General features: G+C 41.1%; 1 protein-coding gene and 1 long non-coding RNA gene across 3 annotated transcripts; one reads left to right on the top strand and one right to left on the bottom strand.

The window, feature by feature from the left end:
• Nucleotides 1-9928: 9928 nt before the first annotated feature.
• On the bottom strand, nucleotides 9929-49538 carry LOC125306022 (lysophosphatidylcholine acyltransferase 1). The gene is made up of 14 exons (XM_048261157.1): nucleotides 49245-49538; nucleotides 29657-29796; nucleotides 27278-27492; nucleotides 24456-24568; nucleotides 24078-24138; nucleotides 23333-23391; nucleotides 19950-19984; nucleotides 19715-19769; nucleotides 19415-19497; nucleotides 19161-19286; nucleotides 12055-12208; nucleotides 11526-11624; nucleotides 11167-11308; nucleotides 9929-10801 (listed from the first exon to the last, which is right to left on the bottom strand). Exons 1-14 carry the CDS (start codon nucleotides 49359-49361, stop codon nucleotides 10650-10652), a joined length of 1551 nt encoding a protein of 516 aa, XP_048117114.1. The 5' UTR covers nucleotides 49362-49538; the 3' UTR covers nucleotides 9929-10649.
• A 6535-nt stretch (nucleotides 49539-56073) lies between these two features.
• On the top strand, nucleotides 56074-59223 carry LOC125306148. 2 transcript variants are annotated; one of them, XR_007195504.1, is made up of 4 exons: nucleotides 56074-56386; nucleotides 56771-56855; nucleotides 57137-57297; nucleotides 57530-59223. It is a non-coding gene; the product is annotated as an uncharacterized LOC125306148 (long non-coding RNA). The 2 variants fall into 2 exon arrangements; XR_007195503.1 differs by having other exon boundaries at nucleotides 57137-59223.
• The last annotated feature ends 9847 nt before the right edge of the window (nucleotides 59224-69070 follow it).

Below are 69070 nucleotides of genomic sequence, written 5' to 3'. Positions count from 1 at the left end.
CACACACACACACACACACACACACACACACACACACACACACACACACTCAAACAAAAAACTCTGGTACTTGAATATGTTAATTCAGGGTAAACAACTTGGTCATTGATCCTGGACTGTTAGTTACTTGGTGATATCAGATTGTGCCCTTGAATACAGCCAAGAGAATGGCCAGTAGGCCTGCTGACGAAATTGATAAATGAAGCCTGTACAAATCTAGTAAATGATGGCCAGTGAAATACATTACATTACCAATGGCATCTCAAGCTAAATCACAGATGTGCCATCACATGTACACAATGAGTCATGACATGGCTTCTGAGCAAAGCATGCTTCATTGGTTGGTTACTTACTGGATGGATATATTAGAATTTAGAATATGGGAACCATAATGATACATTTACAATTTACAAAAATCTATTTCATTGATCTAGCTCAGCTCATAATCTACCTATAAACCTGCGTTCTCATTAACTCTTAAAACGGGTACACTTGTTCATTTCAAGAAATGGCCACAAGGGGGAGACGTCTGCTAGATAAAAAAAGACCTTCCACATGATAATGCAACTCTTAGTTTTGGTATTTTCTTGAAATTCATTTTGATAGTGTATAATGTCATGAGACGGACAGAAACACAAACCTGTCATTCCCAGTAAAGGATAAGGACTTCTACTGTATTATCCAAATTGGACCACCACTATAGAAATTGTATATGTTTTTTTTTTTCAGAGCTACATCGCCAAATGACCCTAACTGGTCAGCAAGCATTTTTTTGTGCCAAGCTCTTGTACTTTTTAAGTCTGCTTTTAAAGGAACCGTATGTAAGAAATGTATTTCAATTAATCATAAAATGGCCCTGATATGTCACTAGACATTAAGAAATCATGTTCATTAAAAATACTTATATCACTGACAACAGTAGTCCGGCCAGGATATTGTCATTTAAAAAGTGAAGTTGCAGCCCTCAACTGATGTTGATGTTGTCATGTTGTGTTTTGGCCTGATGCGCCACCCTCCACCTGTTTACTAATCACAAAGTCAGTAGTGTTTCGGCATCCAGGTTGCCAGCTCTGCTAGTCAGGGGGGAGGGGGAGGGGGAGGGGATACACCGCTCTACAGTAATTTGAAAGTGATTGCAGTACCAGTTTTGGCCACAATCTTACATACTGTTCCTTTAAGTATTTACAGTGCCTAATACCACCAGTAGGCTATTCACCCCTTTGGATATTTCCCCTTTTACTGCTTTTATAAATGGAATCTTGATCAATTTAATTTGGTCTTTTTTTGGCTTTGACTCGGCCACTCCAGAACATTCACCTTGTTGTCTTAAAACCATTTCCATGTAGTTTTTGCTGTATCGTCTTGCTGGAAAGTTAATCTTCTTCCATGCCATAGCTCTCTTGCAGACTGAACCAGGTCGTCCTGCAGGATTTCTATATATTTTCATTTGAACTTTACCTAAGCCTTCCAGGGCTTGCTGTCGAGAATCATCCCCACAGCCAGATGCTACCACCACCATGCTTCAAATTAGGGATGGTGCGTTTGTCGTCATGTGCAGTGTTTGCTGTCAAAACATAACATCATAGTCTGATAGCCAAAAATCTCAATTTTGGTCTCATCAGACCGAAGAACCTTCCATTTAGTCTCCCACATGTCTTTGGGCAGCTTTAGTCAAGATTTAATAAGAGCATTTAATAAGAATTTGACACTCGATCCCATAGATCTTTGACTGGTGAAGAACTCGGCCAATAGTTGTTGTATGCAGAGTTCCTCCCTCAGCTGCCGAAGCTTTGTCAACCTGGTGGCCCTCCACACCAGTATTCTTCTGGAACGTTCATGGCCTGCTCTAAGCAGATTTACACATTTGCCATATTCCTTACATTTCTTGATGGATTTCACTCCAGGGGATGTTCAGTGACCTTAAATTTGTTTTGTATCCATCCCCTCACTTATGCTTTTCAATAACATTTTGTCTGAGTTGTTTAGAGTGCTTGTCTTCATGGTGGAATTGTAGACAGGAAAACAGACTGACAAGTGACTGGGCCTTCCAGACACAGGTGTCTTTATTACTAGGCTACTTTAATAATCACTGCACTCAGACGATCTCCATTTCACTGCTTTCATCTGCTTTCACTTCATTTAAGAGGGGATTTTTTGCACATTATAGTGAAAGGCCAAATTAAACTGATCAAGATTCCATTTATAAAAGAAGTAAAATATTCAACGGGGGTGAATACTTTTTTATATACTGTAGCCCACATCATACCAAAACGCTGTGACGGAGTAGGCACGGTCATTGCAGTCGAATATTCACTGACTGTCATACCAATGAGCGTAGTTCGTATTGTAGCCTATGGGTCGGCTACTGGTTTGGTACCCTGTAGACCCAGATTCAAGGGCAGGTGGGGTGACTGAACCTCTATACTGCTAACAATTTTCTCTAAAGCAACTTGAACTTGGTGAACAATAACAATCAAGTTTCAGTAAATTAGAAGATCTCGAAGGAAGCACTAAACTCTAAATCTATTCAATATGACAAACTGCAAGGAGACCAGATTAAGAATGCACAGTAGGCTAAATGTGAGTTCGGCATGTTTGAGTGTTAGGATAGGAGGCACTCTCGGAATAGAACATTATCTCAGAGATTCTATAAAGTTAGCTTCGCCAAGAAACTGCTGCTTGAAATATCCTTCAAATAGCTGGATTTGGGCACATTTTGGAGCCTTCACTTGTTGTACTATACCCTACTTGAGATAAGTTGAATGAGTACTTTCACCAGTCTTATACCTGTACTTCCACTTGTGAAAATAATGTGTACATCACTGCCAATTCTATAGACCTCTAGTGAAGGAAATTAGTTTGGAGCAGAGACATTTGTTAGCATCGAGCTGACCAGAGTTTGGAAAACGCTGTAGGGCAATTCCATGCAAAGGTCATCCCGCATGGAAAAAAAAAGTTGTGCATACGCAAAAAGAACTGTTGTTAAAATCTTCATTTAGGTCTATATTTTATTGTTTGTAACTGATCTGATTGAATTTGATGGAGAATGACACTCTTTTCACATCATAAATATGGTGTGCAACCATACCAGAAACAACATTTTTCACATGGTAATATTATACATTTTTAAATTATATATATTTAAAAAGTGGATAAATGGACCCAAGGTTCAAACAAATTGTGTCATTTGACAAATTCCACATTGACAAGGGAATGGTAGAGCAATATCTATGCTGAGCTTGCCTTTAAGAGCACAACTCCTTACATTTGTAAGGCTTTTGTTTTTAAGTCCGCAAGTTCCATGGCCATGTCACATCCATAACGTTTTATAGGAAAAGTTTATGCAACACATACAGTGTTGATGCGACAATGTCCATAGTGTCTGTGCAAAGCTGATTTATATCAATGTAAAGTGTGATGACCAAATTGTGCCCCTTTCTTACTTTTAAAACCTTTAATGGTGCATTATGGATGTGACGTTATGGATGTTACATTATGTACATTTATAAGACTGGAGACTTTATTATAGGCTACCTCAAAGCTGACAAAACGTCTGTTCTGGTGGCATGTCAGTTTTAATGCATTTCACCTTAGTGTTTACAATTGACATTTCAAAGATTATTAGGTTGATCAAAACCACAAGGAGGCCTCGCCTAAGCATTAGCAAAACAAACATAATATTAAAATACCTCCAGTGATTAGCCTAGCCGTAGCCTATTTTCAAGTGGCCTAACAAAAATCTGAAAATCTGAGCGATTATCTTCCCGTAACTGTCATACTGTTGTTGTACAGTAACTGGATTATCGTGTTAGCTGGTGAAGATGGCTGACTTTGCAGCTGGAGTTAACATAGCAACCTCCTTCTGTTGCAGATCTGTTCAGCCTGCCGTTCACGTCTGCTTAACACAGTTTCATTTTAAATGACGCGATATGCCAGCATTTGAAGTGTCAGGCCCTCTGTAACTAATACCCACAGAGTAACATGAGTAACGGCAGCAATAAACTAGATGTACCGCATAGCGGTACAAAATATGACCGCCTCTCAGTCCTGCATATTCTCTTCGCAAAAATAAATCATGCTTGTCAATTTGTCTCCATCTCCTACTCCTGCAACTCATGTGCATGTTAATGAGTGTGTGTATGTGAGTTTGCTTTTGTTTATAAGAGTGTGTCTGTGTGTCTGCATGTGCGTATGCATGCCTGTGTTTGTGTGTTTATGTGTGTGTGTGTGTGCATGTGTTTGCATGTGCACATGCGTATGCGTGCATGTGTGTGTGTGTTTATGTGTCTGCATTCATGTGGGGGTGTGTGTGTGCTTGCCTGTCTGTATGTGTTTATGTGTGTGTGTGCTTGCCTGTCTGTATGTGTGCGACTGTGCGTGCGTGTGTGTGTGTGCATGTGTGCACGTGCGCGTGCATGTACTTTATGTGTGCAAATCACAAATGAGTGGGTATGGGTTAGGTTAATGCGGGCTCTTGAGACTAACATACCATAAATATTTTGTCATCTTGGGTGCAACGGTTCAGGTAGGGCTAGTTATTTAGGGGAGTGGCCACCAAGTATCATGTTCCCTGGTGTTTCGGTAACCCGGGAATCACTGACCACAATTGATGACGGTAAAAGAAAAAAATTAATTCCTTTTTTATATTTTAAATGACTTGTTTTAAAATTCATGATTTTTGTTGTCCTGATTCTTCCTGTGGATCTTAGTGGGCACTGAGGAAGCAATACTTTCATTGCTAGTTTTTCATGACTATTTCAATTGTTTCATATCAAAATTCACTACTTAATTATGTGTTTTATGTAGTTCGTCGAGGACTGGTTCAGACACGTCACATCCATAACGTGAAACCGTCACATCCATAACGCCAGTTTTTCCCCTACATAATGCATTATGAAAATGACGCATCGTTTCAAAAACACACTTTTTGTGTTCATTCAAGTCTCCTTCATGCTACATATATCATAGTTTCGGCAGTTTCCTTCAAAATTCACAGAGTTTGTAGAAAACCTGTAATCTCTCACAAAAGTGTGTCCATTTCATGTCACATCCATAACGCTGATAAAATGGCTTGTATTCTTAAGATGAAATTGATTATATGCAATTTGAGGATCTCAGTATTCAGAGGACAGAGGTTATATTAAAATGTATGCAAATTAATTCACTGATACTAATTTTGCCCCCACTTTAAGGCATTTTGTTTACCAATATGAGTCCATTTGTCACATCCATAACGCTGGAACTGCCCTGTAACACAAACCCAGAGGCACGCACGCACACACACAGGTGACAAGATATGATTCCCTTTTTTATTAAAGAGTCACAATGACAAGTCATATAGCGGTCAAAAATCAGACAGTTCAAATTCTCTTGTAAAAATGACTCTTTCAATACATTAGAAAATAAAACTCAAGATAAAAATATAAAACTAAAAAAAAAGAAAGCAAAAAAAATTAAATAAAAAAAACAAAGAAACATATAGTTTATCAGCGTAGCCAGGTGAGCCCTCAGAGAGACACAGCGCCCAACAGTGGCTGGAGGGGCCTCTCGTCTTCAGCTCCCCATCAGAGTCCAGGAGGACTGCAGAACAGAAAGTGTGTGTTGGACTCTTCGCACCCTCTCAGAGGCCGAATGCAACACTAATAATACTTTTGAGGTAAATAAGAGGGGATAGAGGAAAAAAAAAAAAAAAAAAAAAACTTCATCCACATGACCGGCCCTTCACATGTTTGCACTCTCAGGGCCAAAGGTCACATTCATTTCTTTACCGCAAAGTTCACCACCTCCAGTGAGTCCTGGACCCACAGGGTCATAAAAAGAAAAAACAAAAGAAATAAAGCAGATAATATAGCATTCATATTTAAAAAAAAAAAGAAGAAAAAAAAAAGAGGAGGAATGACAAATCACAGATTATAGAAACAGCTTGATGCATCGGTCACTCAGCAGCTGTGGACACAGAGCGAGCGAGCTGTTGATTTACAATAGAGTACCAATTCACGTAGTTGTGAGGGATAGCCAGGTCCAGTAGACGGTGTAGATTAACATGAAACTCTTGTATAAATCAGGTCTTCGACCCTGGATGGAAGCGGACTCTGTCAGACCAGATCTGGGTCGGTTCAGAATCCGGTTCTACCCAGGATAGGAGACTGACAGGAACCTGAGTAGAAACAAGAAATACTCTGCTCAGAGAGTGTGTGTGTGTGTATGTGTGTGTGTGTGTATGTTGTGGCCTCACTGACTCACACACACACACACACACCACAGTTGGTAGCATACTGGCTGCACGACTTCACATGCAAGAGGAGCATGCCCAATCACATTATTGAGGAATGAGATAGACGAGAAATGAGAGGAAAATGCTCACATTAAAAGTGCCAGCTTTGAGTGTGTGTGTGTGTGTGTGTAGGAGACCTGCTCACTCAAGAGGGGATTTCAGCCTGTCCCATTAGCCCCACTTGTAGGGTGTGTGTGTGTGTGTGTGTGTGTGTGTGTGTGTGTGTGTGTGTGTGTGTGTGTGTGTGTGTGTGTGTTTAACCGGTCCCGTCATACGCATAAGGAGTGGTTTCTGCATGTCAAGGACCAGTTGAATCCCCCCAGACAGCCCTCTATGTGTGCCAACAGACCCACAGATGAAGAACTGTTCCACTGCTCCACTGATAATTAGAACATTAGAACGTCAGCGCTAGGATTCGTGTAGAGGGTGACAGATTGTCTTTACATTCTTTTCTTTGTGAAAATTACAAGAAAATTCAAGGCAAAAATCTTCATATCAAATCAGCATTTTGTAGTTTGCTAAACAAATTTGATATGAAATCAATAAAAGTAATAATAATCATGGTAATAGTAATAATACAGCATACAGCAATATAGAATTTTGTACAAACAGAGAACGCAGTGGGCCTAAAGCTGTGGAGGAGAGATGCGTTCCCATCTCAGATGGGCATGGCAGTGGAGGTGAGGAGGAGAAGAAATCCCTTGTTCATGAAATACCCACATGCACAACACATCAGTGGCTCAGGCCATGAGTATAAGATCGGGCTCAGGACAGAGGGAGAGAGAAGGAGAGAGAGAAACAAGAAAAAAAAAAAAAAAAAAAAAAAAAATATATAATATATATATATATATATATATATATATATATATATATATATATATATATATATATATATATATATATATATATATAAAAGAAGAGATAGAGAAGGAGCCATCAGGCCCAGATATCAGTCCTTTCTGGAATATTCTGGTGCAGCTCCAGACCAGGGACGGTCAAGACCGTTGTTCCGGATCGGTGCCAGCGGTCCATGTCAGGATGGGACACACTGCCTCAGGAGGAGTGAGTGTGTGTGTGTGTGTGGTGCATTTGGAGAGATGAAGCTGGTGATGCGGGAGATAATGTCCACTTTGAGAACCATTTGGTCGTTTTCAATAGATCAGCATAGGTTAAAGACGTAAACTTTGACTTTAGAGTTTCTCTAAACACACACAAAAAAAAAGATGGAAACACGAATTCCCTTGAATGAAATGCATGACTGCCTTAAGTCCTGCCTCACCTACTGAAGCTTTTTACATGAACTAAGTGCCGTTTAATCCAGGTCCCCACCACCAGAAATACGCCATTATCTGTTGAGCTACGGTGTACGGAAACCAGAGACGGGTGACGTGATTGTGATTGTAGAAAGGATTGGTCTGACTAATATCTTCAAGTGCAAAACAACAACACTATACTGTATCACTTTACTGAAAAAAATAATATTGAAAACAAAAAAGATAAAATAACAATAAAACAAAGTATCCTCTTCATAGTCTAAGGCATTCCAGAGAGACACACAGACAGAGGGACTGAAGGCATGCACGCACACACACACACACACGCGCACGCGCACACACACACACGCACACACGCAGCATGTAGAGATGGGCATTAAGATAAAGAGATGAGCATGAGCTGAGCTGCGGTGCAAGGGTTGGAATGGGGTTAAGAGGTCGTGCAACAGGACCGGAGCTGCGAAACTGTGAAACGCGGGTCTACGGAATGGATCTGCATGCTCTGGAATCATAACACAGGGCTCTGGAATGGGTCTGTGAGCTGTGGAATGATGATAGAGAGATTCTATATGGCTCTGGGTCTGGAATGGGTCCGTGAGCTGTTGAATTGTTTCACGGGTCTATGGAATGGGTCTGAGAGCTCATAGGGTTGTTTTCTTAGGAACTGGTTGTTTTCTTAGGAATGCTAATCCACCATGACGGTGGAGATTTCCACAAGGTATATAAAGGGAATGCTGAAGGTAAGCCAATATGCCATGCAGTCCTGCCTGGTCACCAGTCATGCTTTACAGACCACTGACTGCAACGTGTGTATCAGTGTGTAGAAGTGAGTGTTAAATTAACTACTTTTTAAAGGAACTTTAAAATATCCATTCAGAACTGCAGAATCCCAATCCATAAGCAGTGTGATCTATCTAATGATATGAAAGTCACACACAAGTAGGGTTGGGTATCGTTTGGGTTTTATCTGATACCGGTGCTAAATCGATACTTTAAAAACGGTGCCGGTGCCAAAACGGTGCCTGAACCGGTACTTTGTTTTTAAAATGTTTTAAATTCTAAAGCATGAATTGCTTTTTTTTTTTATTGATAAGACTAATTTGAACATGAAATTGAACTGTTATATTCAATTTACTATCAATATCTCATTGCTCCTACGAATAATACATTTAAATGTTAAAACAGCTTGCCATGCATGCACACACAATGGTAAGCTCTGCTTTCAAGTTTACCCAGTGTAGGCGGTTTGCCATAAGGTATGTTAAAATCGCTTGCCATAAAACTGCCAGGTCATGGACAATGGGAAGCAAGCTAATCTAACAGGGACTCTACTTTCTAGTAAATTCAGTGTGTTCCCAAATGCTTCAAGAAATTTCACGTCTTAACCCATAACACGCAGTAGTTTTGAACATGATGGGCTACATGTTGGTGTTGAAGTGTTTAGATTCCCAGCGCTAGCCTAGTAGGCATTTTAACAGCAACTATGACTATGCGCTAACACCAGTCAGCTGAGTTTAATTATCGATAACGTACGGAGATGGTTTCGTAGCCTCTTTGACAGCTCAGTGACGACAGGTATGTAACCTACATATTTATGTTTTTGCCAGCTAACTTTTAACATGATCTTCATGTTCATTGTGATGCTATATGGGCTTCATGCACATGAAAGATTAATATCATGCCATTTATGTTGTTTAACACCGTGAAAAAGTTTTCACCTTACAACTTTGCTGATAACATTTCAAATAAATGGCAGTTAGCGCATTAGCAAGGATATTGTGTAACGTATAGGCTAGCCTACTGTTGATGTTGTTTCATAGCCTTTTGATTGTGTGTAGTTAGGCCCACTGCTAGATTTTGACAGGAGCTCGCGATATCGCTTTAAAGTAAACTACTTGGACTCACGCAAGCTGTTAAACACTGTCCACTCGCCTATGTGGTTGTGTTAGCTAACTGTATCTGGATGTGTTGCTACCAGAGCAAGACGTTAGAGATGGCGCATGACATGCAGTGATGCCTCATAAAAAAATAAATAAAAAAAAACGCTATTTAAGCACCAAAATGAGGCACCGAAATCCACGTTGTTATTCGATGCAGTTACTACCATTTGCGCCGGCACCGGTGCCTTATTAGAACCGTGTTTCGGTGTCCAACCCTACACACAAGCACGCACATGCACACTGCCTGCGGGTCCTCCGTGTGCCTTAAAGAAATGCTCTTCAACTTAGGAAGGGGTGAATGCTGGGAGGACATCAACCGTTTACGTGTGTTTGAGCTCTGATCTTCCTCATCACACTTGCATTAACGTATTGTGTGTGTGTATTTAAAGGGAACTAAACTAAAATACAAAAAAAAAAAAAAAAAAAAAAGAAAACCTGAAAAACTGGCAACCTCAACATATCTGCACCTCAGATCTGTCTAAAGGAAACCAGACGGCAGCTAGCTAGCCCTGATCCAGCCCAGGTCTGCGTCTGCTAGAACTGTGCCCAATCAGATCCAGATATGCTCCACGTCCAGCTGGTATCTACTGTAAGCAGCAGACAGATTGGTCATAGGCACACACACACACACCTGTGTTTATCGGGATCACCGTTGTCAGCATCTAGATGAAGAGGAGGAAAAAGCCCTAACTACGCTCACCTGTGTGTTCACCTGTCTCATTTGGGGAAAGCGGTGGAGGTGGGGGGCACAAGGATGTAATCTACCCTTATACCCACTTGTTTGTCAGTCACTGAATCAGTGAATCACCTGATGAATCATGCAGTCCAATTCACAGCTAGAGGAAATGAACACAACTGTTTGGCCTTCAAGTATTAAGTACCTCGCTGAAGTATGAAGACAGATGCCAGAGAGGAAAGAGGAAAGAAGAGCAGAACGGCTTGGCTTTCTACTCTCAGCTTAAAGTCTTTTGCTATTAGAAAACTCCACACCATCAACCCGCCATAGACGGCCATGGAGGTCTGCGGGGTGGAAAGGGGGGGGGTTGGGACAGGGGTGCGTAAACTCGGCTTCTGGTTCGGTGGGTGCTGCTGCTCTCGCCAGGAGAACAGCTGAAGGGGATCAAGATTGGCATGGGGTAGAGGAGGGTTGGGGGGAGGGGCTCAGTCCAGCTTCTTGTGGTCGGGTGGGGTGAAGTCCGTGCAGAAGCCGTTGGTGGCGGCGGGCTGGCTGGGGTGGCGGATGACCCGTTTCTCGCCGAACAGGAACTCCTCGGCAAAGTCTGGGTGCAACTCCGCAAAGCTCTGGAATAATTCTGTCACAAGGAGGCACCAGAGAGAAGCCAAACAGAGTGTCACTGAGGAGAATGGGAGGAGATCTATAGATGGTTTAAACGTCAGAGTAAAAAACTACTGTTCCTGACCAGAAATTATTACGCATCCTATGTACATAATTTTACTAAGGAGATACTTTTCATCCACATTTAAAATGTACAACTGAGGTAACCAATGCTTTTTTTTTAATGGTTTCAACATTTCTCAGCAGATCAATCCCTCAACCTTGATCTTGGCATCAATCAACATCTTAATAAATGCATCCTTAATAGCAAAGCATCACATAAACAACACTGCCTTTTTTTCAGGTGGCTGCTGGCCGTCAGCACAGAGCAGTGTTCCTCACCAAATGTGATTTTTCCTTTGCCGTGTGCATCCACAGCTTGGAACAGTGAGGTCACTGTAAGGTCAGCCACGCCCAGGGCCGTCTGCAGGATGCATGCCAACTCCTGCTCAGTGATGGAGCTGTCCACTTCATCAACATACATCTAACACACAGACAGACACACACACACACACACACACACATGCACACAGACACATTAAACTTAAAACAAACATAAACAATAATCCTCAATAAAATAGTTTGTTGTGTTAGGCATGAATGAATGGATTTAACATATTAGATATGCTGTAAAATTTTAGCCTTTAAATTGCACCTAGCGATCCTGGAGGGTCACAACTGTGTGTGGTGCGTTTACTTACCTTAAAGGCCAACTTCATTGTTTCCAGAGTTTTAGCTGGCCGACATACCACTGACAAGGCAATGACAAACTCTCTGATGTCTATCGTGCGGTCTTCATGCTACACACACACACACACATACAGAGAGAGAGAGAGAGAGAGAGAGAAGACATACATCAACATCAAGGCATTGCTTAGGCCTTCTAACTTACTCAACTATTGCTCCTGTAATTAATGAGAAAATAGAATAAAGTGAAAAATCTTGCAATGATGCAATTACAGAATATCAAATAATTCATACTGTGGCATACGCATCTCCAAATGTTCCACAAAGAAACTTGATGGCTGTGTGTGTGTGTGTGTGAGTGAGTGACTGAGTGAGCGAGTGTGTGTGTGTGTGTGTGTGTGAGTGACTGAGTGAGCGAGTGTGTGTGTGTGAGTGTGAGTGAGTGAGAGTGAGAGTGAGAGTGAGAGTGAGAGTGAGAGTGAGAGTGAGAGAGAGAGAGAGAGAGAGAGAGAGAGAGAGAGCATTCGGAAGCTCTTTCCTCACCTCATCAAAGAGAGCGAACATGTCCCTGATCAGGTCGGACTCGGGCACGTCCAGGAAGCGGGGAAATTCTCCCAGTGGCACACGGTTTCCATGGAGCTTGCGGGCACGCATCCCGTAATCCTCCAGGATGTGGCCAGTCTTATCCAGCTGCAGGCTGTGACCATAAAAAAAATATACAGTACATGCATTATAATGCTGGTCAATACCAGTGTCTCAGAAGTGTGTGTGTGTGTGTACAGTGCATACGAAAAGTATTCACAGCGCTTCACTTTTTCCACATTTTGTTATGTTTCAGACTCATCTTAAAGCAACACCAAAGCACTTTTCCTCTGTTGCACACACGCTATTTGTTTATCCAGCACTGGCTTTTGCAAATAACAAAGTCCACAGACAAGCTAGAGTATGTTGCATGATTTTATGAAAGTATGATGTATTGTGACATCAGAAGCAAGTCAAATTTGTAGTTTCTTATGTCTCATTCCATCGAACTACAGATCCGCTACCCGATCTGGCAAACTTACATAGTGCGGTTATAGCCGATAGAGGGCTCTTGGTTTAATGCAGAAGTGCCGTTCACCCTGTTACGAGTTGATGAACCACTGAAACAATTTTGGAAAGATTATTTTAAGGTACAAACAACTCTTTGGTGTTGCTTTAAAATGGTTTCAATTATTTATTTACACACAACACTCCAACACCCCATAAAAAAAGCAAGGGTTTTGAGTGTTTTGTAAATGTATAAAAAAAATAAAGTAACGAAAATAAATAACCAAAATAAATAAAGAGAAATGTGTTTGTGTGATCTGTCACTGTCTCAGCAAAGCTCTTGTGCACAGCCACTTGTTCTCAAAGACCCAGAGACAGTTGATAAACTATCCTACGATAGTTTTGCTAGAACTAGTAGACTACCACAAAGTTGCTGTACATGTTATTTCAGGTTAGTTTGCCACAATATACAAGTTTAGCAAAAGTCCTTAGCTGCTACCTAGAAAGCGAACATAACCAGCGAACATAACCAGCCATTCCCATATATAAGAGGTTTAAGAGGTTGGCTGCAATATAAAAAAAAATGTGAAAAGTTCCTTATTTTCACTTTCATTTAATTTAACTCAAAGATAATGAATATACAGTGGGCAGTGCTTCGACTTGGCCAGCTTCACTCGCGGTCCGCGCGTGGGATCACGCGGTATCACGCGACTTTAATTTGTATTTTTCCAGTGAGACGCTGCAACAACCCAAACAACCGGTAGATGGCTCAAGTGAGCAGGGTGTGTCTCGTAAAAGAAATGGAGCCTGGAAAACCCTACACAGACTTCACTACAGACTTTAGCAGACTGGTTTAGAAATAATGTAATAGCCAGAAATATGCCTGCCCTGCCCTAATAAAGAAATATTTGGTTAACTGCGAGTGAATCCCGTTTGCAGCCGTAGAGGCATGGGACAAATTAAACATTCTGGTTTTCTCCGAAAGTGCAACGATGATAGAGACATCATTTGGACAAAATATAGAGTATTAACCTCCGTTGCTCAGCCAAATGCCTTCCTGTTACGTCCTGTTATCACGGAGTTACAGGCGATAAACGATTTTTGATGGTCACAAGTTTACTTCATTAGGGACTGTTCGTTATTTATTTAAGGGGCTACTGGAGGAGTTTTGGGAGCATTAGTCCAAAAAGACGTGACCCTCCCTCGCCAGCAATACATTTTTCTATGACCCTCCAAAGTGATTATGAAAAAATCACTGTCAACTTTTTCCGGGTTTATCGCCTACTGTATTTTAACGTTTTCACATATTTGGCCATAAGCCGTTTATCATAGGCTATCACGAAACCAAACTACAAAGGCAAACACTTTAACAGGGGGAATTAATTGGGCATGAATCATGCTGAGCGCTATTTCGCTACCTTAGAATAATAAGGTTCTATCTGCGTTTTGAGTAGGTACAACGGGACGATTGAAAGCGAGGGGCGAATGAAACATTCGGTTTTCTCGAGTGTGCGATGATAGACAGTCATCATTTGGACAAAACATGGAGCATATTAACCTCCGTTGCTCAGCCAAATGCCTTCCTGTTACGTCCTGGTATCACAGAGTTACAAGCGATAAGCGATTTTTTGATGGTCACAAGTTTACTTCATTAGCGGTTTATTTTTTGGATTATTAAAGAGTGTTTTTCATTTAAAGGTTTGACTTCGTGCTTATTCAGTAGAGCATTTAGTGCTCTCCCCAATCCCAGGCGTTCACATTGCATGTTTGTTTGTAATGGATGCAACCTTGAGATAGGCTATCGTTTGACAATGAGTTGTTAACAGAACCAAGACATATAGCCCAGCAGCAATCTAGGGACTGATCGTTATTTATTGAAGGGGCCACGGAGGAATTTTGAGTGCTTCAGTTGGAAGTTGCATGACCCTCTCTTGCCTGCTAGAAATTGTTCAATGACCCTCCGACAGAATTGTTAAAAAAGACATGACCCTCCTGCCAATTGTCTTCCGCCCAGCGCCACAGCCACACACTTTGTGATAACGTTCTTAAATCAATCTTTCCGTGAGCTTGCATGCTACCAGTCCTTCCTTTTCAAATGTGTTGCGCCTGTTTGCACAATTTCACAAATAATCATATGTGATTAATAGTATGACAAATAATCCCTGTGCACGGGGACCGAAACAATGCATGCCAACTTTTTCCGTGTTTATCACGTATTTTAACTTTCCCCGCTGTCTTGCCGTTTTAATGTTTTCCCGTAGAATATCCCATATTTTAATACTCTCATAACAGCCCTGCCATCGGGCCTGTCTCTGTGTTGCCCTGTTGCTACCCTTGCCCTTCCAACGAAACAGATGTCTTCAAATCATCGTTTTCCTTGCTTGAAGGCGAACTTAGAGTGATGTTAACCTATTTAAGTTTAACGGTAGCGATTGTCGTGAAACCACGATTCATTGGGCTTGCATGTTAGGACCTTATGTCTCGCGCACCTGAGGCTACTCAGCTGCAAGAGAAATAATTTCCCCTGTTTGTATGTTCACTGCAGGTTGGCCTACCATAACTTACCAACTCTGCACTGTAGACTGGCTATTTATATTTTTCTGTGAAATAAGCAAATGTATTTGTTCAACTTTATGAAGCAGAATTACGCATAGGGTACTTGGAACATAATACATTTGACAAAGGACAGATGAATGTTGCTAGTGACAAAATATTAACTTTCAGTGTTTTCACGATGTCTTTGTCATGGGAAGTGTTTTTCCCCATGCATTTATTCTAGGTTACTGTCAGTGACTGCCGTGAGAGAAGCGGGTTCTGTGTTTTCGTTCATGTCAGTGACTGGCCTTGAGAGGGGTCTGTGTTGTGTTGTGTTGCGTTGCGTTAATTTATTTTCATTGGGCATCCCGTGCCGTGCCGTCCCACAGCTCTTCAGTTCTGACAAAGCCAAAATTACTCCTTTTGAAACAATGAGTGCAGGAAGCGGCGTTTGTATGGTTATATTGCTTGGGGGGTCCCAAGCAGCTTTCAGCCATAAGGCTACTTTGAGAACATTTCAATTCACCCGACACTAATATTCAAAATGTTGAAAACTATTTCGGCATAGCCTATAAAGCAGTTTAATTAAATGGAATGTTAGTTGTAAACAAGCGAGCTACTTGGTGAGGCTTGGCCTCAGAATCTTCGTGCCTTAGATGGCAGGAAAAATCTTCACGATAGGCCTATTAACTAACCACCCGATTCCGTTGGCTGGGGAAGGGGCCATCAGACAATTGTGCCCAGTTAATCCGGCCCTTCCCCAAAAAATCACACCTTCCCACCTCTGACAGCTTAAAAGAAGTCAAGAGGACTCCTTACTCACAGACCTATTCACAAACCTGCGGTTTTGAAATCCTATGCAGCTACAGGAGCTTCCAATGTGAGGAAGCAATTTTGCATTGTAGGCATAACTAACATGCAATAACGCCGCCAACAACAACCAAAACTAGGCTAATCATTGTCAACATGTAAATTAAATGTAACATTATTGTGAATCAAATTAAAATGTTCTCTTTTGCAAGCGTAGGCATAGTAACAGAATAATTTAATAATGTTACAAAGATACTAAATCAATCCATTATGTTTCATTGGGCTACTAGGCTATTTGTTTTGCCTTGATTCATTTAGGCTAGGCCTTTTTATTCAGGGCCGTATTCACAAAAGAATTTTAAGGCTAAAAGTAGCTCCTAACTGGCGAATTTAGGAGCAACTCCTAAAAAATAATGGTGTCACTCCTAACTTTAGGACTCTAATTTTTTTCACAAAAAGTAATTCCACGAAGCATTTTAGACCTAAAAGTAGCACCTAAGTCTGGGACAGCTTAAGTCGAGAGGACTCCTAACTCACTAAGACCTATTCATAAACAGCTTTTTTTTGTGGCATTTTACATTGCGATGTTTTGAAATAGCCTATGCGCAACAGGAGCTTCAATGTGAGGGAACAATTTTGCATTCATAAAAAGGGATGCAATAAGCCAACAACAACCAAAACTACTCATTGTTAACATGTAAATGAAATGTAGCGTTTCATTGTGAATCAAATTAAAATGTTCTCCTCTTTGCAAGCGTAGCCTAGGGATATGGTGACAGATTAATTTAATAATGTTGCAAAGGTAGGCTACTGCATCAATCCATAGGCCTATGTTTCATTAGGCTACTAAGCTATTTGTTTTGCCTTACTCTTTATTCATTTAGGCTAGGCCTTTTTATTCAGTTATTAAATCATCTTCCGTCCTTTGCACTACTTGTGTAGAGCAGGCATTCTCCGACCTGTCACCTGTCAGTCATCATCGGAAGAGAGGTGTTTGGAATTCAGCGTTACAATCGTCAGCCAATCAAGGTGGTCACTTCAGTCAAGCTCGTGCATGAGTAATGGCGTCATCCATAGCCCGAAGACTCACTCCTAGTTTAGGAGTTGTCTGAAAGGCTTTGTGAATAACTTTTAAGAGAAAACTCTTTAACTCTTTCTAAAATCTTTAAGTGCGATTTAGGAGTAGCCTACTCCTAGTAGTAAGATAAAAGCCTTTGTGAATAGCCTAAGGCCCCAGTTATTCATCATCTTCCGTCCTTGTGTAGCGCATTCGCATTCTGAGACCTGTCACTCATCATCGTAAAGGGAGGTGTTTGGAATCATGCCCGCAGCGTTACAATCATCAGCCAATCAGCCAATCAAGGTGGTCACGCTTGCCCATTTACCCAAATTAATGGTCGAATATTACTGATGATCATTGTTATTTAAGAACATGCAGTGTGTCGTAGGGTACCAAAAACATCTTGCTCGTAAAAAAAGCATCATAGCACATTCTGGCGGGTCTGTTATTTACTGTAGGCTCGCCAAACCACATGCCTTTATTTTGGGCAAGCCTGCATTCATTCATTCATTCAACCTTTATTTATTCTCGGAGGGTCATTGAGGGAAGCCCTCATTTTCAATGAAGCCGAAATTACAGAAGCCGAAAGCAAAGCGCTCCACAAACAAGACAACATTGAGGCCTTCTGTTGAAGAATTTTTATATAAAGCCTGCGCTGACAGTAATCCTCCTGCCCCTGATAGGCCTACCACAGCTGTGGATAGTGTGGAATGTTCAAGTAATAACACAATCCAATGTGTGTCTCAATTGTCCCCGCTGACCACCTCACACATTTCTCTAGATTTTGCAACGAACTTACATGACACAATGCCATAAAATATGCCAGTTTTAGGACACAGAATAATGTTTGTAATGATACCAGGTAGGCCAGGTATTGTCGAAGGTGCATGGTGAAGTGAAATTCTTACTTTGGAAAACAAACATTTGCCGATATCATCGCCCGATCATCAGAATATTGCAACAGATTCTGTGTTCTGGACTATAGGTAACTTGTTAAGCCAGTGGTTCTCAAACTTTTATTTCATTCCCCACTTTGATCAAGGGGCATGACTGATGATAGTGGAGATAGCGTGTTATCGAGGCTTTTTGCAAGTCAGCATCTTCGACGGTAGTCTATTAAAAATATAAGTTTTCGATGTCCCAAGCGGAGAGCCATACTTTATTGTTTTTAACGATCTCTATGCTACTCACAAAAAATGTAGGCATGGGGACATGATGAAGTAGGTTATCCAACTGTCGTGTGTTAAATTATTGTGATTACGAGCCAGTGGTTTTCAAACATTATCATTGACTTCGGACATCTAACTAAATGCAACAGGCTCATATCGTCCTCGCATTAGCAAAATGAGGACCAGTGTTTTGTCAAATTGCAAATAGCTATTTGTTTTAACTATTTTTTTTATGATAGTAGCCTATACAAAAAGCACTTCATACTATCTTAATCTTGGAATATGGGGGGAGGGAAGTGGCGTCTGCAGTCAGCCAAATATGAATGTAATTCTGCGGCATAAAGCAGATGTAATTGTTTATTTTACAGAAAAATAAAAATGACATGTCAAGCAGTCAATTGACTACATTGCAGTCAAGAAGTAGGGCAAATTAATTTCTGAAACCAAAGCGTGGGTCATAGTTGTCTAAGCCTCTATTAAGTAGCCTGTTAAAAGCATTCGCCAGATAGTATTAAATCGGCAACAACATTGTTTTCTGCAGAAGCCTACCCAAGGCTACAGATTAATTCTGAACAGTTATTTCTCTACTGGCTCAATTATCACACCACTGTTTTGATTTGCGTAGTTTCGTTAACCCCAACACTGACAATAATGTAGACAGCAAATTTCGATTTCGATTTTTTCGTGTAGTCAAGCCTTAAGCCATACCCAAGTAGCCTAAATCGAGGTAATGTTTAATTATGCATGATTTATTTTGTTATTGAATTCGTAGGCTGGGATTACTCGGCAACAATTATGTAAGGGGACTGACAGGCAGAGCGATGTACAGTGGCTTGGAAGCGGCCACAGTGGCTGAAAGTGGTACTAAAGCTTCCGCGCTTCAGCTTCCGCCCGAATGAAGTGGTCGTAATCGATGCCCACTGAATGAAGTTTTGGTCATTTAGCATTTATTTCAGTTTATTCGCTATATTTCTACATTGTGTTGCCCACTGTGAAATTGTGTGTGTGTGTGTGTGTGTGTGTGTGTGCGTGCGCGTGTGTCGTACCCCAGTTTTCTGACGAGGCGGGCGAACTCCAGCAGGCAGGTGTCGGAGGGGAGTCGGAGCTGCCCTTCAGCCATGGCCAGCTGGCAGTCTTCAAATGAGTAGTCTGTGATCGGCACATCCAAAGCTCTGCCAAACACACACACACACACACACACAAAAGTTATATAAATGCCATAAATATGCGGTGGAAAGTAATGGGATTGCTGCACGGTCATGTGTGTTGAGGAGATAGAGGAGTAGGGCATGGTGCTTACTTGGCCATGATCCGCCGCACGTTCTGAGCAAACAGCGCCGGGTTCCTCTTCTCCTCCTCTGATGGGGTATATGTAGGGAGGTACTGTACACACACACACACACACACACACACTGCTTATGACGTTTCAGGTTTTGATGACGGGTAGTGGCACACGCACACAAGCACACAGAGCACATGCGCGCACACACACACACACACACACACACACACACACAAGCGCACACACACACACACACAAGCACACACAGCACACCCACACAGCACAGACAGGTCAAACTCAATTTGAGGAGTAACTAACCTCAATTTCAAATTTGTTGTGTAGCTGGCAGAGTGTGAGCCATAGGATCTTAAACCTACAGAGAGGAGAAGTGTGTAATCAGCCACATTACACCATGACATCAGTTACACTCACACGGACACAGAAGTCGTTCCATTAATTTAATACTTCTATGGCCTAACTTAAGAGAAGAGAGAGGGGAGGTTACTAGAGGAGAGACAACGACAGAAAAAGAAGGAAAGAAAAGAGAACTTACGCTCCTGGTCCCTGCCATGTCCAAGTTATGGAGTCCTGTGAAAAACACATACTTTTAAACACAAAGATGGGCCTATTGAAACACAAACATATTTCAACAGGCCTGAGTGTGCGTCTGTGTGTGTTTGTAGGTTACTTGTCCTCACTATGTCCATTTCTGCTTTCTGCTACTAACCTGATTCTGGTGAAATTTAAAATGTCATGATTCCGTTGCCCAAGCTGTTCTAGAATACTCTCTGGCGTTACATCATTCTACTGACAACCACAGACACTGGTTCAGCCCTCCAGACTACTGATGTAAGACACTGACACACAACTTAACCCTTAGGTAGGTTTTTGAACGTTCTAAGTTCCGCAACAATTGAAGGTTCTAAAATTCTATGTTGAATTCAATGAACCCAGATATTCTTTAGAACGTTCATTTCTCAACATTCCCGTCACACCAGTGTGACGTACTCCTTTAAGGGTTAAGATACCTATGCTTCACTGGGCTTAGCATGACTCAGGAGAAAGACTGTGTAGAGTGTAATTACTGTTAAGATGACTAATAGGGCTTTCAGATATAACCTCCGGAGTATATGCGGAGGTTTGTCAAACGGAGGTCCTACCCTTCGGATGATTCAGATATGATGCTAACCTGCGGACCTTATACTGACCTTATACGACCTATGTGTGAACGACATACACGCACATTACAGAATCTCTGTGTGGTTGTCGAGTGAGGGGTGGGGGCTTGTAGAGTTCACAAGAGGCGAGATATGACGCAGAATATATGCGGCTGTTGTCACAGCTGCTGTTTTTGTGTACAAAGTGTATGCATTATGTAGGCTAAAGAAGAAAAATCTATTGTGCGTAGGAGTAGTCACGTAAGTGTGCATACATGTAACTGACCTACAGTATTTGTATATGTGCTTCAAATAAACACATTTATCTGTTTTCAATGTTATGTAGCAGAATTATTTGGCTATGGAACCCCAAATCTGGTGCGTAAGGAGCTTGGAACAAAGTTGGGTTTTCTTCGTTTTCATTTTCTTTAGGCATATTTATGCTCAACAAATATCGGGCTCAGCAGTGAGGTCATGAGAAGGCCATCAATGAACAGAAAACCGACCGTATTGGCTAACAATTTATGAAATACTCCTGTTATTGTCGTCAACGACGTCGCTGTAGGCTACTGCCTTTTCAGCGCCTTCTGCTTATGATGATTTGGTCTTTTGAATTTAAATGCCTTGCGATGCGGTTGTAGGCTACATCAACATGTCTCTTGCCATTCCCTTTATGTGTTCTATCACAATGCTGTCTGCCCTGATGGACAGTAGCTCCGTGATGTCTGCATCTTTCCAGGTCAGAGATTTTCTGGACAGCACTATGCCACTCCATCATGACACTAGCATTTAAGTCAGATTTAGGTGTCCCCACCACACAGACGCACAAAAGAAACGTCACCGACACGCCCTCTCAGTAGGTGTGATTTTTAACTGCAGGTTCTACACTTCATTTAGACACAGCACATTTACATAATGTCCGGAAGAAAACACTAGGGAGTATGTCTGAAAGGGCTTTAAGTTTCAATGGACTTTTCATGACTCAGGAGAAACAGTGTGCAGAGTGTAGTACTATTGTAAGATGCCTATGCCCTATTCCAATGGATAGACTGTCATTTTTAAAAAGTGGGTCCCCAGAAAAAAAGTTTGGGAAACACTGCCCTATTCAATGGGCTCAGACGACATACTCTGTGTAGTGTAGCTTTTGAGAAGAAGGAAATAGTGCATGGGAAAGTGGGCTGTTTATTTTGTGTTGTACGAGGAGTATTACAGGGCCCACCAAGTGACCAACTGTTTTCATATTTTGTACATTGTTTCGGTCACAAACTGAGCTGTGACCCGTGCGCAGTGCATAGCGGGCAGGTAGCCATCTACCGGCATATCGCGAGGGCAATTGTGGGTACGTGGCATTTCATTGAAAGGTTCGTTCACAACTCATTGTCATTTCCACATCTCATCTGTATTAACTCCATCTACATTTGACAAACGCAACTGTACACACTGGCCGTTAAAACACTCATTTATTTGTTAAAACTAACTACATCACCGTATTCAGTTTACTCACCACCATACCGCATCGTACATTACTTCCTGCTTGGAAACCCGAGGGACACTACAACTAGGGGTACAAGTAGAGGGGTTTCCTGGGTTGATGTTGGCCTGACCATTTTGACAGGGGTGTTTTGATGTTCTGTGGTTTAAGGTGAATTGTATTGGTTTATGAGTTATTTTGGGGAAAGGAAATTATTCTGTATTTTTGTTTATTTTGTATTTGTTTCTTTGAATTATTATTTTGTAGTGATAAAATGTTTGGGGGGATAATTGATTTATGTTAGACAGTGGATGTGTAGGTGGGGCTACAGCTAGTTCTGGTCTGTATTAGGCCCCATGGGCTCAGTCTTGGGGAGAGAAGCCTGAGAGTAATATGTCTTTTCGAATTGCTCAGGGTCTAGTGAGATATAGCCTGGTGAGTTTCTGTGCCTATTTATTTTGGATTTTGATCAGTTTTTGTTTTTGAGTGTTATGACATGGTAATGATTTGCACATAATTTTAGAAAAGAAAAAAAAAAAGAGAAAAATAAAAAAAATACTTTTTGAAATCACTTGGCCTTCTCTGTCTACGCCGCCGCCGTCCACCCTGTTACAGTTTCTATGTTGAATGATGAATGAGCCCAACAAGATTCAGGAAGATCGGTCCTTCAAACGGGCAAACATTGACTACTGGATTCTGATTGGCTGTCTGGCAGCCATTTTGGCAAGCCAGCCAATCAGCACTTGAGGCAATGAAAGCAAATGGGAGCATGTACAATGAATGTTGTAAAGCTTGTGTGTACTAAAATCCACCTACTAAATTTTGTGAGGCTTGGTTTTAAGATCATCTGTCATCATTTCTGAAGAACGAACAACATTTGTGACCTGTGAAAATGTTTTTTATTGTTTTCAATAAAATCTGTATGCCGGAAATTGACATGAAGGGATGCTTTAGATTCAGGAGCTCTCAAAGAATCAAAGAAAAAAATGCATACAGTTCCCAAAGTATGAGCTAAAATGCAAATGTGCTTATCATAGTGTCCCTTAGAGTCCTGTGGGGGTAATTCAAATTGAGAGATCTCTCTTTTTTCTACCCAACCACTTTTACAAAAAGGAAATCACAGAAGAATCTGTACAACAAACAATAGGGTTCCAGCAGCTTTGTTACATGGACCCCTAATGACACAGAGTCTTAATGATGCATTAATATCATTCTCCGGGATATCACATCAAGCCTCTTTAATGTGCTCGTCATGTAGATCAAGTTTTTACTAACCTACATGTGACGTGGAGATCCCTTAACTCTTACCAGTTTGTTGGGGTAGCGGATCACCACTGGCTGGACAGGCACTGCTGGGATGAACGCTCCTGATGGGCAGAAACACACATCCTTAAGATCACCATGGCTATCAGTGCCATTAAAATAGAGCACTATACCAATACATTACATTAACAAGTACAACTGCTATACATTTGTGGTGTGTGTTTTGGTAATATATGATGAGGTACAATTCCTTGAGCAAGTGGTAGTGTCGCCAAAGCTGTTCACTGCCCAAGAAATGGTCAGGCCAAACCATGCGTTGCAAGTCCCCATCACTTGAGACAGAGGCTGAATCTCATTGACCCAGTCACAAACTCACAGACGTTAATGTGCGGTGAAATTGTGAAGTTGTGAAGTGCATGAGGGCTCGCTCGCACCCTTTCTATGCCCTTCCTGTAAGGCTCCATATATGCAGATTTTACCCAAGGGAATTACCAGACAGTTCATAGTGTTGTGACATAAAACACAGGGTTACCCACCATGAAAATAGAAGCTTGAAAAAACAGGAACAGAAACAGGAACATGTTTGCTGCACGTTTTTGGTTGTGTCAATTTAACGATACGTCACAGGGGCTGTCCCGTTCCTGTTTTTAGCATTTTAACCCTTACAGCCTCTCAAACTCAATCACTTATCAACAGTTGTCAGTTAAGTCTGTGAGGGTTCAGGGCTTAGACCTTGGGGGGGGACATTGAGTTTCAGCCAGAGAAGCTAAATCCCACTCACTTAACTCACCTGGCTTAAAAGTGATCAAACAGGACCTGTTGGTACACGTTCCCTCAGGGAAGATCATGATCTAAGTGGCACAAACACACACACACACACGTCAGATATGAGTTAACTTCACAATGTCTATGGCCATCTATGGACACATTTGCCACACATTTAAAAGGCCTGAAAAGTGAAGATGCTCAAATTTGACATTAAATGCAAAGCATTTGAATCTGTAAAGTTAAATTTGAAAATTTGAATTTCTAAAGTGATATAACATAGTATAAAACATGAATATCTAAAGTGATATAATATCAGTTTGTTTCCGAGTAGCTCTAAAGTTGAACTTTAAAAAGGTGGTGAGGCTAAGGCTAATGAAATATGCTGATTGGCTGTCTGTACCCGAGGCCACTCCCCTTCAGACTTGGCCCGTCTTTTGATCTCCTCCACAGTCTTCCTGCGAGAGTCCTGATCTGAGCGCGACACAAACACTGGCCGAATGTACTTTATCAACGCTGAAAAGACACACACACACACACACACACACACACAGTTAATTCTACTCTTATATTTGGTTAAGAATAAACCTGGTATAAAACAATCAAATATTGAAAATGTAAGTTCTGAACTGTCATTCCATACATTTTACACAGGGCTCGTAGTTCGCAAAACTGAAAACAAAACAGCCAGTGCAGTCAATTCAAGGCAAGTCATAGGTTAAGGAAAAAAAAAAAAACATTTCATATGTATTAACTGAATCATAGAAGTCCCAGTTGAGGTCTGTGTGTGTGCTCGCGAGAAGGGAGAGGGAGAGAATAGGACTCAAGAGGTGTAGCAAAAAGTAGGTGTAGAAGACGTACTTGAGTAGCAGTGTGTGTGTGTGTGTGTGTGTGTGTGTGTGTGTCTACTCTTGAGTGACAGGGATTATCGTTCAGAAGGATGTTCAGCTCCTCCCTGACTGATCAAAGACTTAGCACCTTCCTGAGGGATCATACAACACCAGTTTAAAATAGACACTGGCTGTGTCTCAAACCGCATACTTCCGTCAGTACACTGCGTCAGTGTGCACTGAGCACTTATTTCTGTAGTGCCTAGTTTTCGATGGTTAGTACTGTCCCAAAAGGAACACTTTGGTACTTTTTTGTGCTTGCGTTATCTGCACTTTATACTTAAACTAAGTACTTGAAGTGTGCAAGTAGGCGGTTTGAGACGCAGCCACTATTTACTTACTCACCTTTCTCAGTCTTCCTCCATTCTCTCTGTTACTGTAGTATTCAACATTTTCAAGTTGTGGAAAAGTTCTACTCTCAAGCTACAAGAAAAAGTTCAAGTTCTCATTGCTTTTCAAACACTGGATATTCCCTTTTCTTTCGCTCTTTGTCTGACACCGAGTTCTTTTGTCATGGTCTTGCTCTCCCTCCATCTTCCTCTCTTTCCCAAAAACACAGACGGACACACATACACACACATCTCTAAGCAATTAACCTGTAACCTGTGTTCTGGATTTTTAATAGAGTGCTTCAGAGAACACACTCACTTGACTGTTACAGCCTGAGCTGGCTGTCTCATGGCTAACTCATCTTGGCCTAGTACACTGCATGTGTGTGTGTGTGTGTGTGTGTGTATATTCGCAGTGCATATATATGTATGTATGTATGCATGGTGTGTGTGTGTGTGTACGCACGCACGCATTTTGCTAGAGTTGTTCATGTGTTCACCCAGTAAGCATTCACATTTCATTACATTTTAAAGAAGCAACTTGTAGGATTGTTACATCAAAATCAAAACACTGGTGAACGTTCTCAAGACTACCTAGACGCGAACCTGTTCTGGGTCGTCAGATGTAATTAAGACTTAGCTAACGTTAGTTGACCTGCAGCTGCTTTAACGTTTCTCCAACCATGACCCAGCTACACATTACGGAAACAGTGAAAACAAAAAATACCTCTCTAACCAACATAATATATTTAGCTGAAGTTAGCGATGCAGTTAAAGTTTAGCTTAGGCTACCTGTCGTGGAAAAATATGGCCAGCTCTGCGTCAGACTTGATGGTCTTCGTTTGACAAAGACGTCGCCATCTCAGGAAGGCTCCTTCAATGTCCACTTAATTGGTTTCTTGTTTTAATTTTGGAAATTTGCCTGCCTCTCGTAGGCTACTCGTTCATGACTACAACTGACAACTGTTGACAGTTGGCCTTTGCTAATCTGGCAACCCAAATAGGAGAACGTGCCAGCTTATTATTAATACGCTATTGTAGAATTAAATCATTCAAAACATAAACGAAAATTCCCAGAGATTCCGCCCCGTAACTCATTTTTTTTTACGGGTTTTCCGGGTTATAGTAATGTTGTCAAATAAGTCATTACTTCAATTCATCGTGTTTCCTTACTCTCTGATAACATATGGTGATACTTTTTGGAATGGTTACAATTTATTTTCCATTATTTCCTACATACTGGTCCTTTAAGTTATTCTGTTTGTCATCTGCAACAAGAATAAAGGGCAATGTAATGCAAATGTATGCATTCTCTATGCATGCTTAACTTCTCTATGTCTCTATACTAGAGAATGAAGAGTGGGAATGTGTAAGCATAAGTGTGTGTGTGTGTGTGTGTGTGTGTGTGTGTGTGTGTGTGTGTGTGTGTGTCAATTTTCAATTTCAATTTAATTGTGCTTATAGAGCACCAAAACATTACACCTGTATCATGGCACTTTACAGAGTGTAGACAATCAGAGAAAGAAAATAAAATAAAAGAGAAGAAAAGATGATGTGTGTGTGTGTGCATGTGACTGTATAAATAATATAAATGGACAAACCCTCTGTGGCGTCATTCATAGCTTTTCTGAAAAGCAGGCATGAAGCTCGAAGTTCGAAGGCTATGGGCCCTGCCATGTTTGTTATGCTACCTGACATAAGCTAACAGGCTAACGGGTTGACAGACAATTGAAAATTCACAACAAACATTATTGCTTGTTACACTAATTGTGTTATTGGATAGTACAGTATCTATTTCTCACTAACTTCCAAAAAATCTAAGCAATATGAAGTGTAACATTATATTTGCACACCAAACAGAGCCATAAGTGATGCAATTGCTCATGTTTCTCTCGTTTCAAACTTTCAGCCCATTCATACTTCCATTTCAAACTTTTCTGCTGTAAAGTTAGACATTTGACTCACGCTTGGGACTAGTTAGCGCTTTGTGCGTCCAGTATACTCACTTCCCCAAAGTGGGATGTCCTTGCTCTCAGCCTTCATGACGATGGAGGCCATCGTCATTGTAACAGGAATGGCATCAAAGTAGGAGGAGTGTGGTGCCAGTGTGAGGATAGGCGCTTCGCTGGGTGGAGCCAGGCGCCCCTTCACCGTTATCCAATGGAAGCCTCCAGAAAACCACATGGCCCGCATGAGGGTTTTCAGCATCACGTCCACGAACCTGCACATACACACAGTGAGTGACAGAGTTTGTGTGTGTGTGTGTGTGTGTGTGTGTGTGTGTGTGTGTGTGTGTGTGTGTGTGTGTGTGTGTGTGTGTCTCAGGCAGAATGAAACTGACAGAACGTATATGGTGTAAATAGGAGGACAGACAATTCATCTTACCAAATAACAAATATGTCAAATATGCCAGTTATAACCTACATTACTTTCTGCAATCTACATTATCATAATCAACATTAGTTTCTTTTCCTAACCTACATTACTTTCTGCAACTATATTTTTTATAGTTCAATATTTTATGCCTAATTTACTTTATGTTTAAACGGTTTTGAACCGATTTAAACATAAAACTGATATGAATAGCATGTGTCTGGATTGACGTCACGGAAATGGCCACGACATTGTGGATGGACACATACTTGCGAGAAGACACTTAAAACAGTTTAGAGATCTGGAGCAGAGTCTAGTGTTAATTTTGTCACCTATTTTTAATTTAGTCTTAGTCTTGTGACGAAATGTCCTTTTTAGTCTTTGTCATAATTAGTCATTCAAATATCATTTTTTTGTTAGTCAAGTTTTAGTCGACTAAAAGTCTCATCATTTTAGTCTAGTTTTATTCAAAAGAAAACTAAAGGTATCTTAGTCTTAGTCAGTTTTAGTCAAAACATTTTAGTCTTTTTTTTAATAACAAATTATTTCTGATTACCATTTGAGTCAAATAGTGTTTCACACATCTCAATTTTCCAACAATATTGTCTGTCCACAGGGCTACTCGTCTGGTATAATTATTCATTCTGATTTTTTGTCAGTCAGTATGTTTACATGCACAGGTAAGTCGAGCTACAGTTATAGCTCGGCTGGGATTTGACCATAGACTGTAAAAGATTTGACTGGACCACTGTCATGATCTTCGTAGACCAGTGTTTTCTCAAAGTGTGGTATTATTATATTGGTATGTGGTATTATTATAATATAGATGAGTTGTTTGCAATATTGAATGTAAATCCAAACAGTTCTGCAACACTGTAAGATATACCAGTTTAAATCATACAGTATGAATCCTCGGACACAATAAGCAAAGTGCAAAGACAATAAGCAAGGTGGTTCAGTGAGTAGGCCAATTGTGTAGACTAATATACTGTTGAAGTAGGTCTAATCTTTTTTTTTTTAGCTAGGGTTAGTTAAGTGGTCCTTCGTCTGAAAAAGTTTGAGAAACACTGTCATAGACCCAAGTATTAATGTTTTACTCCGCCATGCTAGATGGCGATATGCGCCCAAACGCAACACATTCCCCAAACAAACTCTCCATCTTATCCATAGCTAACTTGCTAGCGAACTTTCCATATTAGCTTAGGCTACTTTCTAGCAAACTTTGCCTCATCAGTCTAACTAGTTAAATAGTTGACATTACATGATGAACATTTTCGTATGGACATTCTGGGGATGTTATTTTGTATGAGAGAAGCTTCAACTTCTGGGTATGTATTGTGGCATAAAGCTTTCTTGTTCCGTGTAGTTTCGTGTTGCAGCCACAGGGTTGCAGCAACAGCACGTAGACTAGCCTACAGGAAAGCTGTTGCGCATGAACTCATTCGGAATATTTTGAAAATGTAACAGCTTGATATTCTGTCTTCTCATTTTGGAGACGAAAATGAAGAGAGATTTTATCTTAGTTTTTATTTCATGCAAAACTTTTTAGTCTTGTCTTTTTTCGTCAACAATAATGCATCTTAAGATAGTCTTAGTCAGTGTTTCAGGACATTACTGCCGTTTCGTCATCGTCTCGTCTTAGTCATGAAAAAAAAGGTCGTTGACGAATATATTTCCTCTCGTCTTGTCTGACGAAATTAACACTACTAGCTGGGTATAAAAAAGGACGTCTAAACTCTATTTAGCTCCGTCCGAGTTTGTGACTTGAATTGAGTTTGAGATTCGAGTGCACCAACCCTGACACACTGCCTTCATTGGTAAGCCTGGTCATGATGCAGGTCAATGTAAATGCACACAGAAATTACTTGTTTATAAGAGACTCAAGTACAAAATCCACATGTCTTTACCATCTTGAACAATGTGAGCCAACATTCTAAACACAAAATGCAATAAAACGCTGTGATTTTGTCATTGTTATGCACACAGAAGTGGTCATAGGTGGTGTTGCTCACTTCCTCCAGAGGGTCTGGGGTTCGATGGTAGTCTCAGAGCGACCCAAAGTGGCAAAGAAGGCAAACGGCCACGCCAGCAGCATCATGAAGGCAGCCATCATAAGCCGTAAAGGAAACAGCGTCACCGTCATCACAGCAATCTGTACCACAGAACACAGACAAAAACATACTTCATCAGCATTGTGTTTACCATAATTTCCCGAATATAAATCACAGTTTATTATTACATTGTGCAAATATTCTGCAGCCCTAGGGTTACTACCCAGGGGCTGCATTACGGGAATTTATTTCTTCATTCTTAGTAGTAGTATAGTATATATACTCTTTTGATCCCGTGAGGGAAATTTGGTCTCTGCATTTAACCCAATCCATGAATTAGTGAAACACATTCAGCACACAGTGAGGTGAAGCACACACTAATCCCGGCGCAGTGAGCTGCCTGCAACCACAGCGGCGCTCGGGGAGCAGTGAGGGGTTAGGTGCCTTGCTCAAGGGCACTTCAGCCGTGGCCCACTGGTCGGGGCTCGAACCGGCAACCCTCCAGTTACAAGTCCAGGGTAATATTACGTTTTTGGCACTCAATGAGTTAAGAGTGAGCCAGTGGTCATGGTTGAGGCACTCACAGAATTGTATAATGTGAAGACGCCTGTTGTCACAAGACGGTCTGAAGGTAGGCATGGTGTTGTTGCCATTGCAATATTTACAACATTCAATAACTAATCAGTTAATCATGCCCCCCTATACTATAAGCAAACATGTTGGTCTGAAGCGAAAGGAAATGATGACCAGGATCATTGGCAGTTTCAAGAAACGTGGACAATGTGATTCCTTCTCGTTAAGTTCAATGAGGCAACAGCCTGTCTGTTTTACAAGGAGATTACACCAACAAACATGCAGAAGAGAAGCCTATGAGAGGCAGAGAAAGCATCACTCCAGAGATTTCAGCAGAACTTTTCCCAAGAGCCAGAAAAAAATGTGATGCAGCCATGAAACTAGTTATCTGGTTAGCAAAGCAATAGCCAAAGTAATTAAACACAGTTTTTTGGAAATTAAATTTAAAGGTTATGCTGCTGGTTGCGAATATCGTCTGCACAGGAAACAGCATGTTATTTAGAGGAAGCCTAAACGTCATTCTCAAATAAAATGGCAGAACATAAAAAATGTATGGACAAGTGTGCCCTAATGCAAGAGTTGCTTTCCATTCAATTGATAAAAGCACCTAATGTTACATTACAATGAGCACAAGCTATATTTTTGTAGGGGTTAATGATCGTTTTGAGATAAGAGACCATTTTCCCCCACATGCCTATTGCACATTGAACACAACCTGGCAAAAGGCTGGCAGGCAATTTGAGTTAGAGACGCCTGTATTAGTATAAACTTTTTTTTTAACATGTAATTATCTCAAAAAATTCTCAAAATCCTTAATTCGATTTAATTTTTGATTTTAAAGTCACAATTCGGTTTGATTTTCGATCTTTTTTAATATTACTATTAATGCATTCCTGATATGTTAATTTTTTGGGGGGCCTTTTCTGTTTCGGGGGGCTTTTATTTTGAAACTGTTTCAACCGCGAGGTTGTAATGTAAACAGAACAAACATTAGGCTAAACAGAGACGTGAACATAGTGAAATGAAACAACACAGAATGATAATTTGATTGTTTCAGCACACTCCGAAGAGACCCAAGGTTAGTGTTCAAAGAATATGTACTTATCAATGTGCATTTTAAGCCTTAAAGTGATTTGTAACTAGATCATCTTTTCACTTACAAGTTGAGTAGGCTAAGTTAGTGTTAATTGACGTGAATGAACGTCAAAAATACTTCCAGGTTGATGTGTATATTTTAACTGGCTGCAGCCTAAAATTTGAGGAGTTGATGCCGCAGTTCAGCACTTGTGTGTGCGTTTGTGCGTCTTGGCATACATGCTGGACGTGACATTGGGGGTGTGGCTGCATTGTCGATTCTACTTTTGAGTTCGAAGTCGAGATTGAGATGTAACTTCAATCGATTTCGATATAAAATCAAAATCGTGACACCCCTAAGAAGGGTACATATAGCTTAGGTTGTCAAACCAGCTTCCCCTTAATGGTACTGGCCAAAATGTATCAGCCGTACACAGATCATCAGTTCATCAATTTTAAAAAGTTATCAATACCAGAAAACTTTTCAAACATTTCAATCAGGAGAGTTGGGTTCCTCTACCATGCATGCAACACAGAAAATTAAGAAAAACAAGAAAAACTAAATCACTTCAATTTAACACAAAACAACAGCTCAAAGATGAACAAAATGACCACCAGGAGGATTAAAACAGGTATTTTTACAAGCAGTCAAAGTGCGAGCAATCAGGGTTATCTCTATGCTACTGTTTAAAGGAATACGCCACCCCTAGGTGAAATTGGGTCACTCCCCGCAGTCCCTAGAGTTGGATGAGTAAGCCAAAGTGTTTTATAGCCGACCCAGCCATTGTCCTAATCTAGAAACGGCCCGGTTAGCTTTAGTTTAGTTTAGCATAGTCGCTGTAATCCGGCGATTCCAGCTAGCATGTCGTTGCAAAAGTGAAGCAAATAACTCAAGATTTTTTATAATTATTTCTCGTAACCTGTACATTCACATCGAGTACAAATATCAATGCAAATTAACACGAAGGGATTTACTAGACCAATTTAGATTTGGAACTATTTTCCGGCATAGCACCGGCAAAGCACCGCTGCCAGGCGCAAAGACATCACGCAGCATCTGAAAACCCTCAACTTCCGGCAATACACCAGCGTGACTACCAAGTTCCCTGCTACTAGGCTGACACTGACAGGTGGGCTTTCTCTAAGAGTTCTAATGGCGATGAATATGGAAGATTACACAACAGACGAAGATGATTACTTCGACTACCAAGATCCAAGACCCTACCTTTTCGAACCTGAGTTCACTGAAGAGGAGTTGCGAGCTTTGGATCTGGGAAGAGAGGACGTTGAGACTAGTCAAGGCGAGTCGGATGAGAGAACGAGAGCAAACACAAACTGGTGGTGTGAGTGTGGAGTGTGCCAACCCATGCCGACTAAAATGGAGTGTTTGTGCTGTGCAGAGTGGGATAAAATACTGCCATCGATGGTGGGCTGTGTGGTGTCAATAAAGGATGTATGGCAATTATTAAGACACGGGGAAAAGTTCTTTAGTCGACCGTATTCTAGATCCCTGTCAGAGAATTGTTTCCAGCTAGCCTGACGAGCCAGACCCACATTAAAATGTAGGGTCTGGGCACTTACCGTTCGCAGTGCTTAGTCTGAGGGGCGGGATAATAAGTTGTCTTTCAAATTCCCTCTGCACGCAATAGGACAGCAGCAGCACTATGAGTCCCATGCATTTCCCACCAGCGGAGCTAGTTGGCTAGTTCAAACATTTGCCAACTTAATAAAAGCTTAACTCATTACTGTTAAGCCAACAGCAACATCCATCTTATTTGTTTTCAAGTAGCAGGGAATTCAAGCCAAACCGTTGCAACTGTGCCATCAATCACTATGTTAAGCCCACCTAACGACTCTATACACGATTTCATTGGCCTGATTGAGTTTTGATTTCTGGAGCTCACAAGTGTAATTTGCTGCCGCTAGGGGCGCGTCTAGATTTCTAGGCTAATTTCAAGCCGGATAGCATCCAAAATTCCCCTATTCACATGCTCACTATTTATCACTGCAGATATTCTAGTACAAAATGGAGCGAAAAAAATGTGCAATCCGCCATAACGAGGTCTACATTAAATAGGCTAATTTAGGTGATATTTGCCCTTCTTCAATTAAAAATCCAAAACTCCCGTCTTACCTTAAACTAGTAAGAGTGCTCTGCTAAGCGGTCAGTCACTAGGAGGAAGTTATTTGGAGGACAACGAGAGTGCACACAAAGTCGTTTAACTCACGCTGTGCACGCTCTTTGCTATAAGGTGCTGTCAGGTGGCGGAATTATTCCCAAGACAGAGCAGACGGCGGCGCTTATCGGTTCCGCTAAACTATGATGTACGTTGCTGCCACCAGGTGATTTATGACATTATCGGCAGGTCTAAGCACATCATCACACACAATCTATGCTGCCTCTGGACAATAACAACGTATTTGTTGTTTAAGACACTCACCACTAAACGTATAACCAACATGATCTGTTATTCAGAAAAGAGAGCAATACTGATTAGGTTAGTTGTAGCCAGCACAATCTTTTCGTGAAGTTGAGGGTTTTCAGATGCTGCGTGATGTCTTTGCGCCTGGCAGTGGTGCTTTGCCGGTGCTGTGCCCGAAAATAGTTCCAAATCTAAATTGGTCTAGTAAATCCCTTCGTGTTAATTTGCATTGATATTTGTACTCGATGTGAATGTACAGGTTACGAGAAATAATTATAAAAAATCTTGAGTTATTTGCTTCACTTTTGCAATGACATGCTAGCTGGAATCACCGGATTACAGCGACTACGCTAAGATAAAGCTAACCGGGCCGTTTCTAGATTAGGACAATGGCTGGGTCGGCTATAAAACACTTTGGCTCACTCATCCAACTCTAGGGACTGCGGGGAGTGACCCAATTTCACCTAGAGGTGGCGTATTCCTTTAAAGCTGCGAGTAGATATCAGCTATCTAGTGCAAATATTTATCTGGAAGGGATCTCCCTGCTGGCTACCAATGCTGTGGCTATCAGGGTCGAGAAGCTGAGCTTTTCAGAGTGAGACGATTTTGGTGGTGCTGCTGATGATGATGATTCCTCTGTCACAGGCTCTTCTAGCAGGGAGAGTAAGGGGGATTCAGGTCTAAAAATACCAAGAACACAGTCTTTTGTTCTGTTCTGAAAACCTGAAGACAACACTTGGCATTGACAGCCCTAAAACTACCTCACAACCAATCAAACGGCCAGGCCTGTGTCAGAAAAAGGCTAACACAGGCCAGTTTTTTTTTTATATATTTTAATATTTTAATTTAGATGAAATATAGCCAGCTGGTTTACACTGGCATATAATAAATGCAAATTAATGTCAGCTAATAAATGAATTAAATAAAATGAAATGCTCAACTGCATGTTGCATGAGGGATACAATGAGATGTTTTGCTAATTTAAACAATAAGCTTAACTCTTGCTATGTTCCTTCAGAGGTAGTGCAGGGTCTGGCTCTTACCACACTGTACTTCAGAATTAAGTCAGAGCCTGGCAGTCTCTCACTTCACACACACACACCTTCAGCATACAGATACTCCACTCACCAACATACATACGCTTCACACACACTCAGAAGTGCACCTAGGGTTGGGTATCGTTTGGGTTTTATCCGATACCGGTGCTAAATCGATACTTTTAAAACGGGGCCGGTGCCGAAACGGTGCCTGAACCGGTACTTTGTTTTAAAATGTTTTAAATTAAAATAGTCTAAAGCATGAATTGCTTTTTTTTTTTATTGATAAGACAAATTTGAACATGAAATTGAACTGTTATATTTACTATCAATATCTCATTGCTCCTACGAATAATACATTTAAATGTTAAAACAGCTTGCCACGCATGCACACACAATGGTAAGCTCTGCTTTCAAGTTTACCCAGTGTAGGCGGTTTGCCATAAGGTATGTTAAAACCGCTTGCCATAGAACTGCCAGGTCATGGACAACGGCATTTGCAAGCAAGATAATCTAACAGGGACTCTACTTTCCAGTTAATTCAGTGTGTTCCCAAATGCTTCAAGAAATTTCATGTCTTAACCCATAACACACAATAGTTTTTAACATGTTAGGCTACATGTCGGTGTTGAAGTGTTTAGATTCCCAGCGCTAGCCTAGTAGGCATTTTAACAGCAACTATGCTCTAAAACCAGTCAGCTGAGTTTAATTAGCGATAACGTAGGCTACTGGAGATAGTTTCGTAGCCTCTTTGACAGCTCAATGACATCAGGTATGTAACCTTCATATTTATGTTTTTGCCAGCTAACTTTTAACATGATCTTCATATTCATTGTGATGCTATATGGGCCTCATGCACATGAAAGATTAATATCATGCCATCATGTTGTTTATAACACACCGTGAAATAAAGTTTTCACCTTACAACTTTGCTGATAACATTTCAAATAAATGCCAGTTAGCACATTAGCAAGGATATTGTGTAACATATAGGCTACTGTTGATGTTGTTTCATAGCCTTTTGCTGTTAGGTCCACTGCTAGATTTTGACAGGAGCTCGCAATATCGCTTTAAAGTAAGCTACCTGGGCTCACGCAAGCTGTCAAACACTGTCTACTTGTGTGTGGTGCACCCCTCTGGTTTATACATCCAGTGTTTATGTTAGCTAACTGTATCTGAATGTGTTGCTATCAGAGCAAGACGTTAGAGATGGCGCATGACATGCAGTGATGCCTCGTGATAAAAAAAAAAAAAAAAAAAACGCCATTTAAGCACCGAAATGAGGCACGAAATCCCGCGTTGTTATTCGATGCAGTTACTACCGTTTGCGTCGGCACCGGTGCCATATTAGAACCGTGTTTCGGTGCCCAACCCTAAGTGCAACACATCCTCTTAATGCCCCCTTCTTATCTGAGCAAAATGAAGAGTACAATGAGCAGCAGATACATGAGCTCAGGGTACTTTTTTCACCCACAGAAAGTTCAAGAGCTCACCCACAAACTATGTGGCTGTATATTTCCAATCAACATGCAAATGCACAGCATACGTCAAAGAGCATTCATGGGTCAAAAAATGTCAAGTGAATAATGTACCCTACAGGGCCCTTAGCCAACAGGCTACTGACTGCTGTCATACCAAATACTAATTCATATTTCTGCACAGAGTCCTGGTTTGTATATGCTTATGGTTATTATTCTGTTAAATTCTATTAATAATATTGGCATTTTTTAGGCTATTTGATTTTACTATAAACTGATCATTGTAATGTTAATGTAATGTGTATTGATGTCATTGTAAGTCACTGTGGAAAACCGGAGCTTTCGAATGATGTTAGCGGCTAGTGCTGATAAACAGTTTGCATTTTGCGGTTAGCTTATGTTTCTCTGCACGCTCTGGCTTGTGACTCCAGCGCCTTCACACCCAGAGTCCCTAATTGAATAGTTTTTTTGTAAAGTTTGCAGCGAGCCTCATACCTGGAGCTGGGTACCACTTGTAACCAACAGCAGACATCGCTGTGATCTAGCCAGTGTTGCCACAGTTACCTTGAAAAAGTAATCTGATTACTCCTTTAAAAGTAACTTAGTTACTTTTTAAAATCAAGTAATCAGTAAAGTAACTGAGTTAGATTACAAGTTACTTTATTAGTTACTTTCAGCAGCTGCCGACAACACCCCCCACCGCCTCAACATAAAAATGACAACCGGTTTTGCCAATACTCACTTTATTGGAAATGCATTTTAACACTAATGTCAACAATGTATAGCAGACATCCAAACCTGAAAAAAAAGTAATTTTAGGGAGGTAGCCCTTTAGCCTACTTAGATACTGAAATTCAGATGTTTGTTCAATAATGTCTAGTCAGTACACCAAATAAGGAAGGCCTATAGATAGAAATTGTGATGATTTGTTTGGGCTTTTCATTTTCAAAAAGAGAACAAACGGGAGAGCGCGGTGTTTGCAAAGAAAAGGCTTTTCATGTAGCCTTGGCAACTAGCCATCTAGTATAGGCCTGAATAATAGCAAATTAAATGACACTTGTTAAACTCACCTCAACAAGTCTTTTGCAGCCATGGGCAATGTTACAAACAGTGCAGTGTGCAATACTATCATTATGTTTTACTCTTATGAGACAAGGGTACACTTTTGTGTAGTCTGATGTGAAATGGGTCTTAAATGTTCCTTTTTGGAGGCCACTGACTCTGCCATGACGTTCCTGTTCCTATATACACTGAACTGATTAATTTAGTTCGGGAGAAAAAAGATAAAAGCCCACCTACACTGAAAATTGATTGGTTGATTTAGCAAAACAGGATGCTCTCTGTCTTGGATGCGCTTCAGGCACACACGCACCACCCCTCTCTCTCTCCCTCTCCGTCGTGTGCACGCTAAACTCAGATGCACACACGATTTTAATTCCCGGGCTGGCTTGCGCGCTCTTGTTCGTTCTAGTTTCCGGGAGATTTTATCTAATTGCGGGCTTCAGGAAGCCGCTATTGGGAGACTCCCAGAACTTCGGGAGACTTGGGATGTCTAGCTAGACAGCACTTTGTCATCAGCACAGAGTGTACAATGTACCAATGTACCTTAATCATGTTTAGCGGACACAAACTCAAAATAATGACTATATAGCTAAAATGCACATCTCTCACCTCCCTCTATTGTTGTTTATGTGTGTGTTGCTGCGTGGTATTACACGTGAGTCATCATGCTAAAAACGTGAGCGTTAATCCCCGAGACAAGAAAAAAGCAAAGAATATATCTTTTACTTAGGTAATGACAAAAATAGTAGGCACAGTGACTTGGATAAGTAACTTTAATCTGATTGCTAGAAATAGTAGCGTGTTAGACTCGCTACCGAAAAAAGTGGTCAAAATAGAGTAACGCGGCATCACTGGATCTAGCCATGTCTCGTTGAAAGTAGGCCTCACTTTCCCATTTTCCACACGTAGCCGAACTTTAACAAATTCTGAGGAGACGCAGACGTAGGCTATTTTGCGGGCAGGTATTGCATTTATCACGGGATTTGTAGATTTATCACTGCGTAGGCTACGCACCAACACCAATATCCCCCAGAAAGAACTACAACACACTGAACCAATGTTCTGAGCATTCTGCTGGTTTTCTTACAAAGGTAGCAAAGACGCTAGAGCTCTGCTTTGCATGCTACGACTCAATACTTTTTTGCTACTTTGTAATAACTTTCTGCGGCCAGCGTTTCTGGAAATGAACGATGGTAAAATATTTTTTAGACCTGACTAAATGAATTCTAAGACCTGGGAATGAAAATCTGGCCGTTTTTAGACGTTTTAAGGACTTAAATTTAAAGTTCTGAATTTTAGGCTTTAAGACTTTTTAAGACCCCCGGGAACCCTGCTAACCCCTCACTGCTCCCTGAGCGCCGCTGTAGCTGCTCCGGGTTAGTGTGTGCTTCACCTCACTGTGTGTTCACTGTGTGCTCTGTGTGTTCACTAATTCACGGATGGGATAAATGCAGAGACCAAATTCTTTGTATACGCAAGTATACTTGGCCTAGAAACCTGATATACTTTTACATTTACATCAATCGGCACATCTCTAATTTACGCTACAGGTCTATTTAAGCAACAAACTCTTGGGCAACAATGGAGCAATCATACACCATCACCGATGGTCGTATGGTAGTATTTGGCCCCTCAAGAATGATCGAGAACAATCTATTCTCTCCATTGGAGACTGCCATGTAAGCGTTTTTTTTTTTTTTTTCCTTTTATGCATAGCTTGCGTTCGCATATTTTATCTATGACATTGACCTTTCAGTCTGAGGGCCACTATTTATTCTCACCAAGAGATTGCAACACAAATGCCTGGTCATTTCTATTCAAAACTACATAGTTCTCTTTGTTATCCTCATTGCCCAGGGGTGGGCAAACTGCGGCCGGATCCGGCCCGCCAAGCACTTTCATCTGGCCCGCCAAGCATTTAATGTGGTTATCAGGCTGCTCGGTATTTTTTTCCTGCGACAGAGACGATGTTGGTTAGCTTTACTGCAAACTACTTTTCACTCTCGTTAGAGAATGTTTACAATGTCAATGTCAAAACATCATGTTAAATAGAGATGGTAGGCCTACTCTTAGTTATCTCACTTTGCAGCAGATCTAACTTGAACATTATGCTACTCCATTTAAATGGGAACACGTCTGCGCTCACAAGAGGGAGAGAGAGCGGCTGGCTTGTCATTGTTGATAATTGATATCTCCTTCTTATAAGAAACTTTTAAAAGGAAATCATGAAGGCAACAGTAGTCCCCACTACTGACCATTTATAAACTGTGAGAGGGCACAGCCATAGGTACAGCACTAACCATAGCGGAGTGGGAAGATCGTTGAGAAATAAACGTGAAGTGTTCTTAAAGCGACAGTGCACAATTTATACATTTGTTAAACAGCATCAAATTAGCAGTATTTTTTAACCAATTAATATTTTAAAACAAATACTTTTGATAGGCTATAAAAATTTATATTTGTGTGTGTGTGTGCCGTGGGGGGGTGGATGGGTGGATGAGTGAATGGTGTGAAGAAGGTGGATGGATAGACAGTTGGATGGAATGTGCCTTATATCCTTGTAGATTGAAGAGACAAAGAGAGAGTTGGCCTAATAATTCAGTACTAAATAATTGAACTACTTAAACTATCCAACTATGTAACTGCTCAGCAATTTCAACTGTCAGTTGTCATCAACTATAACTCCCGCCAACTGTTTCCTCTGCCCACAACTGTTTCAAAATAAAAGTCCTCACTACAATAATTCACTATTAAATAATCTAACTATTTAAACCACTCAACTATTTAACTGTTCAGCCATTCCAACTGTCAGTTGTCATCAACTATGACTCCCACCAACTGTTTCCTCTGCCCACATTTTATGTTATATGTTTTGCATTTTTATGCACTGGCAATTCCTCGGAATTACATTATCTATGTTAATATCTCAAAAAGTATAAAGTGTACAAAAAAATACATTCCTCAAGTGTCCAGTTATACCAAAGTAATGCTTTTATCAAATAAATTTATTAGCATTAGCATTCACTGTAGGAATTCCAGTGGCTGATTGAGATAACGGGGTCTGTCCAGTCCCATCTGCTGCAGATCTTAAACACTAGGACTAAATTGGTTTGTGTTGTGAATAAAGTGCAGACAATGCAAGACCTTCCACTACAAGACTGCAGCAGTCTATGAAAGACACTGAACAATGGCAATGCCATGAGACTAATCCTGACCAGGCCACACAGATGGACACCACTGGACAGTTACCAAGACAGAGAGGGTTGTTGCATGTCAACACTTAAATGAAACCAATCCACATCAAACAACCCTCCAGTTCAAGGAGGAGGATACCTGAAACTTGCAGATAACATGGACTGCAAAAGACAAGGAGAAAGGATAGGAGTGAGACAAAAAAATTAGTGCTGTCAAACGATTAATTTTTTTTTATCACGATTAATCGCTGAATTCCTATAGTTAATCACGATTAATCACATATTTTATCATTATTTTGCATTTCTGAACTTTCCAGGAGTCCATATTAACAATAAAGCAATTATTGTTCATCTTGATTGGGATTTAAATGAAAGCAAAGCAAGTTAGTTTATTAACTGAACTTTAAGACATAGGTCTATTTGATTATTTCAAATCAAATTTCAAAAGATGTGCAGAAGACCTGAGGCAACACAATATATTCTTCAGAAATATAGCTGATATAAACTGAAATAAATGCTACTGCAGAAGTGCATGCACAAAATGTAGGCCTACACACATTATAAAGGGCATAACAAACAGAAAATAATATATTCATACTATATTCATTATCTTTGAGTTCAGTTGAAAAATAAGGAACTTTTCAACATGAGTGCATTGCCATTTTATAGGCCTACAGTCTATGGTGCACTGTCACTTGCCACACACATCAACGCCGAAATTTTTAACAGGCAACACTGGATGAACAATGGATTTTATGGAGCAGCGACCAAATATAACTGAATCGTGATTTACACGGCTGCAAAGAGCGATGCTGGTGTGCGGAGTTGTATTGTAAAGAATGGAATCTAATGTAAATGAATGTCAAAAGCAGAGTGCATCGCAAATAGTAGCAGCCAAAGAGGAATGTTGATAACAGAACAACGGTGAATCTTTGGCGGCACACAACTAATGCGTCAGCCTAGGCTACTACTCTTTGGCCGGCTCATTAGCCCAACCAAGTGTGTGCAGCATGCATTTACGTAGCCAACTAACGGCGCATCATCATAAAGATACATTTGATCTGCATCACGTCCCATTTTAGCGGAAAACACATTAACATTATACCATTGAAAGACAGCTAGTAATCACACGTTGACGTTACATCTAGTTATTAATTCACAGGACATTCAATCATTTTACTAACACAGCAGTTATGAAGAATTGTGTTTATGTAACTTACTCATGTCGAAACGATGTACATTACCAACCTTATTCGTTTGCAATACCCCATTATACATGTATACATATTGTACAAATTTAGCATGTACACTTACCATAGGCCTAATATCCCATGCAAAACGGTTATCTTGCCAAACCAAAGGCGGCAGACTGTACAGAATATTGTGGCGACTTTGCTAGCTAGCTAACTGTGGAACCTCAGTATAACATAGCCAATTATCTCACCTAGTTGTAGGAAATGGGCTACGTTCATATTACAAGTGATAGAATGAATGTGTGACTTATGTTTAGTTGATGTTATGACATGTAAAGTTAAGCTTGCTGAACTTAATTAGTCAGCCACGGGCAGTTTGACTGTGCCTCTCGATACATTCGTGACACCCCTGTTAGTGAACTGGAAAGAGCAAAACATAGGAACATGGTCACATTAATCCCATAAACACACAGATAACTCTTACACAAACACCTTTTATTCATGTTTGTTTCAAGATTTAGTAAGTTTACTATAAGCACGTTTCGCTCTCCACTTTGATGCAGCATAGATTTCCATTATATCAGTCATCTTCCCCCTAAAAGGGGGCGTGTATGCAGCACATACAATGTTCTGTTCCATTCCATTCGTCAGTGCGTATTGTTTAGTTTCCGATCTAGCTAGATCGGTGTGGTGTTGTAGTTGTTCTAACGTTACTAGTTGTTGCAACAGCATGTGCAAAAACTACAAAGTTTGTTACACCAAAATAAACGTTAATCTCGCGATAAAAAAATTGACTACTAAAAACATTTAAAAAAAAAAAAAAAAAAAAAACATGGGAGAGAAAGAGAGAGAGTAAAAGAGTGGGAAAAATCAATAGCTGACTGTCTCCTGCATCTGAGAAGAGGAGGGAGGGGTGAAAGCAGACTTAAGGAACTGAAACAACCTCCCGAGGACGACTTGCCAAAACACACACACACACACAAACACAGGTCTTTATGTCGGCTCAGTTGACTGCTAGTAACCTGCTAATTGACGCTGACGTGCGGAATAGACATGCGTCAACGCATACCAGTGGGTGTTCCCGACGGTAGCTATGCAAATGACTTGAAGTATAACTTGATTGGTTGATGCCGTCCGTCGATTGGCTTGATTGGCCGGTGCCGTCTGTCAGTGCAGCAACACGAACTTCTGAACTTCTCAACGCGAGCGACAGGAGAAACGCGACGCAACGGACCCACAATTCAGTTCGGCAACGGATGACGTGAGCCCATGTAAAGTGAATGAGATGCGTCTCCAGCACTGCAACGCACGCAACTGTGTGTAGAAGCCGTTAACAATCAGACCTGAAACAGGAAATGAGGACGGCTCCAGAGGCCGCACTAATCATGTGATGCGCCACATGACTTTCTGACACACTCCCTCTGGTGATACATACATACAAACACACACACACACACTTGCTCACAAGGTTTGCTTCAGCAACACACATCCTTACTTATCATACGTCTCTTCTGTTAAGTGAGGCCTAATCTTACCTTACCCTCAGTAATATGCACATTCCCACACTCTTACCCCGAGTGAACAAACATTGTTTCTCAAAATGCTCCTCTCAGCAACACACACTCCTTTTCGCATCCTTCCCTTATAACATGGGAAGCGAGGTCTGAGGTTTTGCATGGAACTAGACTTTGTTTAAAGGAGAAATCCAGCAAGTTTTCACATAGATCTCCCCTTCTCGAGGTCACCGAGTACTCTCCGTACGGAAACCCCCGAAAAAAATCGGTTTTACCTAGCTTGAGTTGCTATAGCCAGCAGCTAATGTAGCCAGGCAGCTGCAGTGCTACACTCTGTGGGCATGTAGAGAAATGGAGATCTATGTGAAAACTCGCAGGATTTCTCCTTTAAGGACTCTCGAATACAACAAATCAAACCTATTTAAATGTAAACAGACAAATCTCCAATCACATCAATGATGACACCAGGGTTAAACAATAAACAGCAGCAATGGAACTCAGCAGGAGAGAATGATCAGGTAAAAAAAAAACTGACCTTACCAAAACCAAAATGCAATGCACCCTGGCATCGGAGACAAGGAGCAAGAAACTGATGAGAGAGCATGATAGAGGCTCCAGCTGCCAAAGTGGCTAAAGGCTAATAATCAGTGGCTGTGTGGTGCTTGCCATAGTAACACAGGACCTTAGGCAACCCTGGCTGTGTGAGAACTCACACCACATACAGTGATAGTCAAAAGTGTTTGGCACCCATCAGTGTTGCGTGGGTTTGGTCACAAGCGGCCCGCGGTCGCCCGATATTTTAATCAACCCAACCGCAACTCGGACCACAAATATTAATTAGGACAAAATTATACCCGACCCGCGATCCGACCCGCTTATTTACAAAATGTGTGCTTTTAGTTTATAGCCTGCATGCAGTGTGACAGTAGGCCATTTCTGTAAAACAAACTAATTTATTTGCGAAACTTATAATGTTTGCGCAGGAGAGAGAATGAGAATAAGAGCGCAAGCACGCACACAACCACCAAGGATTAGAACACTAGGATAAGATTTGAAGGCCATGGACATGCATCTTTCTTTCGAAAACAGAAATGGTGAGGCAAGGTAGGCAAGAGAGATACATTGCTGGTCAAAACGTTAGCGTAAGAACTGGTTTATAATGCTTTTATAAACTTTTATGCATGCGCGAACCTATACATAGATATGGCTGTGTAGTCTGTGCCATAACATTTATTCCTGCAGGCTGCCCGTTTTGGCTGTCATACTTTTAAATGGCTTCGCAAGAAGTAGGCCTACATAGACCATAACTTGTACTACTGTCATCTTCTTTAAGAATTTTTCCCAATATTTCCCATAGCCTATATCGCTTTTCCTGAAGGGGTGTCTTTATTATTTTAACTCGCGTCTTCAGCTTCTTTACTGTTTACTTTACTGTATTGATGCTAGCTTTCTCGTGATATTTTAAGTAGGCCTATTTGTAGAAAATATATATTTAATTATTTTTAACTGACCCGCCCGCAAATGACCCGAATATCATTAAAATATTTTGTTTATGACTCATAACCGCGGGTGACCGCTTAATTTCGGGCAGACCGCGCAACACAGGCACCCATGCTAAAAAAAGGAATATAAAATCATCTTTTGGAAATTGATCTTAATGCCTTAAGTAAAAAAATGAGGAAATATTCAACCATTAAAGACACCAATTTTCTTTGTGAATGAATAATGTGTCATAAATAAATAAATAAATTTGACCATCATTGTAACGTCACCTGGTCAACAGTCAAAGAAGCCAATTCAAGGAAACACACACACACACACACACACACACACACACACACACACACACACACACAAGCATCTAATCAGAGTATCAACATGAAGATGAATCACATGATCAACTTATTGCATGGCATCTTGGCATGTGGGGTGGTGGTAGAGTAGTGGCTAAGGAGCTGGGCTAGACCTAGTCAAGACCGCCTAAACTGAGACCAAGACACTACCAAGACCGAGACCAAGACGAGACCAAGGCCAAGACAGACTAAGTCAAGACCAAGACAAAAAAGAAAAAAAAAAAAACAGCTAGTGAGCTAGTGTTACACCATAACTTGCATCAATTGAATAAGAGCAGCATACTCGGGTAAGAGGTTCAGTCCCAGTTTGAATTCAATTTAAGAAGGTATTATTTCAACTACAGACAGAACAATGCAGAGACAGAGCATGTCATGAATGTGTGTGACTGTGAGCTCACTCACTGTAAATGTTTTCGTAGACTGGGTGAGATAAACTATGTATAGCAATTGCATGACAGCTGTTACTGCACTATTAGAGGATTGAGACTCCTTTGTCTTCTGTTGAGGACTGATATTACTAACTGGTCCAAAAGTCATCTGATAAAACAGCTAACACCTCCAACAGCTATGGGAAATATGTAACTAATTACAATTATCCTTAATTTGTAGATGAAATTGAAGATGCACAATTATAACCTTGCCAGAAATAGATTAAGCCTGTGAAGTCAAAACAATGTGATATGCAGATGTTATTTAAATGTCACATTTATTTAGTTAAACAACTCAATTTTTGGCGATTATTTGTTGCAAATCTACCGACCACTATGTCGACCTGAGACTGCAAGACCAAGACAAGACCGAGGGATCCGAGACCAAGACAAGACCAAGACCAAAGGCGGTCGAGACTGTGACAAGACCGAGACCATGTAAAAGTGGTCTCGAGACCAAGACCAACTCTAAGCTGGGCTAGCATGCAGTAGCCTGAAAAGTTGTGGGTTCAATTCTCGGTTTCCACTGTTGTGCCCTTGAGCAAGGCACTTCACCCCAAGTTGCTTCGAGGACAATGTAGTCACTTGTAATAGAATTTACATATGTAACTCACTGAATAAATGTAGAGGTGTAAGGAGAACCTAAAGTAAAGGAACTGGGCAATCTGCCCAAAGCATCTCATAATGGGCACTGCTGGCCACGTCATGCAGCATATAGACCCTCTCAACAATAAAAACAAAAACAATGCTTGAACGTTCTATTTGGGTCCCAATCTACTTCCTCTGCATTAAGATAACATATGGAATGTTAAAAAGGTTAGTCTTGTGGGGCCAACTATGATGCTGATAATGGAACTCTCTTGAAAGGGTCTATATCACGGAGGGGATGTCACGGAGGAGGGTCGCTGCAGGAAATTATTACAGCTAGGCTACACAAGCCAGAACGCAGCAAGCAGAAGCAGAGACTGAGCAACACTACCAAACGCTGTCTCTCAACCACACACCGAGTGACTAGAGAGAGGGCCAGGATCCTCCTGGCTGTTGCCCAGCTCCTCTGCTTCAGTCCTGGGTTCATGCCCACGACATGCTGAGGGCCCTCTCCAGATCTCCCTGCTCTGGCAACAGACACCCGCTATTAGCTAGCTTGGCCTTCCTGTAACAGTTGGCACCCAAATAAAAAAAGGTTGATGCTTGAGCTGCTTTGCTATTGTGCAAAAGACCAAAGCTCAGGGGATTTAAGACTAAATATTTTATTTTTTATTTATTTTTTTAAAGCTAAGTTTAACCTACATGCATGACACAGAAAATCAGTTGATCTCTAAACAGAAGGCTATGCTGAGAGTGACTTAAAAAAATAAACAAACAAATAAATAAACAAACAAACACGTTGTGGCCCACCTGAGGTACCTTTAGCAGGCAATGATGCGAGTGCGATGCTGTGTGAATGTGATGCTGTGTGAATGTGTGTGTGTGTGTGTGTGTGTGTATATATATATCTCCTGACTGCACAGGATGTGCACATTATAACTGTCACCAGGTCATACAAGGGTGATGCATCATTTAAAGGTGAAATCTGATTCTGGCGCAAGGCTGTTGATGTCTAAGCTCAGCAGCCCGCCCAATTCCCAGCGTGATTAGTTGCTAATTGCCTGGAATTCTGTAGGCTTAGTTTGAGGCATTTCAGTGCACACACACAGACAGCTAGAGGACTATGAGGAGCCGTTTGCGGATGGACTACCCCAGGTCTACTAAGTTCACTAGGGCTATCAGACCAAGTTACTGCACTCAGTATAGCCACCTGCAGCTTACAGTAATTCTATTACACCGGACATGACAACGTCCAACAATAGTGCCGACGTCATGGGTCAGGAACACATTAACCACTGACCTAGGCAGAGCTATGCTCTGCTTTTTTCGATATCCAGTTACCATGGTAGCTGCCGTCAAGGTTCCTTGCATCAGAGTCCCTATTGCCCAAAGTTCTGTCCTGAAGTGCAACAGCTGCTCATAGTCAAGTGCAACAGACTTCAAGGGCAAACTACCAAATTATGCTTTGTATACATGTATGTATGTATGTATATATACACGTGTGTGTGTGTGTGTGTGATCTATGAATGAATGAATGGATTGATGAATGAACGAATGAATGGATGGATGGATGGATGGTCAAAGCAGGACGATGACAACAAAGTATTGCGCCAGAACAGCATAATCATTGATACCACATTTCGGATCTAGCACATGCTGCTAACATCTGAACAAGATGTAAGATTATGATTCTCGGATCTCATCCAAAATTACTCAAGGTCGGGGCCTTGAAGATTAGATTTTATTAGACTTTTGTTTAGATTAGATTCAACTTTGTCATTGTGCGCAGAGTACAAGTACAAAGACAACGAAATGCAGTTTATGCGTCTAACCAGAAGTGCAAAAAAGCAGAAAAGTGCAATGTGACATACAAAGTAGACAGGTGGTGCATAGACAGGACAGGATAGTAGTACAATATAGTTGGTTTACAGAATGTGATTTACAGTAAATTAAATATGTCAGTGTATTAGCAGTAACCTTATAAGAGCAGACTATACATATGGCTGTAGTATGAACAACATAGATATGTGCAGTGTAGTAGCAGTAACATTATAAGAGTAGTACGAATAATACACACACACGCGAAAATATTATAACAGAATATATTATAAGAAAAAAACAGAATAAATATTGATATTTAGTATGAACCAGACAAATGTACAGCTATGGGCAGTGTGGTAATAGTACCATTGTAGTGCAGAAACAATAACTGTAGTGCAGAAACAGTAACAAAGTGTTGCTCTTTACAGACAGAGATAAATAAAGCCTAACAAGAGTGAGCGCTACTACCATTATACCAAACAGATAGATAACCTTGCCAACATGCTCGGTACACCGTGAGCACTTTTCTCCTCCTTCACAAAGCTGATTAACGTTAACGCAACCACAACGTTATGTTACCAGAGTGTGTCTTATCGTTTCCACGCCTCTTAAATCACCACCAGCCAAATCACCCTTACACGTTAAAGTAACGTTCATCCTCTACACATGATGCCTAGTAAGAGGTATTATGGTTTGAGAGAAGACATGAACTCCATGTGCAATATTACAAATAATGGTACACTCTATGGCTATTAGCAAGCTAGGTACCGTTCATTTGCATCAATCTGACGGTTCTCTGTCATCTGAAGGGATTTGCCACTTCACTCTGAGGACAAAACATACCCTACTAAAACGGATAGTAAACTAACCTGGATGAAATGCTTTGGCTAATTACCCACCTCAATTGTGAAACCAACGAAAGGATTCAATATAGCCTAACATTATGTTTGCCATCATGCCTTCGACACACGTGTGGTGGGCTAACCGTGCTACGATTTAGCCAGCTAGACGCGTTAAACCGTGAAGGGAGTACATGGGTGCAACATGTATTGCTATCTAGTGAGCATGTAGCTAACTCTGACACTACCCTAAAGTACAGTAAGAGCAACTGAAGTTACAGCCTAGAGAGCTTAGCTCAGCATCTTAGCTGACTAACTTAGCTGTGCTAGCTGGCTGTTTCTTTCTGTTTCTGTAAACCCTGTAGTGCTAAGCTTGGCTCCCAGTCAGAATCTCATACATAGATGCTAGCTAACCTCCCACTTGACAAACCTGTAGAGAAAGGTTTGTGGCATTGAAATAGCTTGCGCTCACCTGGGCCTTCTGGAGCGGTGTGAATTTCAAGTCATGCACAAATGGATTTCTGACGGGGGGAGCCAGTCCCTTCCCATCCCCTTCCACTGAGCATCGTCTGCAGTTCGGCAATCTCATCCCTACCAAACCCAATGGAACGGATTTTAGCTGGAAACAGTCCCAAGCGACTTTATCCAAACCGGGAATTTCGTATCCTCCCGCCGAGTCCAGGTTACACGTTATCTTCTTTCCTTCAGGGATAGAGATGGCTTCGGGATTAACCGGATCATGTAGCTATTTGACGGTAGCTTTGCACGCAACAGTAGTCCAGTTAGATGTGTCGTAAAGATGCAGGACCTTCTAGTCGGGTTTACGCACAGGACGCATGCGTAAGGCCTGTTGTCTACTGACATCATCAAGCCAAGTCGGGGTGTGTCGAGCTGTGCCGAGTGGTGTCGAGTCCGAGATGGTGTATGTCTGCAGTTACAGGCTGTAGGCTACTGTACTGTACTGTACTGTAGGCTACTGTACTGCACGCAGGCAAATGTTACATTCAATGTGCCAAGTTTGTTTTTAGAGATCAGAGGCAGACGATTGTGTTTTGAGAATAAGCCAAATGCATTTTAACAATTTATTTAATATTACATAGGTCTAATCAATCAAACCAAGCAATGACCATTTATTTCTCAGAACTGAATGGGCAATACAAGAGAAGTTCAGCAAGGAACAAAACGGTGAGTCTAATAAAGAGAAGAGAGGAAGAGAAGAAATGAGGACAGGAGAGGGGAGGAAAGGGGAAGGGATGTGACTAGAGCAGTAGGCTAATGTCTTTATCCCTCTCAGCGCTGTTGGTGCTCTTGGCTGTGGGAGTCAGGAGCAAGCAAAGGTTTATTTTTGGACTGTGCAGAGTACTGCCCCCTCTGGTTTATGTGTGTGATGGTACACACACACACACACACACACACACACAGAGCCAGCAGAGGTGAATTCAGACTGCTGCTGCTGGTCGGTCACCACTTGAATCATCACATTAGTCTAATATGCTGTCATCATCACAAGGAAGGGAGACCATTGGAATGGGTGGGGAGAGAGTACAAGCAGTGATGCCATTAACCCTTAAAGGTGTAGGTTTTTGAACATTCTAAGTTCCGCAACAATTGAAGGTTCTAAAATTCTATGTTGAATTCAATGAACCCAGATATTCTTTAGAATGTTAATTTCCCAACATTCCCGATTTCCCAACATTCCTGTCCCGAGTCCCTGTAGTTCCTGTAACTCTAGCGCTCCCCTAGTGGTGAATGTCACCAAATTTACTGTGTGTCCTCACACTCTAAAAACTACTGGGTTGGAAATTACCCAAATTGGGTTGTTTCTAAACCAGGTGCTGAGTCACTATGGGACAGCAAACATGTTGGGTTAAAAATGACCCAGCAAGATGGGTTGGTAATTTAACCCAACTTGTGGGTAGCTTAATCAACCCATATATGAAGTTATTTTGACAGGGATGTTGGGTTACAGTGACCCAGTCCCAGACGGCAGTTCAGGGTTTGTGCCCTTATATTTTGTAAAACGTAGCGAGATATAGGCACTATTAATCCAAAACTTTGGTTTGGTAACCAAAGAATACTGCTGAGCTTGTGTAAGCTACAATTTAGTTTGACCAGACCTAACTGTAGTAAACAACGTCTAATCGTCTCTCTTTAGCACCCCCGCTGGCTAGTTTGCACCTCAGAAACGTGTCTGGTGGAACGTTTGGCTGGGTTTGCCAAAACGGTCCCAGGGGAACATTTCGCTAATGAGACCAGGTTGGAACAACCGTCAGCCAACACTGACGCACTCTACAAGAAAGGGCAGAGCAGGCTGTACTTCTTAAGGAGGCTGCGGTCCTTCAATGTGTGCAGCAAGCTCCTCAGGATGTTCTATGAGTCTGTTGTTGCCAGCGTCCTCTTCTATACAGTAGTATGCTGGGGAGGAAGCACAAAGAAGAAGGATGCTGGGCGACTTGACCGGCTGGCTCTGTAGTGGGAGCTGAACTGGAGTGCATCACTTCAACGTCTGACAAAAGGACCCTGAACAAACTGATCAACATCTTGGACAATGAATGTCATCCACTCTACAGCACTATTAAAAAGCAAAAGAGCTTGATCAGCTGGAGACTTCACTCACTGCCATGCACAACTGAAAGGCTGAGGAAGTCATTTGTCCCCAGGGCCATTGAACTGTTCAATGCTTCACTAAAAGGAAGAGGAGAGATAGACTTCTCTGCATAGTCTGTCTGCCTCTTCACCCTCTCCATGTTTGAGTACTGACTGCCCACTACTGCTTTACTACTGTTTTACTACTGTTGTACTACTGTCCACAGCCTAATGTTTTTACAACTGTTTTACTGCTACACTGTTTTTCATGCTATATTAGCACACATGACCAATGGCTTCTGCTACAATACTGAATGGCTGTAACTCTATTACCTCAACATATTCTTGCACTGACATAGTTTTTTATATTACCTTGTCTACATTAAACTTTACTCTCTTATTTGTCCATATTATTTATTCTGGTCTCTAGACCTTAGCACTGTTGCACTGTTGGACTACTGTTGGACTACTTTTTGCACCTTCACCATGACACTCACTCTCTTGAGCACCTTACTATGCACACAGAACTACAGGACTACTGTTGGACTACTTTTTGCACCTTCACCATGACACTCACTCTCTTGAGCACCTCACCATGCACACAGAACTACAGGCCAATCCCGGCCCTGTCACTGCAAGCGTCTCATGCTCGATCACCCTCAAGCACACTGTGGATTTTTTTAAATTTAATTTATATAGTATATTTAGTATTTAGTTTTGTTAGTTTTTTTCTTATCTTCTACTGTCTCTATTGTACAGTGGAGTTTGGTTATATGTTTATACTTATATTTACCATTTCTGCTGTAAGTGCAGGCTGTGTGTGATGTCTGTATGCTACTGAGACCCCCTGAATTTCCCCTTGGGGATCAATAAAGTATATATCTTTCTATCTATCAACTAATATAACAAGATGTAATGAAGAAAATCTTGAATCTTCAATCTTAAATTTATTTAAAATGTATAAAAAGTTAAAAACCAGGAAAAAGCAGTCATCTTACCAGAACAACTAGATAAAAATAAATAACAGAGCGAACATTTAAACTGAACCATAAACCTGGGGACCCGGTTCAGTTTCAGCACAGTCCTACCCAGTCTTTCTCTCCCAATCGCTTTCTTATTGAATCCAAACATGCAAAAAAATTTCAGCCTCCAAAGTGGCCATGTTTGTCCTTCTTTATGCTTCTCTCATCCTCTCAAAGGTACTCTGGATGTCACTCATAGTGACCATTGGGTCCTTGGCAAGGGTAGGTGTAGGTTTGGTGGGGACACATCCACAACTCCTGTTGTCACGATACCAACATTATCATTTCAATTATACCAATAGCAAGTGAAGAATCTCAATTTCGATACTATTGCGATTTTTTTAAATTTGATTTGGTTTGTGTGATTTGTGAGATCATTCACATCAGTGGCAATCATAGAATTTGATTGACCCTCCACACACACACACACACACACACACACATTGAAAGTGATGGTTGTCATAGGTTTCTTTTTCATATTTCATTTTTTCATATTCAATTCATATAAACTATACATTTGTATTGATAATTATGTATAGTATTTTATGATCTACATGATTACTAATAGCTAAACATATTTAGTCATTTGATTACATCATATTGATATTTAAATTATTAGGCTACACTTGTCTATATCATCACATTTGGTGTGTAAATCTAATTGAGTGCCTGTCACTTTCAGAGGAACGTGAATGCTAAAAAATAGTTTCGCAAGTGCAAGGATATGTGGATTAAATTCATCATGTTTGCTATGTCATTAGATAAAATAAATGTTCAAAAAACTAACAAGTCAAAGAAAATCTTTCTGGGATGAGATCATAGAAGAGATAAGTGTCTCGCAATGTTCATTTCTATGAGTATGGAAATGCACCAGTTTATCTTTTATTTCTTTGCATTGTGCAGGCTACATTCACAAATACATAAGCCTATACATAAACAGAATATAGGAACAGGAAAATGTCTCGGATCCATTGTTTATTGCTACTGCAAGATTGGTAGCCCAATTAGCCTAACAGTCAGTGATGGTGACTTATAGCCTATGTGACTGTCCGTGCGGCACACCCTTATTCAACATGACTCCTAACTTTGGTTGAAAGATTACAGAAGCTAGGTTCGTTGTGACAATATCCTGGGTAATATCCTAACAGCTAATGCTATTTTACACAGTAAAATCCGTGATTTGAAAGCCTGGTCACCAGTTGCCAGTTTGTATGGCTAATTATTTTGCCTAGACTGCAATGAAAAAGCTTCGTATTTTTGGGTGGCATAGCTGATCTACAAACCACAAAAAGGGGCAAACATGTACATGCTGAAGGGCAAAGAGAATATCAGAATGTTTTACTCTGGCCTTTTTTGGAATAGGCTATGTATTGGCAGACAGCCCTAACTTACCATTGTCGTTGACACACCTGCTCGCTTGACTGCCGGTGCAAACAAGTACTTGGCTTACCCTCTGCTTTTTGAAGTTACGGCAAAAACAGCATCTTATTTTGATAAGAAAACAACAAAATTGACTCAAGATATTTGTCCACATAATAAAATTGATGCCCATTGTTCCAAAAATGACAAAAACTCATTTTTGATAAAATTGAAGTTACGGCCTTTTGCCTTTGCACGGCAGAGTAGCCTGACATTTTCCGTGCGTGTAGGCCTACTGTAGCGTGCATGTCAGATAACCCTTCCCCCTCCCCCTTTGTTTTTCAGCAAATCATATGACGACGTTTCTTGTAGCCTGTTGTGCTGGCTTTCGGAATGATCAGCAGCACAAATAAGTTAGCTAAAATATTGGTGGGGACAATTTTGTCATCTTAAAATATTGATTAGGACTAGTCCTTAGCGTCCCACCCTAAATCTACGCCCATGGTCCTTGGTTACCTGTCTGACCAATAAGGCCATCCGTCTTGATTACTCGATGACACCAAATTAAGAAGTATTTCATGATTGGGGAAACTTTTAGTTTATTTTCCGTTCAATAGTACCATTTAATCTTGTTGGAAATGATCAGATGTGACCGAAGCACCGGTGTTGTGTGTGCCTTCTGCTTTTTGCACCTACTGGTTTCCTTGCACGTGCTCGCGTTGCTCTCCACAGCTGCAGGAGTTGTTTTAGACAGATTTGAGGTCACATTTCATATCTACGCCATGATCACTACACTACAACCAAAAGACATGTAAAATATAGGCTATATTTTTGCAAACTTTATAGCATTAAACTGGATTTGATCCGGCAATAAATACACACACCTATAAACCAGGCCTACCTATTCAACGCATTATCTCTCTGAGCTACTCCAATTCTCTAAACTGTCTCGTCAAATCACCTATCAAGCATGTAAGTGTAGCGGGGCAAGGGTAGAGTTTGAGGTTTTAGATGTCGACTACGCCACCTGGAGGAGTTATGCTCCCCCAAGAATGAAATAGTAAGCATGTGCTCAAATGCAGCCTGGGAACACACTTCCTAGTTATTTCCAGATTTAGACACACATGTTCGTTGCAATTATTATGAGACAGAGACAGAATTCTATAAAATTAATAAATAATTGTCTTTATTGTATTTCAAGAACACATCAACACAAAGAGAATGAAATTTAGAAAATAAGTCATATGATAATTTTATTTCGACGAGAGAAAACTTCACATTATGGATGATCCCATAGACAGGGCAAAACAAATAATTAAATACATGGAGTGGGCCTTACCCAGGGGAGGCAGGCTATCTGGACGGGGGTCAGCAGGAACTCTGGATACACCACAACCACCCAGGTGAATGCTGCACTGGAAATACACACAGTGAAACACACATGCAAAATAGGGCACCAACCACCATGTGACAAGCCTCCTTGTGGAAAGACCCAAGGAGGAAACAATGAAACAAATACACAATATCACACCAGTTCAAGAGACTGGTCTAGGCCACGAGGAGCCAAAAGACGCTCTCACCATCTGAGGGGCAGTGAAACGAAAAGGTGAATATACAACCGTATAGTTATAGTAAACACAGCATGCACAACTGTAACAGAAACACAAACCCAACAGGGGCACCACAAAAGCACCTTTGCCACTCACAGCAAACTTTGTGACAAATATAGACCTGCCCATGCAATAGATGAGACTTGCCACTGGTAAGACATATAATGGACAAAATAACAAATAAATAAACAAAAACAAAACACAACGTCAATTACACGTAGACACACTGACAGTTTCCAACAACAGACAAAGTCACAAATGGTTACATTGCCCTTATCTTATAACTCCTTGTCCGAGCGACTACTAGGCATATGGTTTTCAAAAGTCAACTGCTCCCTGACACAGACATTTCGAAAATTAAGAATGTTACTTGACTTGAAAAATATGCTAATTTTTGCAAACTCGCTGCATTCAACCCATGAAAACATTGCGGGCTGGTGCGCTAAAATGTAGTTTCTTCTCGTACCAATAGGCCTACTACAATAACGTCATCACCCAATACATGTTTTATTTTTAGTTGATCACTTAATCACTTCATCAATCACTTAAACTGTGCACTAACGACGGTAGCAGCCCAAGGTAACCAGTTGTTTTTGGTCAAGGGCAACCACCTGTTTCAAATAGCCTCAGGACATGTTGCCTATACGTCATTAATTGATGGTAGCCTACAATTAGGAGTTTGCACCAACGTCACAAGTGATTGTAGCCATGTCGAAAAGAAAATCTCCTCAAAAAGCATCCAAGATGCTAAGGCATATAGGGAAGGACTTGGACCACAGGAAAAAAGTGTGATATTTCGAAAAATTAGGGTTTAATGGCGGTGCAGATCCCTACGAGTTGGCTCCCTCTTCTTGGATCCATGGTGATTCTTCCTTCAGTTGCATATCCCGATATCGTTAACTGGTTTTCTCACCGAGCCCATGCACAGCGGAAGACCTTAAATCCTACAATGGTTTGGAGGCCTATAACCAGATGGTGTGTGGATGGGTGAGGGAGTGGCAGTACCAAGTCATCAACGACCGTTGTGTTGTGAAAGCGTAAGTAATCCAATAACTTCTTCAATCAACCTACAGTAACCTCATGATATCATTGCGATACTCAAGGTGTAGCCAAGTGACTGTCAATCGCTTGTAGGAATTTGTAGGAGTGTGTGAAGAATTAAATAGACTTATGATAAAATATAAAACTGTATGAGTTGTTAGTTTCCGCTTTTTAATCTCTTTTCATCTAACAAAACCCATATTTGTTGGCCACTTATAAAATGGCTGCCATGGCCCCCAGGGGCCAAATCTGAGGCGCCTATGATTATAAATCTGATCAGACCCCTTTGTGAGTTTTTCTGTCAAATGTGATGCTTTTATCACAAATTTATTTTTTTCGTGCTTAACTGCCCCACTAACTACTGTTGTTCTCTTACACAGGAGAACAATTGCAGTAGCATCAGTGATTGTCTGCCACCCAGTGGTTAAACATAGAAATCCAGTCCCTCAATGTTATATTTCAAAGGTGAGAAGCTGCCATCTAGTGGTCATTTAATAAATTTGCTGAAATGCTGAAATGCTCTTCTGGTTATCTGAATGAACCAGAGGTATTATGAATGGTTCTAACAATAATCTAATTTTATATATTGTTTTAAAATGTTTCAGAGGGAGTTGCTAAATGTATGATTATTTTCCTTTGAGATACTTTTATCAAAATCAATTCCTTGGTGAAGCAGAATATGTTTCAGGGGTTTTAGGATAAAACTAGAATTTCAATATAGAAACATGATATTTTCTCTTAAACAGGATTTTTCCAACCTGAAGTGAAACCAGAGGGACCTCAATCTTCATTCATTTGGTGTGCCAAATCCCTCAAAACAAAGACACACTGTAGCCTACACCGGGTTGCCCTTTTTACCCTATTTACCCTCATGCTGTTTTAGAAATGACTCCATTATTGCAATAGGGTAATTTATATGACAATTTATTTGATAATTCCTGCCATCACATGATGTCTTACACTACCGTTCAAAGGTTTGGGGTTTCTTAGAAATGTCCTTATTTTTGAAAGAAAAGCACTGTTTAAATTAATCAGAAATACAGTCTAGACATTGTTAATGTGGTAAATGACTATTCTAGCTGGAAATGGCTGATTTTAATGGAATATCCAGAGCCTTACAGATAGATATATATCTCTAGGACTCTGGCACCACTTCTACTTCGGAGGTTCTTGAAGGATGGCTGCTTTACCTGGAAGGAAGGATGGCTTTACCAGCGGGACTCATCGTCAGTTGTGTACCTCAGCATCACAGGGTGTTTCGGCCAATTATCACAATACACCCTCTGCTGAGGCAGGCCCACCACAGGTTGATTAAGTGTGTGACCCGCAGTTAGCTGTTTGCCTTAGAAGCCCAGGTGGTGTCGCTCCTCTTCAGCCACAGCCAATGGCTTGTCCTCTCGGCGGTGTTGGCCAGCTCTTTGATGGCTTGAATAAGAGCCAGTACAACACCAGTGTTCGATTCCCCAATTCATTATTAAGGCTTTTTAGCCTTTAGTCAATAATGAACAGATGATAGGAGATGAGTGGGAGGAAGATGGGGGGAGGGTTTGTGAAATTACCTCATGTCGAACTACTGGCTCCTGGATGTGAAGTCAGGTCTTCCAGAAATAACATTTTTTTCTTTAATCAAGTAGAAATAAGATATTTTGCAGAATAATCTTGAATTGTTATTTTTACTAATCTGATGATTTTCATGTTTTCAGTAATCTTGAATTGTTAGTTTTACTAATCTGGAGATTTTCATGTTTTCAGTAACTCGGAATTGGCATTGAGATAATTTATTCATAATGAAAATAATTCAGTAATATCCACCATAAATGTTTGAACTAGAAAATTGTTGTAAAACGAATCAACAGTGTTGTATGTCAACAGCAGCCCACGAGTAGATCATGCCATTGGTGCATAAGAAAAATCTACACAAGATTTCTATTTCTATTTCTACGTATTGGCTACATTTAATATAACACACATATAGCACATGTCTAATGTCCTCATCCTCATGTCACAAATACATGTAAATGCATATGAATACAACCTTTCAACCAAGCATGGTTAAAACAATGGAGGTAGATGAATAGCATACAATTAGAGGTGGAGGATTAGGCCGAGTAGTACTTAGATTAAATTGAAGAGAGCACCTAACTTTTGGAATAACTTTGACATTAAAGTGAGTGCTGATGAATTTACATATGCATGGACTTATTCCTGAACCCACAAATGTATCTTAAGTTACTGTGCAGTGCTGTACAGTAGTATAGTGTATAGAATAGTGCAGTAGTGATCGCCGACAATGATGAGTATAGTCCAGTGAAGAATATTACACTATATAGTGTATAATAAGTCCCTTTTCTAGGTTCTTTTTCTGGCTGTTAGAGAATGTTGGGATAGATCTCTCCCTCTCATGATTGGGTCACTTCCTGGCTCTCACTCCTGTTCTTACTCACTGACCCTTAAAACACAAATGTGTGTGTGTGTGTGTGTGTGTGTATGTGTGACAGTTCATATAATATTATACACCTCTGTTTTGTTGTATGAGATGCTGACACTTCTCTTGCTTGGAGCCATGTTTCTTCTCCCGTGTGTGTAATTGTAATGTGTCAGGAGTAGTCACGGCGATGCAGCGTCACCTGCTCCAGAGCAGCTCTCCGCCTTTCCCAGAATTCCCTCGGAGGGGGGTACTGTCAAAGCCACCCGCAGGGTGATTTCATCAGGTCACAACATTTTCATATGGCAGGCGAGGAAACGGAGAGGTCAAGAATGAGGAGACGTGTTTCTGCGTGTGTGTATGTGTGTGTGTGTGTGTGTGTGTGTGTGTATGTGTATGTGTGTGTGTGTGTGTATGTGTGTGTGTGTATGTGTGTGTCTGACAGACAGAGAGAGAGAGAGATCGGTGAGTGAGTGTGGATATGTGTGTTGTGTATATGTATGTGTACTTGTGTGTGGGTGTGTGTGTGTGTGTGTGTGTGTGTGACAGACAGACAGAGAGAGAGAGCGGCGAGTGAGTGTAAAATATGTGTGTGTATGTTGTGTGTGTGTGTGTGTGTGTGTGTGTGTGTGTGTGTGTGAGAGAGAGAGAGAGAGAGGGAGATTATGTTTTGTGCGTTTAGGTGTGTTTCCTCCTCTCTGCTGAATTAAAAGGTAAGAAATGCAATTTAAAGACACGGCGTAAACAATCCCCTTACACTTGTACCCGGCCCAGACACAATTTCCCAGCTCTTGTCCAATTTCATTATAGCCCGGGGCACAGCGCATTTGAACAAGTGGTTCAACACCACTGATTAGATCAGTAATGGAGCTGTTTTATCGATCCACATGACATTTGCAGGAATGAAACATTGAGATTTTGTACACAAGAAACATTTTGTTTGCTCTGACATACCTGCTCTGCAAACACAGCTGTCAGTATAATATCCACTAGTCCTATTGTGAGTAGTATGAGAGGTTAACAAAGCACAGGGATGCATTCTGGTGTTGTGTATTTTACTTTAAATGTTTTTGTTTATTTTACTATAAAATCAGGTTTATGGTTAGTGCCTTAAGCTATAGTTTATTATGGTACCTCTTATTTTAGTATACATTCTTTCCATTAGGCTAGAAGATTGTGTTCTTTGTGTTGCAAGTTACAACCCATTCATCACAAAAATGCAACCTCAACAATGAGCAGCCAATATGCTGTATGATACTGAATACCACACCAGAATAGAGCTCAGAAACATGGTACACTGTATAAAAGGTTGTTTTCTTGTTGGTAGTTTTCAGTCGGCTTCTGAGACACCACAACTTAGGGAAAGGCTTTGGCATGAGATTTGGAGTGGAGGGTTAATAGTGGAACATGAATCTAATGGACCAGCTTTTTATCAGATGTTGGCCAAACCTTAGACTGGTGTACAAACCGTGGAACAAACAGTACACAAGGATAGGGACTTTTTGAACATCATTCTTCACTGGTTAGCACTCTGGACTTGTAACCGGAGGGTTGCCGGTTCGAGCCCCGACCAGTGGGCCGCGGCTGAAGTGCCCTTGAGCAAGGCACCTAACCCCTCACTGCTCCCCGAGTGCCACCGTTGTAGCAGGCAGCTCACTGCACTGGGATTAGTGTGTGCTTCACCTCACTGTGTGTTCACTGTGTGCTGAGTGTGTTTCACTAATTCACCGATTGGGTTAAATGCAGAGACCAAATTTCCCTCACAGGATCAAAAAAGTATATACTTATACTTAATCACAGTGTTCCTTCAAGAAGAATTGCTTGAATAGGATTAGCTGCAGACTGGATCAGCTCTTTCTGAAGACGTGTAGCCTAGCTCTTGTTCTGGGTTTATAGATGTAGGCTGTGAATCTAATCCAGTACAGTCAGGTCCTTCAATTGCCCATTTTGTCCATTGTTTACTCTCAAAAACAATTCCAGTGTCCATGCAACCTGGGAAAAGCGTGGCTTAGACCTATTTTAGCCAATATAAACAACTTCATCATTGTGAACTGCACCTGGGTTACCCAAGAAGAACCCATAAAAATGCACCTGGGCTATTGGAAAGTTACCTATTTCCACCCATGCCCTATTTTCGCCCTTATACGTGTATGTGTCACCTGATATTCATTTACAAACCAAAACGAACCAAAAGGGTGAATTCCTAAAGAAATGTAGCACCGACACCATAAGGGTATCTAAATTATCTCTGTACTAAAAATGACTTTGTACAGTGACTCGAAGAGCTGCAAACAGTATTGTAAGGCTGCATGTGCAAAACCGCTTGGAGCTCCATTGGAAATTTCGAGCACGGTATACAAATTCTGAGCACGGTACACAAAATACGGATATTTTAGGCAGTAAAAGCTCCCGTTAAGAACCAAACCAGATTTTGTTCAAATCTACACACATATCGCTACTGAAAAATGTAAGGTTCATAAATCAAAAACCGAATGTCACTTAATAACAGAAGCGTTATGTCATAAACATTAATAACTTCTTTATGACTCGTTCATGACAGTGTCATGTCACTTATGTCGATACTGTCAAGTAAAGTAAAACATCTTTGTTTTCGAATTTTTGAAGGAAAGGGGCGGTGGTACTTTTACAATACCCAAGAAGAACCCATAGAACTGCACCTGGGGTACCTAAGAAGAACCCATAAAAAATGCACCAGGGTACCCAAGAAGAACCCATAGAAATGCATGGTATGCTTGTTTTAGATAAGACTTTTATCCCCATGTATATCTGTATACAGTTTACACCAAGAACTATAACTATAATGGCAAAAGAGTATCATTCTACAGTGATGAAGCTGATGAAGACGTTCACACATGAACTATAACGATAACGACAGGAACAATATCATGGGCATCACTTTCAGAGTGATTTTCAGAACGATAAAAAGCTGACAGCAAATCAGATTCCATCAAATTGTATCACATTCATCAACATGAGGAGAGATTTTCGGTTACATTTTACTTGAAGGTATCTACATAAGAGTGACATGACACTGTCATGAATGTGTCATAAACATTGTAAACAAGTCATAAACGTGTATGACATAACGCATTCGGGTTTTTTTTCATGACAAGTTAGGGTTAATGTTAGGGTTAGAACAGTGTCATGTCACTCTTATGTAGATACTTTCAAGTAAAGTGTTACCAGACTATCATTGGTCAGTGTGGACACTTTTACCATTATAGTAATAGTTATCGTTCCTGGTGTGAACGGCCCTTTACACTTAGGGCCCTATTTTGGCAAACTAAAACTCATGGTCACTGGCGAATAGCTTAAATACATTTATGGGTTTGTCCAGTCCACATTCGGGCTGGTTTTGTTATCAAACGTCTTTTGTGCTTGGCGCAAAAAGGCGGTTCTTATGTTTCTTAATCAGTCATGGGTGTGTTTTGGGCGTAAAATCCTTTAAACCAATGAAAATGACATCTGTCATTCCCTTTAACAGTAAGCAGCACAACTTTAAACAGAACATTGGTATTTTGATAGTCAGCAGCGCATTGAATGAATCTGTTCGAATCCCGACCAATAGGCACGGCTGAAGTGCCCTTGAGCAAGGCACCTAACCCCTCACTGCTCCCCAAGTGCCGCTGTTGTTGCATGAGGTGATGCAGAGACCAAATTTCCCTTACGGGATCAAAAAGAGTATGTATATATATATATATATATATATATATATATATATATACTAAACCTAAGGACATTTATCCTGCAGAGGAGAACTGCTTACATCTCGTAACAGTGCGTCTTCAGCTGTGCTTCATATGCGCCTTTCGATATAGACCAGGGGCCGGTTTCCCGATAATGTTCACTGTTAGCGAGCTAAAAGACTCCAAAAGCCTTACCAAAGTTGTTTACCTTTATATGCGCTGTGTTTTTACTAGTTGCAGTTTACTTCTAGAGCAGTGTTAGACTGGTTGGCCTCCCAAATCTGTTATTTCTCATTTGTATAAATATGACCAGCTGGAGGTCTCTCTCTCTCTCTGGCTGAATCCCAAAGTGAGCCCTGAGGACTTAAGGACTAAAGACTCACAGACTTAATTGATCTCAGGTGCTGAGTGAGTGTGTGAGGCCACATGGGCTCAGATAGGTATAAATGAGATTGGGACAGCACTGCATTAGATCAAATGTTTCTTGGCGATATTTAATAACAAAGACGTTGCTGACACTTGCACCATGCATGTGTGTCATGCTGTTGGTTACCTTTGTAATTTCCGGATTTCCCCATGGTTTCCGCGGTAAACGTCACAACGCTTTGAACTGTGGGCAATTCCCTTTGCTGAAGTCTGCACCGATGCAGACTCACAGAAAGGGCTCGGTAAGTGTGTACTCAAACCCTCACACCCTTTGAAATTCAACATGGGGACAGCCCTTACGAATTTTGTGAGAACGCGCACCAAAGTCTGTGAGTCTGTGAGTCCGGACTTTGGGATTGGGCTGCTCTCTCTCTTCTCTTTCTCTTTCTGTTTCTCTCTCTCTCTCTGTCTCTTTGTTTCTGTGCTGTAACAGTGATTGACGTGTTTGTGTAATGTCACCATGTCTGTGAGTGAGTTTTTTTTTTTGCCTGTACATGCACAAAGCTGGAGTACTGTAGTGTTGAGCGAAGCTGTGCCCTTGGGGCCAAACAGGTCCTCTGACAGACAGACGCCTGTTCCTCTGCTGTTTTCCCATGTTCTCATTCTGTCTGTCAACACTGCAGCATGTAAGAAACACAGCACAACACCAGTGTCAGCATATGTCTGCTACAGGAAATCTGCAGCACGGATTTGCTGGTAAATGCATTTATGGGACTTCTCATATTTTGTTCCTTGCACAGGTACACCCTGACAGAGGGATGCTGCACGATTGAAGCTAAATGAGTGAGGTTGTACCAGAATAGCATCACTAATCGAATGCCTTGTCCAGTCAGAATTTAAATTGTTTGACCAGAGCTGTTCTATTATGCTAAACCCATGCCAGGGAAGAAAACCCCCAGAGATGTTTACTTAAACTTTTACTATTCCATATCTCCCTTTCTGCTGCAGAAGTAGCCTTTTTTTGTCATGTTTTTGCCAATAACTGTCAGCCTGTTGGGAAAACATGCACTGAAGTGTATCTTTCATTTTCTAAGATCTGGTTGGAGGCATCTGGATTAATGTCAAAATGTGAAAAAGTCTTTGAGTGTGTTTTAGGAATATATTCTTTTTGACATGTTTTGTGTGTATTGCAGTACACCGAAGCCTGTCTGTTCTTTGAAGTCCAACTGATAATATGTCTCACTCATTCCAGGATACTCCCTGCTGGAAGTAATCAAACATCCTCTTTGAATTTTGAAACTGATATGCATAGACATGAAACCAGCTATTCTGCCAGACTGGTGTTGATCAGATGCCACAAGGCTCTGAATGCCTGTCCTAGTAGGTGGATTAAGACCTTGGTAAACTTATCTGCATTCTTCTGCAATCTCGCAGCCTCTTCCTGTCAGTTTGGAATCCACACGGGTGGGTGTGTCCCCAACAGGTGTTACAGAAGTGAGTTCAGCTCAGAGGTTCAGCTTCCTTCTCCTCGGCCCTGGCAGGAGGGTTGGGGATAGGGTGCAGAGGTAGGCAGTGGTGTGTGTGTGTGTGTGTGTGTGTGTGTGTGGGGGGTTGTTAGCTTGTAGTAACTGAAACATCTGTGTTGCTACCGCAAGGTGCATGTAGGACAGGAATGATCTTTGTGCGGAACACAAGCATTTGGCTGTCCTCTCTCATGCCTGTCTGTCAACTACAGTGGTCTCCCCAAGCACCTGCCCTCTGAAACTGGACACGGCCCCCAAAAATTCCCGAGCGCTGCTCGACGCGGACCCCCATCCGTGTCTCCAGGTGTCCAGAGGGGGGCGCTGAGAGACGGCTTTGACGCAGGTGAGTGTTGCGATCCTCCCTGTCACGCGGGATCATGGGGCCTCTGCTTTGATGCAGGCTCATGACACAAGGCCCCTTTCGTGTGGCTGTGTCGGAAGAGCACAGTTCCTGTTGAGTGTGTTTGAAGCGGAGAAGTGAGAGAGGATGTGACAAACAGGATACTCCAGGGAAGGGAGAAGCACCTCTTTCTTTCACACACACACACACACACACACACACACACACTCACACACACAGACACAAACATGCATAAACATTCACACACACACACACACGTACACACAACAGAAGTGCACACTTACACAGACACACAGTCTCATTCTCGCACACAGAAAACGCAGATGCACACACACCAACACAAGTGCACACATAGACAGACACTCATGGACTCTCATCCTCACAAGTACACACACACACACACACACACACAGCTTACAATGGCCTCTCTCAGTAGCACCTGTTAGGATCACTGATTCTCGTGTCTCTGAAGCTGTTCCCTCTGTCAGACATGAAAGGACAAACGATGTGGAGGAAGGGCAGCGTGGTGACACCACGGAAATAGGAACCCTGCACCACAGGTCAGCTTTCAGCTCACACAGCCTGACCTCCCCTGACTCCTCAGCTGGCATTGGGACAGGGCCCTAGGTCACATCTGGGCCAAATCAGACAACGATGCGCAATGAGGATGGAAATGTAGCTTTAATGGCCTGATGCATCCTAGACATTTTGCCAAGAATCAACACACAAGACACATTCACAAGTTTGAGTTTTTTTTCCATTCCGCATGCAATATTAAATAGCATGGATTTGTGTTTATTTCATAGAAGGGCAGTTATTAGATTTTTTTTTAGGTTATGTTTTTCTTGGACTTTGTAAGTCCTCAGTTGATAATTTGTACATACTGTACAGTACTAAACAGATAACTAGTTCCTCAAAAAATGACCTGTATAGGTTTTTGGCTGTTGATAAAGTGAACCAAAAAGAGAGAGCTACTAGAATACCTTCACCACCAAGTTCATTGAATGGGTAGTTGTGTATTTTTGAGTTACGGTTTTTCATTCATGATATGATGAGAATATTTCCGTACCACACAAAGTATGTAAAATGAAACTAGACACAAGGTTGTGAACTAAGTTGTAGCTTTATATTTCTTTTTAAAAATATTCTTGTCCGAGTGTACATGAACTCACTCATACACACATTAACACACATCACGTCAGTGTACACACACACACAGATGCATGTAAGGTAAAACCTCATCAAACATGTTAGGATTTGGTTGGATTTGGGGATGCTTTATAATGTCTACGAGCGTGTTGAGGGATGTGCAGGGGGATGTCCTCTGCTGTGTCCTTGTCTGTCACTATGGTAGCCAAGTATCTCCTCACAGCTGAGGGCTTTTGTGTGTGTGTGTGTGTGTGTGTGTGTGTGTGTGTGTGGTATGTCAAGCAAAAGGAAGTGATGATGGTGATATCAAAGAGTTGAAACAGGCCTCTCTCTTGACCCCTGCTCCTCTTACACCATGGCCATTCTGAACTCCCACACCCCCCACTCTCTCTCTCTCTCTCTCCCTCTCTCTCTCACACACACACACACACACACACACACACACACACACACACACACACACACACACACACAAACAGCTTCAGACCAATAATTCAGTGTATACTTAGTGTTTAACATTTTTGTCATTTTTTTTTTTCATTTAAGTAATAAAACAAATTAACTGGCCATTTTCTTTCCAGGAACCAAATTAATCTACAGCAACACATGTGAAAATATTCATTGTCATAATGTCTCCTTATTTATTTTCATTAGTTGCAGTATCAAGGTGCACTACCATCAGTTACCATATGGAGGAGCTCTATTGATGCGTGTTCTCTGCAGGGGGAACGTGAGAGGGAAACCAGAGCAAAGATAAAATACCTCACACACACACACACACACACACAGACACACACACACACACACACACACACACACACGCGCACGCACACACACACACAATAGCATATCAGGCAGGCATCAAAAGCAAGCCTACAGTCAAAGAAACCTTACACCACTTCAGAAGAGCAGCACTTGTCTCTCCCGCAATGTCATTTGGCTGATATGTGTCCACCCGTGGCTGAGAAGGCTGATAAGAAAGTAAAATAAAATAAAGGAATAAAAAAAAGATGGCATCACTGTCAGACATGAAATTTAGCAGGACGTTTTGCTTCCAAGCTGGCTTTTCGATTCAATATTATTTGAGATACACCATGTTAATTTGGTGTGTGGCATTTTTTCTTAACACATTGTTTTAGTATTTAAAATCAAGCATGATTTAAATGTGTATTTATATATTTAATTACTACTTTTAATTTATTCTTTAAAGTTGAGCTGGCTCTTGAGCACAATAATTACATTACTTATAATTCCTTTTATGAGTACATGACAATAAACCATTTGAACTTGAACTTGAAAACTATATTTGCAGGTTTTCACTGGCAAATTGTTCAGTTGCTCCTGAACTTCTGTACATCATGTAGACATTGTGTTTGCCACTTGTTTGAGCTGCATGCCTATTCGGGGGACCTTTAAGAGATGTAAGCCCTGACATTCAGTGACATTCCCTTTAAGAGATTGCAGTACTGACCTGTGGGTTAGTTACAGCAAAACCTTATGTCAACAACAATTATCACTGTTAATTCACCTACAGCACCACCAGAGCACAGATCAACATCGGGGAAGAGAGGAGCACTGGGCTTTCTGAAACAGAAGCACGGGGTGATGGTGTTTTTCCTGTACGGTTACACATTTTTGTATGGAGAGGGAGTGTGTGTGTTTCTCTCTCTGTGTTGTGTGTGTGTGTGTTGTGTGTGTGTGTGTGTGTGTGTGTGTGTCCAATGTCTTGAGTAATATGTAAAATCAAAATATATAGCAGTTATGAATACACTGACAGGTGTGCCTCTAGAACTAGATAGATAACGGCTGAATGCTTAAGCTTTATTCATCATACAGTATTTGCATTTCATAACCATAATACAATGCATAATGTCATGTTTTCTTCTATCGTTTACAGTGATACTATACTGTCATGTTTATATTAGTGATAATTACTGTATGGTTGCTAGCATGTGATACAGACTGTAACACCAATGTTACTTAATCCTGTCATGAGAATGACTGTTATGTTTGCCATTTGTAATAAATGGTCTCACTGACAGCATCTGGAAAAAACGTCGTTATAACATATTTATGCTTTATGAGAGAGGAATTGCCATTGTAATATATTTATTTGAACATTATTGATGTGAAGTGGCAATATTGTTTACAATGTTGTTAAGATGCCCAAAAGCCCCAAGGCCAGCCCCACATGTTGTTAAGATGCCCAAAAGCCTCAAGGCCAGCCCCAAAAGCAGCTACAGGAACCTGGAGTCAGGCAAACAATGAACAGACAAATTGAGCTGCTCCTTGATAGATTTCTGTTTGGCTTCCAAATCCCAGGCTGGATGTTGTCCTCAGCCACTCTCGTGAATCCTGTGTGTCTTTGCCTTGTATCTGGGAAGCACTTACAAGTCTGGGGGCCTGACACGAGGGATTCAATACTGTCCACTTCCCCGTGATTACACTGCCCACAAGACAAAGGGAGACAAGGCTGGCTGTGCATTCATTTGCCTGAGCAAAAGGGGAGAGAGAGAGAGAGTAGAGAGGGAGGGAGAGAGAGGGAGAGAGAGCAGAGAGAGATAACTGAAAGAGGGAGAACTGCTTTCCTTGTTTCTCTCTCTCTCACACTCTCTTTCTTTCTTTCTCTCTCTCTTTCTCTCAGGCCCAGCAAATGCAAATCATCAATCTGGCATGCAGGCAGTGTCTCTGTTTAATAGCTGATAGTATGTCTCCAAAGCCTTCTTTGCCTCTTTGTCTAAAATGACGTATAATGGCCCCTCTTATCAGCTCCAAGCGTGCCTTTTCCACACACACACACACACACACACACACACACACACACACACACACACACACACACACAGACACACACACATATACTTGCTCTAGCCGAGGGTTGGATCAACACACACGCAAACAATACAGATTGACTTGCAAGTGAGGATAATTCAATCTATGAATTTAATCTGAAATTAGTATGCAAAATTATGAGGAGAGAGTGCACCAGCCATCAAAGGTTTCATTGATGCATTTGAGAGAGGTAAGTGAGACACTCTTACTATATATAATAAGTGTGTCTGTGTGTGTGTGTGTATGTGTGTGTGTGTGTCTGTGTGTGTGTATAAATGTGTACATGTTTGTTTTTCTGGCTACTACAAATGTGAGAG

Source organism: Alosa alosa, chromosome 13, assembly GCF_017589495.1.
Source record: "Alosa alosa isolate M-15738 ecotype Scorff River chromosome 13, AALO_Geno_1.1, whole genome shotgun sequence".
NCBI lineage: Eukaryota > Metazoa > Chordata > Actinopteri > Clupeiformes > Clupeidae > Alosa > Alosa alosa.
The sequence above is the reverse complement of the archived record's forward strand: the minus strand, read 5'-3'. Positions and strand labels throughout refer to the sequence as shown.

What these genes read in the sequence shown, in the direction of transcription:
- LOC125306022 (XM_048261157.1), bottom strand. Translation starts at nt 49,361, where the DNA reads ATGAGATTGCCGAACTGCAGACGATGCTCAGTGGAAGGGGATGGGAAG. An exon ending in TCCGCTACCCCAACAAACTG is followed by an intron (nt 19,985 to 23,332) that starts GTAAGAGTTAAG and finishes TGTTTTTCACAG; the next exon opens with GACTCCATAACTTGGACATG. An exon ending in CAATGAAGTTGGCCTTTAAG is followed by an intron (nt 11,309 to 11,525) that starts GTAAGTAAACGC and finishes TCTGTGTGTTAG; the next exon opens with ATGTATGTTGATGAAGTGGA.